This window comes from Excalfactoria chinensis, chromosome 6 (assembly GCF_039878825.1).
Source record: "Excalfactoria chinensis isolate bCotChi1 chromosome 6, bCotChi1.hap2, whole genome shotgun sequence".
NCBI lineage: Eukaryota > Metazoa > Chordata > Aves > Galliformes > Phasianidae > Excalfactoria > Excalfactoria chinensis.
Window position 1 is genome coordinate 20972555 of NC_092830.1, and position 71448 is coordinate 21044002.

Genomic DNA, 71448 nt, shown 5'->3' on the forward strand with positions numbered 1-71448 from the left:
AAATGCAGGCAGGTGAAAAACTCATGAGGTTACTTACAACTTGAACACAAGATGCTGTGAGGCTTCTGTTACCTTCTGTAACACGCTCCGGAGGAGAAGTTTCAACTCTTATTTTTACAGATTGCATTAGCTGTCAACATGAAATAACCGGTCTCTCTCTGCTGCCAATCCCTGCACTCAGATTTAAGGGCAGGATTACATAAGAGGAGCTGTACCTGATAACAGAACCCAGCCTGGCACTAGCATTAGCTCAGGAGACCGACAGCTGATCCAAAGAAAGCATGGCGGTGGTTCTGGATATTTTCTAGTCATGATGCAGATATCCTTCACAAGTGGTAAAAAGGAAAGCAAGACATACAAACACATCTCATTTAACAGACTCAATTTACTATTTAACAATATCAATGATTCTCTCTATAGATCTGTTCAATAAAACAAACTATACTTTGTATAATAGATAACTTCATTGAAGGTATTGCACGGGCTATATTCTTCTGGCCACCATGGGAAAAATAGCAGGAGGTTACTGTCCTCTTTAAATATATCATTAAGCGCAATTAGACCCAGCACAAGAGCATACTAACCATTTAAAATGGGTAATCTGTCATTTAAATATCCACAGCCGCCTCACTTCAGGTCTATTGGATTAGGGAATCCAGAGTATTAGTACTGGACAGGGCGCAGGGAAGGCCTCCTCTCTGCAACACGCTCCCGTTGGCTACTGGCCTCCAAAGGCATTCAGTGGGTCATCAAACGTGCTCAGTGCCTTGCTTTCAGATTTCACTTCCGAGGCTGCCTGGGAAGATCGGCTTTTGGGAGTGGGTATCTTGATCTGGCTGCCAGAGAATATATCATCTAGATATGGGGGAAAAAAAAAGAAAAAAAAAAAAAAAAAGATAGTTTTAAAGGGAACTGACTACTAAACAGAAGTATCATTGTACAGAAAAGTCCCCAGCACACAACAGTGCCTGCCAAGGACATTCTGTGATAAACAAATGCTTTTCTGCTGCAATTCTAGTTGGATTTGTTAAGGACATACGTGGGAGCTGCTAGCTGCAAGTCAAATCAAGAATAGCTTTGCTTCTCCATAAAGCTGAATAATACTTAGATTTTATAACATATTCAAGCTCTCAAAAGCATTTGACAAGTGTTAATAAGTTAAATGTCTGCAATAAATTTCATCTTGCAAGTTCCAAAAGACAACCTCCTGCTTATCTAGAACATTACCATTTGAAGAACTTGAGAGAGTCCATGAATTGTTGAGATTGGTGCCAAAGAAAATCACAAGAGAAAAATCATAGAACTTGCTAGTGATTTGCTGTGCCATCTGCTAGCCATACCAGAGAGTCTTTAACCTATAGCACAACAAAAACGTAGCATGCAGCACTGGAGAACAGGACACAGCTAAGATGCAGGAGGCAGATTGCTCTGACCACCTTCCTGCTGAGTATTCAACAAGTCTGTCTGCAGTCCTGAATCGAGACCTCCCACAGCCTTTCTCAGCATAAGCATTTCTGTCATGAGTAAAAGTAAACAGGACTGCAACATGGAAAAATCTTCCATTCTATTAAGACAGAGTTCTTTCCCAGGATAATGATAGGTAATTGGAAACCTCCAACACAGACATCATATAACAACAGCAGAGCCCACAAGCTTTCAGTTCTTCCTGTAGCTAGTGCTTAGGCTGCACTCATGGAAGAAGACAGCTTCTACTGTACAAGCACTGAAGCGTTGCCATGAGGTTTTCTCGAAACTGTGAAAAGGATTATTATTATTATTTTTTTTTTTAAATTTATTTTACAAGGCAAAGATACCTGGATTCCTTGTGAATCACAAGGCCCTTATATAGATGGTTTTGAACCCCTACTTAGAAAACACACCCCACACAGAGATTCTTAGTTATTTACTGGTCCAGAGTATGAATGTTAGTATTCCAGCCTTAAATATGCATCTTAACCTTCAGCAGTAGCCAAACAAGAAGTGGCCTGTCACAAGATGCTTGCCTTTCACTTCTTGCTGCTTCTTCCCTTCCAGCATGTTCGCTACTGTGCTGATGGTAAGGATTACACAGAATAATCCAGGAGAGCATTTCAGCACAACAGCAGTTTGAAAAAGCAGTAAAATAGAGTAATCCCCTACTGGCATCGCTCCAAAGCAAAAAGCTGTCACATGGATTTGCTTCACAGTCAGCTGGGAAATAGTGAGAGTGCTATCAGCAGTACAGGTATCGCACGCATTTTATAACAAGGCTTGTTACAGAAAGAGAAGAGAGTTTTGGCGATGAATTCCAGCATTTGTCAATGCACAGGAGAGTTCACTCTTGTTTTTGTTGTGGTTTTTTTTTTTGGCTCTTCTAGATGGACAGAGATGACACCAAGATGCTCATGTCATCAGCCATACTGTCACTGAAGAGGTGAGAAGGATAAAGACCTACAAGGGAATTTTTCCTAATACTGCCTGCACAAGCTTATCACGAATGTACTAAATAATGATACAAAACTGTGGTAGAACAAAGAAAGCAAGCAGCTTGTGGCCTTCACACAGTTGAACTGCAGCCAGTCAAGTGTTGTATCTGCAGCAGAAAGGATCTCCTTCTGCTACATTCAGTAACCATATTGCTGAATTCAAACCTTAATCTGCAGAACAAGGAAGTGTCAGGCCAGCAGAACATCTTCACCATCAGCTGTCTTCCCTGTGCTCCTGTTAGTGTCCATTGCTCTGGGCACTAAGAAGCTGCATACCTGCAGCTGCAACAAAAACAAAGCTCCAGAGCTGGCAAGTCCAACCAAAAGACCACGTGTGGCCCTAGACAGCTGATAAATGTAGCCCCAAAAGATCATAAACTGTTAACATTATTAAGTGATATTTTTCATGAGTCAAGCGTGGCTTACATGTTTTTGTGCCCTTATTTTTTATGTTTTAATAAAAATATAAAGTTTTATTACTTGTAACAGATAATTTATGCATATTCTATTCCAATTATTATTTATATATGTGACTCAAGACAATTCCTTTTCACTCAGTGCAGCCCAGGAAAGCCAAAATGTTGGACATGACACTAGAGGAAAATCAAATCTACCAGATACACGGGGCTGTAGATGCTCCTATGTATCAACATCAAAGGAGACACCAGACAACAAGCTCTGGCATTAGAATGCATGTCAAAAGTAGAGTGCAAAGGACAAGACCCATCCTTACTTATCTTCCAAACTATTTTCAAATTGGGACTCTCCAATTCTGTTTTTCAACACAAGGCTCTTGATTTGAATGCAAAAGTATTTAAAAGAGGTGGTGGTTTGGGAAGTTCTTTCATTTGCTACAGGCTGCATGGAAAACAGTAAACTATTAAAATACTTCTAAAGTAAACTTAGAATGAGATATTTCTCTTGATTCAGTACATCTTTCAAGAATCTTGCCTGCAAATCTGTTTATTTTTATTTTTTAATATATCAATTGGGAATGCTTTGAAATCTCAACCTTTTCATTCTCTGGCAAGTTTTAATGCCTTTACAGACTTCAGCCAGGTCACTCCATCAGGTCTGAGTGCTTAACAGAACCCCAGCTAAACACTAATAAATTAAGATATGTTTTGAATAGGTTGAACAGAATGAAGGCTCACAGGAATCAAATCCAGATGGGAAGGGACTTTTCCATGTTAGAGGAAAAGAATTATGTGAATCCCAAAGAAGAGCTATAAACATGAAGAATCCGAGAACAGATGAAGTTCAGAGATCAAATGACTTCTGATACCTCCACTGACAGAACAAGAAAGCAGCATGATTTGCATCATTTCAAGTTAGTATATACTGTTTTGTTTGTTTGTTTGTTTTCAAGAATTGTACAGAGCAAACTTTGCTTTCAGGTGTAGCATTTCCAAACTGCTCTGGGTATACGCTGATATAAACAAAATCTTAAGATCTTAAGAGCTTTAATGTAGTTAATGCAGCTGGGGGTGGGGAAAGATTTATTCACATCGTCAGTGATTCATCTGAAAACAGGATACAAGAAGCTGTGCAAATTTAAACATGGAACTTATCTTTCAGTGCTGTAACAGCATGAGATTATTCTTTTACTCAAGACAAGAAACATTCTAATCCCCACAGATGAAAAGATCCCCACAGGAATTAAACTATTCCTCCTCTCAGAAGGATTTTATACACTTAGCTAAAACAATTTAAATCTGTGCTTTTCCTACAGATCTAGGAGCTCTCACACAAGATTAAAATCTTGCATGTTCCCAGACTTTAGAGCAGTTAAGAGTTCAAGAAAGTGAAAGGTTCTAAACCATCTCAGAAAAACTCATTTGGAGACATGACATTAATAGCAAGACATTAGACACTCACCCATATCGTCATCAAATATGGATTTCTGTTCCACCTTTTTCTTGGTCTTCTTTTCTTTTGGTTTTACAGTGAGATCCGCAAAGATATCAATGTTATCATCAAAGAGGTTAGTCTCTGGCATCTTCTCTTTTGCTTTGTTCATTGGCTTAATTGCCTCAGTAGCAAATATATCATCCTTGGAGCAAAGTATAGAGAGATTATCAATACAAAGCACGCTTCAAGAGAACAATCATTACCTGTACACTGCAGCTAAGTTGTTTAGAAGACTGACAGCCTTGGGCTTCTCAAATCTGAGATGTTTGGGTCCCTTCTCCCCTGCTGGAAGTTCCCTAATGAGGGACTGTGCACAGGTCAAATACAGAGATACAGAGATTGTCACCTCTCCAGAATGCCAACCTTACTCCTTTCTTGAAAGATCTATCTGAGCTGCTGTGCACTGAACAGAAGCAGAAAAGAACCAAATACTTCATTAATCTAAAGAATAACCATAAATAAATAAAATAAATAATCATGGGTATGTTGTCACGGCACGTTCATTGCCCTGTCTGCTCTGTGTTAAGGCTTCACCTTTTAATCCACACTTGGTAATAAACAGATGAGGCTTCACCTTTTAATTCACACTTGGTAATAAACAGATGAGCACCCAAAGTAAGGGTTTCTGTTGCCCAGTATCAGAGTACAATTGACACTTCACTAACTATTCTGTACAATCCCCTTCCTACAGCAGCCTCCACTCAGTCTGTGTTTAAGTAGAAGTACTTGCATATAAAGCCCTGGGGATCAAAAAGGCCAAGGCAGCAGGCTTTCCTTCCCAACTCCTTCCAGCAGGCTTCAGCCATTACCTCAAAAATATCTGTTGCAGCAGAGTCAACAGCTTGATGAACAGCAGATTTCAACTCCTTCCCAGTTTTCTGACTGGTGAAAAGAGAATCTTCCTCTTCCTCCAAAAATGATATAGGGCTGTTTTTTGCTGAAGTTTTTTGCTGTACAGACTGGAAAAGATCACTGCTGTCTTGACTACCCAGAACAGACAGTTCAGGCTTTTTCTCCGTGCCCTTGATGGGTTCATTGGCCACACTGGCTGGCATTTCCCCCTTCAGTTTTGATTGTGTAGCTGTTCTGGATGTTGAGCGGCTTGCAAAAAGGTCTTCTGATTCAAACAGATCATCTCCTTGTTCTGTGGGTTCAGGAGGAAGTTTGTTTGTCGGAATGCTGCCATGAGCTGGTAGTGATGAGCCAGAGAGAAAGCCATTTTCTTTAGACTCTGCTTCAGTAACAACAAGCTCCTTCACATTCTCTACCACTGATCTCTGATTTGGTACTGGGAACTGTGGTTCTTTAGCACTGTCCACCTCTTCACTCTCACCAGACTCTTGGGCAGCCAGACGGCGGGCCATTCTGCTTGGAGGCCTTCGTTTTCCTGTAACCTTGATTCTGGTCTGGAGGAAAAGAACAGAAACAGAGAGGGTTACATTGAAGGGAAACAAAAATAACACTACGCTTTATGGAAGACAGATTAGAACCCATGTTTTGTTCTGTTATAACACTTCTCTGTCATAACACTGCAAATTAACATGTGTTACTCATTTCATACCAGCACACTGAAATTAACTTCAGCTTTTGCTAAGTTTCTTAAAACAGAGTTATAAACAGCTACCAGTACATTTAAGCAAACATTCAGCTGTGAAACCTAAGCAAGGAATGATGAGAAGATGCTGATTTACTTTAATTCCCTTTTTTCTCATCTTAAATACCAAGGTTACCTTATTGGCACTGTGCAAGGTATCCGCTTGCATAGGCTGATCAAAGCTTACACCTAGTTCTTCATTGTTCCCTGTAGCAGGAAGGGCTTCTGTGTTCTGTATGTCATTGGGCTCATGCAGTGGAGTGTCCAAAATGGGAAAGGGGGACTTTACACTGGAGATCTTAGGCACTGCACCAGGAAGTAAGGCTGCAGGGTTAATAGCTAAGTTAGCCTACAAAACAAAACAAAAAAAAAGAACAGAACAAAAAACACATACACACACAAAAATAGCATGTTAATACTGCTCCAGAGAAGCAGCAAGAACTAGTATGTTTAAGCATTCAAGTTCTACTCCTAGAAGTGCCTGGGCTCTCTCATTTCAACTCACTTCTGCATCTCACTAAACTTTCGGGTACTCAATGCTATTACACTGCATAAGAACTTCAAGAACACCATGGTCACAGTACCTCGCACTAAAAAAACCTGTGTAGCCCAGTATCCTATCTGAGGACAAGACTGGTTCTGACTTTGGAATGAAACAGTTATACAGACAGTTATTAGATTTTTCATATCGAGAAGAGGAAATAACCAAAACTCAAAACCCCCAAGAGTATCTAAGCATCCTTAAAATATTGCTGAGAAAAGCAGGCCAAAAAGCAGCCCACCCTCTGCCCCCAAAGAGTTAAATTGCACTGCTCATAGACAGGTCTGAAAGGTAAAGGGGGAAATAACGTTAAACATGCAATACAGAACAATTAACAACAGAGAGCATCTGAAAAAAAAAGTGGCAAAAGTAAGGTAGGGAAGTAAAAAGATTTTGCTTCAGGGAGAGCCATCAGTGAGGCAAGGAAGATTTTTATTTTTCATTTTTTCAAAAGCCAGAATGCCAGTAAAATAATTACTTGTAACTTTCCAATCCGAGATGAGGGCTCTTTGGTTTTAATGGGAACGGGACCTGTAGATTTCTGCACAAAATTACACTGAATTAAACAACAGGTGGAGAAGTTAATATCAACATCTTCAACCAGACTATAGCCTGAGTTTCAAAATATCTATAGAAAGAAATTATCTCACTGCTTATCAGCTTCTTCTTGAGTTACTTTGTTTTCAACGTGCATTCTAATACCAGAACTAGTCATTTGACTTTTAAATCCTGTTCCTCATGTTGTAACCCCATTTTGTTACAACATTTTAATTCCACCCCTTTCTACCCAATATTATATTTTACCACCATAACTCTGCCACTTCCTCCTTTCTCCAGGTCACACACAACACAAGTCAAATCCAGTCATGACAGCTACCCTCCCTTCTTGCTTATTCACACCCCTAAGATTCTCTGGTTATGCTGTCTTGTCATAATTACATATATGAATAATTGTATAAATTATACATATAAAATATACATATATACGTGTATATATATATATAATTATGCACATATTTAATGTACAAGTGTTATAATTGACTTTTGTCTTTGTCGTTTGCTGTAGTACGGCCACAGACCTTAATGAAACCCGCACAGAAGCCAAAAGAATTCCAGAATTGCAAGGCTTTCAAGAAGGGAGCATTCCATACAGAAAGCAGCCCACCAGTACCAGAAATAAGACTAGCAAGCTCAATGAACATGAAAACTGTGTGGCCTGAAGACTTTGGTCAGTTCTGGGACTCAGGGATAAGCCAAATGGATAAAAGGTTTTCATCCAGGACTTATTTTCCACAAGTCTCTCATCTGCAATGGTTTTATGAGCTGGGCTGTGCTGCCATTGGTGTGACTGGGCAGTATTTGAGGGTTTGGACACTGTTTTGGGGTCCTTGATAGCATGACAGAAGAATCTTGCTGCCTGACGTAATCCACCACTTAAAATGCACTTTGGATTTGTCTGAACCTCAAACAGGCCAAGATCATTCCAGTATTTCAGTGACTACAAAAGTATGAAGTCAAATGTGATCCTCTACATTGAGGAGTACTTTATCAGAAGATAAGCCCATCTCCTACAGCAGAAAAAAATCAAACAAGCAGCTTTGATGAGACAAGCCAGAATGCAGATACTGACTCCCCACGTGTGAGAGGAGTGCTTGGTTCTGCGAGATCAGGAGTCTTGTTTGCTCATCATAAAACTTCCATGAAATGAGTCTTAGCTGCCACAGATTCGTGCTGTGTGCCATCGTCTTTTCTGAGAAAGTCCACCTATACTTTAAAGACCGTAGTAACTCCAGCGGGTTCTGACACTTCAAAGAATGAGCAAGTGATCAAACCACACCAAACTGCACCTGATGTTCTTCACTACATTGCACTTGGCCCTCATAAGCACGCTGGTAGTGAATTAAACATTAGCAATAGCATTTAAACTTCTTGCTAGTAACAGTGCACCTGTTGATAAGCAGACATGAGTATGACCACACATTACTGCGTTTCTGCAGCTTTGCAGCCAATGAATCCAGGCATTAGTTTTGATCTTTTCAGGAGACCTATTTAAAATATCTTTTCCTGTGCATGCAGTCCATGACACAAGCTTTCAGTACTTGCCTCTGTAGTTACTGTCTTCAGAGCTTCTTGTTGTTTGGCACTTAAAGCATTTTCTAGAAGACTACAATTCTCCGGGGAAGGGACAGGACTGGTCGTAACTGTTTTCTTCTCTGCTATTTTCTGAAAGCATTAAGAGCACAAACCAACATGAATTGGATAAAACAAGACCTGCAGAGCAAAAAGCAAGCAAAGCTTTTCAAGATCTGACTTCCATTTCCAAATAAAACTGTTCACATCTTTTAGGCATGCAATGCACAGGCACTGCTTTTTGATCATCAGTGATAGGGGCCTAAGCTATTGTTGGCTGTGGCAATGGAAAATAAGGTGATTTAGGATAAGCTTCCAAAAGCATACACATTTCTCATATGCAGAATAGCAGGGAAAATAAAAGCATAAACCAGTTAAGGAACACTACTGTTTTCAGAGTTTCAAGCAAGCAGGCTTCTTGAGTAGCTGCAAACACTGACTAGAGACAGTCCCTCCCACACTCCTCAGATAAACAGTTTCCAGGAAATATCAACAGTTTTCTACCCTCACTTCCAGCTATTGACCTGAAATTAGACTAAAGTCAGAGCTGGCTTCAATTTAATTAAGCTCCATAGGTGCCTAGGTTGCTCTGAAAGTAATGCCTCCTATTTGTTTCCATGGAAACTACAATAATTACAAAGAGCATAACATTATTTGATAGAGAAAATTGTCAGCTAAAACACTACTTTTCAACATAGCCACCATTATTTTTGCCAGCTATGAACAAGAGAGCTTGAGTGCTGTGCTCATAAAAATCTGCACCAGCAGAGGGGACCAACAGTCACTGTTTGCACTGCTGAACTGCACCCTAACCACTGCCTCGCTCTGCTCATGCCTACTGTTTGGTCTCCATAAACATTCAGCAAACCTCAGTGAATGTCAATGGGTGCAATTCCAAAGGGGAAAATCACTTATACACCTTAGCATTTCAGATACTATTTCATCAGACTGCCCCTCTGCTGTCATTTGTTGCACAGCAACAAAAGGTAACGGAATATTGGGGGGAAGGTTGTAGGCCAACATGACAAAATATGAGGTATTACTTTTTGAGCAGTCATTGTACATTTAGAGAAGCTTAGAATGCATATCCGGACTTTGAACTCAAAGCCCTCATTATGTAGTTCAATTCATTACAGAAGTTGCTTAACCTCTAATAACAATCCAGTGATTTTATTAACACATTCATCACCTTAAATTAAACGAATCTACAGACTGAAATGACATGAGTCAGAGTTCATCTGAACTACTACATAAAGAGCTTTAGGGCTACCATTCTCACAAACCCTGCTGAGCCTAAAGAACCTCACTGCAGAGAGGTAGGCCAAAGTTTTAACATCTCAAAGCTATCACTACCCATTAAACCAGCCAGACCCCGGATAATGCAAAAGCAACTCTACTATTTTGATTTCTGCTTACGTGTGTTCTCTAACATTTAAGTCCATCCCAATGTTACCAATGAAGGAAAAGAATACAATCCTCAAATCTCAGCTTCTGGAAGTCTGCTGCACCTGTTTGTTCCATATATCTTTAGAGTCACAACAGCCAATTCTATTCTCTCAAAAAGATTTTAAAGTAATTTCATGTCCAGAACACATAGAAAAGCTCCCTTCTATACATTTATTTCTGTGGTCTTCTGCAGAAGCCATTTATACTAGAGGATTACATACTGGAGGGTTTATTTTAGCAGTACTGAAGAGATCATCCTCATCATCATCCCCAAAAAGACTTCCTCCAGATGATGGTTTCAGGATACGATTTGCAGACTGAAGAGAAAAAGGATAGAAAAGAGAGTCACGGATGAAAAGCATCACATCTTCCACTCATGATGCCTTAACTGATTTTAGCACTTGGCCATCCCTTGAGATCAGGGACTTTCAAGTCGTGTTCAACTGTGACACACTAGAAGGCTACACACTTCAAAGATTGTTTTTAAACAGCAGATTCAGAGGAGGGATTTAGACTCACCATTGAAGTCTTGGGACTGGCAAAGAGGTCAACATCCGGGTCATTGTCCTTCTGAAGTTTGTGACTGAAAAGAAGCTCTTCATCTTGAAAGACACCAGTGCTTTTGGGACGAACGCTCTTCTCAGAAGGCTGAAAGAAAAGGAGAAAGGTTCAGACAACTAAAAAAATCTTTCTTAGAGAGGACACCTGCATCAGGGATGTACTTACCAAGTAGATAAGACAGGTTACAAATCACCTGAGGCTACACTACAGCCCTGGCAACAAAAGTACAGCCTGAACTACCAGTAGCGTTTTTGCAGTTTGAAAAACCTACAACGTAAATACTTGTATTATCAGTTCATTGTGATTAGAAGACATTAAACAAAATGTACTTTCAGATCTGCCAATTTGAAAGGCAGCTTTTACTATGTACTTGTTACGCTTTCCTAGGAGGAAGAAAAAAAGATCTTCAGTAAGGTATTATGAGTATATAGCAAGGTTTATATTTTAGGAAGAAACTTTTATGCTTTGAATTATTCAGATGAGGGTGCAGGACAGAAGTGAGAAGAGAATCTAGTTAGTTATCCTCCTGAGCTACCTAAAGAAAAAAAAAAAAGCCAACTAAAAAAGACAAAGTTGAAGTTCCTTATGCTGTTATTGTTGATGCTCATTGACGTTTCCTTAAAGCAAAGGCATCCCCATAGAGAAGAACAGAACTTTTGCCTTTGGCAAACACATGTACTTTCAACTCAGCTGCTGAGTGGCAAGGAAGGTCAACAGTCAAACACATTATCTCATCAGCCCTCCACAATCTGGCACACCAGACTGCATCTGCATTCTAACACTAGCTTCCAGCACACCATTTTTTGGTCCATTCTTCTTATCCTTTATTATATATTTTTTTTTAATACTGCTTTTACAGCTCCTTATTCACCCACTTTAGCTTTGTGCCAAAAGCTAGGTCAAATTTTTGGAGCACTATAACAGCTGTGTATGCACAAATACACAGAGATCTGATGCACACCAAGTTTTATGCATGGACGCTACATACACTAAGCACTCAAGACAGCAGCACCTTTCAGACTTCCCTGTCAGAAAGAGCAGGTTCTTAAACCATTTATTGTGATTTTTGCATGATTATGCATTTCAGCATGGTAACCACTCCACTATTGCTATATTCTGATCGCTTCCTAGGAAAACTTTAAAAGGGCTTAGATTTTGACAGCCACTACTCTCTCCACCACCCCAAAAAAAAACAAATTCACCCACATGCCCATAACAGGTAAGTAAGTTTTCAACTAACTCAGAGGCAGCAATAAGCAGGGAATTTTGTCTAAGAGTCATTTGCTTCTTTCAGCTCCAGGGACTTACAGATAGAACATGTATTGCCCTCATTGTTGAAAATTTGTTTTACAAGGTTACAATAAGAGGACAAAAACTTGTGGCACACTCTAGTGTACACTATGTACTTTTAGATATGATTTCAAGTTTACTGCACACATTTTGGTATAGTTACATCAATCAAGTAGAAACATGAATGTTACCATAAATTCAAGGATATTACTGTCACAGATTCAAAGCCCACATCTTGATGCAATAGGCTATATCAGGAAAGACAGACAGCAAGAATATGGCAACTAGAGGCTTTTTTAAAGAAATGAACACATGCTTGGAAAACAGAATCAAACATAGCTCATCTAAAGTCATCTTAGAACTAAGTCTGCTGACTTATACAGAGCAAGCAGATTGCACCACTATTAAAAGAAGGATAAACTATGAGGCTTCATACTCCATATTCCTTTACTTTCTAATACCTCCAACCTCAAAGGGTAACTGAGGAATCAGCTCTTTAGAGCAGACATCAAATAACTGCACCAGGAAAAAATCTTTACGGATTTTTTTTATTTTTTTTTAAAGTAGCATATGGCAAAATGTTTTTGAGTCAGAGGGATGGAAAAAATTGCAGAGGGATTCAGGATAATGGGTAAGGGTAGGAATTATTTCTCATCCAAGAATTGGGAAATTTTGAAATTGAGAAAGATTACCCAGAAAGAATCAGAGAAAGGAGGTGTGACAACAAACAGACAAAACCCTTCTACAAACTAGCTGAGAATGGGACTGGCTTAGAGACAGAAGTATTACTTCTCACTGTTCAAGAATGTCCCCAGACTCACCGCATCATTGCCTTTGTGTGCATTTTTAATGCCATCATCTTCCAGTCTCTCCTCTTCCTCCTCATCAAACAAGCTTAATGCTTTCCTAGCTTGGACACTGGCATCTTTCTCCAAAGCTGGTGGTGATGCTGCAAACAGATCTGACTCCAAAGACGCTGTGGCTAAAGGCTCCACCAAAATAAACAAATAAATAAATAAACAAACGCATCAAGCTGTTACGTAGTTCAAGTCTGCCCCAGACCCACTAAGCTTTGGTTAAATGCCAGCTATGGTCAGAGTTGTGCAATCTGGTATTCACAGCAGACAATTAAGTTCAATTCAATTATACTAAGCAGATAGAATAGCAACACACAGATTATCAAGATACATTTCAATAGATTAAGAAGACATTTTATAACTCTGAAATGAATGTAGTTGTCTTTTTGTACTCTACACCATAGTGATGTTGATAATCAGATTTCTGAGTATGGTTTCATTCCCATCTACGCATCAGGTTACATCATGCTCCACAACTCTGCATTCAGTTGCTTTGACATGATCTGCAAGGTATCTAAGTTCATGCTGTTTGGGATTCTTCATAGTGGACAGCACCACCTGAACACTGAGTGCTCAGGAGGGCTTAAGGTACCACAACAATACACTGGAAGCCCATCAGCTGCCAATTCCTCGACAATCTTTCAGAAGAAGAATGCCCAGGAGTTAAATTCTGTTAAAGTTTCTTCAATAACACACTCAAATCTCTTTCTGTAAACTACTTCCCATGAGAAATTCACTATCCTATGAGCCTCAATTCTATAGCTACCAACACCATTCATCAGACAACATGCACAAACACTGAAGTTACCAAGCTTTACAAAACATATCCATTAGAATAAGCTTATTAATTGATTAATTTAAATGCCATTTAATTAATCTGCTGTATGTTTGACCAATAAGTGATTTTGCTAAAGGTTGAGTTATTCCCTACTAAGTAACAGCAGAGGCAATTAAAAAAAATAATTCTGTTACATTTTTAAACTGAATTTTTGCCAAGTTCCAGATTAACCTAAGAAAATCTCTTACTTTTTCCTTTGTCATCTGCCCTTCGACATCTGTTCCTCTAGGCACAGGAACTGCTTTAGGCTCTCCTGAAGACCACAGTGTATCTTCTGCCTGGTTAGACTTTGCCATATGTGGTCGATCATCCTTTTCTTCTTTTTTCTCTTCATTAAACAAGGGTGATGTTTGTGCTGGCGTTATTTTCTCCTGCAAAATTATGAGAACGTCAGTGACAAAGAATTGCTCGGTATAGAAGAACAACGTACTGTCGAGGGACAGCAGACCCTCAATTTGCTATCCAGGAATCTACATTGACACTGGCAATATGTTTGAGCTTGCTTTCTTTTCTGGCATGGGACATTCTGGTTTGTGACTTCTGATTTCTAGTATTATAGGCTCTTAAAACTGAATATAGAGTGCCAAGAAGCAGTTGCAAACTTAAAGCAGATGCTGTAGGAATCCTGTTAAGCTACTGCAGTGGCTCCCAAGACTGCCAACAGCCAGACTAGCTTGCTGGCTTCTTTTTCCACTCCCAAAGTCTGTGAGGTTAACCTAATCATAAAAAGGTAAGGCCATGAAATAGATTTATGGCAACTCTTTTCTTGGTAACCAGAAAGGTAAGACCACACGTGCAGCAAGTCCTACTGATAGTACTGCATTAAACTTCTGCAGTTCTTACTTCCAGCTCCAAAGCACAACCAGATGGGCTAGCACAGTGTGGGTTGAGCTCAGAAGCCAGAGGACAGCCTGAGAGTACTCTACTGAAGGCCAGCCAGCTAGCGTTGAGATGCCACAACTGATGAATTTCCTGTTTCACAGTCAGCAGTAAACTGGCTGTTCTTGTTAGTAGTACTTCATGGTTTGAGAGATCTTAAAACATCCCCAGAAAGGACTTTCAGCATAAACCAAACAAGTTTAGTGATGATGTTGATGATGATAACTTTAAAATCTCTCTTAGCCTGATAGTAATAAGAAGTTTTACATGTAAGAATTCTGTCTGATCCCATCTGAAGTTTGCTAGAACTACTATTGTCTAAAACAAGTTGGGTTTACACTACCTAACAAGGAGGATAACTTATGTAAGCACTGTACAAGTACTCTGCATTATTTTTAAAAGAAAGGGAAGATACCACTGAAGCAGCTGAAGGAAGCGTTGATTGGGAACTGAAGAGCGATTCTCCAGTAACAGCATCATCTTCAAACAGCAGTGATATCCTCTGTGGCTTTCTTTGGCTACAGTGAGGAAAAGAATAAAAGTAGAAGATCAATGAAAAAGTTTCCAGGCCCATATAAGACTTGGGTTCTTCACTATCTAAGCAATTCTACCATCACTCTCTCTCATCTGCATACCTTTCTACAGAAATGAAGATGAAAGAGGTCAGAAAAGGCATTAGAAGCAGAGAAACGAAGACCCCACTTTGGTGGAGGAATACAATCCATCACAGACAAAAAGAAAGATTTAAAAAACCCAGCCAAGCCCAACACACCCTGCTCACACACATCTATACTTTGTCCTCAGCAGCATTAAGAAGAGACAACACTCACAGTGAGTCTGTCTCTTCATGTTTTTAGGACAGAGCTGGAATGTTCTGAAGAAGATTCCCCCCAAAGTATTTTCACCTCTCTTTAGTGATTGCAAATAAATCCTCCTCATCATCTTCCTCAAAAAGGCTTGTCTTCTTCACAGCTTTAGCCTGACTGATGGTGCTAGATGATTTTGCAGGGTCCTCTTTCCGGTTATCTTCTGAAGGAAGTTTAAGCGGCTTCGAGACATTCCAATGTTCCTTAAAAATAAGGAACTCTTAAGTTTCTCTGTTTTTTTTTTTTTTCTTTCCTCCATTCCTACATTACTGTGTTAGCCAATGTAATCTGACACTGATCAGGCTTCATGGAGGGCCTGGTCACCTTTCAGCATACATTTGCCAGCAGAATAATGTACACATGCTTTCCCATTACAGCTGCTCTAAAGAACTAAGGTCAGTGTAAACCTTCCAGACACGCTTCTAGTTACTTAGTGCCTCTGAGTTTCAATTAACATGTAATTAACATGTAGGATGACACCTCACCTATCTCTAATAGAATGCCAGTCCCTAAGCAGTTTCATCCTTGCATTTCATTCTATCCATCTCTGGACTACCAAGAAAACCAAGCAAACAACCAAACTCCAAACAACATACCTATCCGGAACTTTAAACTTTTCTCACAAAAAAATAAAGTAGAAGGAAACAAATGAATTTTTTTCACTCAGCATTTTTAAATCAGGTTTGTTGGCAGCAGAGTCCTCAGTATGTTATCAACCTAAATACTACCCTGAAAATATTGATTTTTTTCCATATAATTTCTGTTGCCCAGATCCTGAGTTAATCTCAGCCAAGAGTAAGCTTGGCTTACAGCTGCGAACAAGTGCTGCTGTATGAATGAAGCAGGCATGGCAAGAGACTCAGCAGTTTGTTCCTGTATGAACAATTTTATGTTTTGGCCAGTAGGAAAACCCTGTAACCCATTTCAATCAAGTCTTGCTCTTCAGTACCTCCTCATCACTGCTGAACAATAAGCTGGAGGCTTTCTTGTGTGACTCTGACTGTTTTGCTTTCTCTTCTGGGGGCTTTTCCTGTTGCTTCTTGGCAGGTACCACACCAAAGAGATCCTAAAAACAAACAAACCCCAAAACAATACAATGAAATTCCAAATTCACAATGGAAAGCTTTCTGAGAAGTTACAAGCATGCAAGACACCATTACTGCTGTTTCTCAGATAAGAAAGAAGTAATTTTGTGAACCCTTTTTGAAGATATTCTCGAGTGTGATACAACATTGTGGTACAGGGAATTTCAAGCACACAGTATTTGATAGACCAAACACTTGTAAGCATACAGCCTGATTTAGGCATCCAGATTCTCCAGAATCCCCCATACAGCAATTCTGCAGCACAACAGCTAAAATAATGGGGCAGAATTTCTACATTTATGCACTTCAATTTCATAACAAAACCTTCCCGGACTATGCTAAAACCCAGAGATTTTACCACATTACAGAATGTTTCACAGTCCTACCAGTTACCCCTGTGCACAGCCTCAGTTCAGAAATGGAGGGAGCTCAAGCAGTCCCTTCCTGAACAAGAGACCATTATCTTCAGTTTGCAAAAGTTCTTGGTCTTCCAACTCTGAACAGGCCTTCTGTCAGTCTCACACTGGAACTACAAGGTAACTTAACTCACCATGAAGAACCAAATTTGAAAGCTCAGTGGAGCATGTGCAGGAGGAAGAAGAGGATACAACAGATAAGAAAAGCAGACACTAATCTTGTAAAGTTTCTTGCACAAACTGTGCTCTGATCTCAACTTCTGCACTAGCAGTTGTCATTTTCACACACAGAAAAGCAAGGGGAAAAAAAAAAAAAGAAAGATATTTGCCAGCCGTGACACAGCGGAAATAAGAACTCACGGCTAAACAGCAGAGGCCAGGATAAAGCAGCCTTTCCAAGCTCATATCAGTTCTGTATCTCAGTGTTCTTTAGCTGTATGAGAGGGACAATGTCCTTAGCATTTAGGTTCAGAAATGATACGCACTGGCTAAAAATACTAAAAAGAGCTCACAAGAGTACCTCATCAAATCTCTTCCATGATGCCATCTGCACACTCAGAACTATTATAGAGTGTAAGTGGTGCTCTAAATTTAGTGCTCCATTTATGAGTCCAGATTTTTAAACATCTGAATATTTCCTTTAGCAGGCTGTCCCCATGAACAGGTAGGATCAGGAAGTGGTACTTACCTCTTCATCATCATCAAACAAAGAGAGTGGAGCTTTTGTCATGGACTTGCTGGTGGGGAGGGATGTAGCTTTTGATGTCACTGTTTTACTTGATGAAAACAAATCCTGCACAAACCAGAGAAATATCACTATGCAAAGCGACATTATACACTTAAGAACCCTAAATGGGAGACCCACATTTAGGATGTTAGGAGCTACGAGATACGGTTCAGTGGCTTGTGGTAGCAATGGTAATGGTTGGACTAGATGACCTTGTAGGTCCATTCCAACCTTTTCATTCTATGATACTATGATTCCTTTAAAAACTAAAATAAAATGTTCAGTGTGTCTCTGAAGTCAGGATAGATTGTCTTTCACATACACCAAGTACCTAAAAACTCATGGTGGTTTCCCTCAGCTTTGCAGATTAATTACTACAGGAAACCAGGGACACAAATCTAAACATATTCAGTCCTTTGTAATTCTTGTTCTTACTTTGCTGCTCTTTCCTTCCCTTTAGACTTTTAATTAATGCCTGTGTGTACCACACAAGTTCAGGCTTCTAGCACTGGGGAAGAAGTAATCAAAGACCTCGCTCTGAGAAAGTTTATAGAAAGGCCGGGAGCAGATACATGGTGTCAAAGTTCACAACTGTACAGATAAGAGGAATAAAGTCAGAGTAACTCAGACTCCCAAGGATTTTTGCAGTAATTTACTTCAGAGATACTCACTTCAGAATCCTCCTCATCTGAGAAGAGGCCCCTCTGTTTCCTTTGAGGTGTTTCAGATGAAGGCTTGAAATCATCACCTGAAGATGGCTGACTCTTAAGAACAAAGAAAATCACTGCATCAGCACCTACTTATAGTCAGCAAGGGCAGGTACACTATGTCCTTTTTAAGGGGCATGCTGCTGATAGCAGTCAAAAGAACAGGATACATGCTTGTCATTCATGAGCTCAAGTTCCATTTGCTGTGCGAGCAACTCTTACGCAGCCAGAGCTGTGCAAAGTTCTCCTGTACTGACACCTTCCTTCTCAGCAGAAAATGTTTGCAGCAATACATACCAGGCCTCATTTTGAGTCAATGGAGAATGATTTTTAAGCCAAAAATAAAAAAAAAAAAGAAAAAAGAAAAAAAAGAAAGGACATTTTGTGTCAGCCATCATTTCCTTAATTAGCACAGCATGGCTCAGGACTGCCACCAGCTATATTGCCATTAGAGTCAGAATGATTCCAGACCCAAACACTACCACCAGGAAGCCTAGAGTATAAGGTTGCCTTCATTTCCTGACAGAGCAAGAGTGCTGCTGCTGAATCAGTTCCCATCCTCTCCTCCAGGAAAGGATAGTACTATGAGATCTGAACAACGGCACTGGAGGTTCTCCCATTACCTCTTTTGCTTTTGCATCACATCAGAAACAGGAGCTGGCTTTCGGCTTTATGCTCAAGTGCTTTTTAAAAGGCAGTATAGATAGAGTCCTACAACAATTTACATTACACATCCCCAGCACTGCTTCTCAGTGTGGAGGGGAAAAGAGTTGCCATAGCTCATTACGTTCATATACTGCTTAGACAGTCAAAATGTATACAATGGACACATACAGTCTGTGTTACAGAAACAAGCAGCATTGTCACCTGCCCCAAAACACTTCTGAAAAATAAAATGGGGTGCACATTAGGAAAGCCTCACGGCTTTATGCACGTGTCCTCAGGACAACATTTAAAGCTTTCGGTAACTTAAGAGTTTTCGGCTGAAAAGCTGCTTTTTGAATGCTCAAAATTTTGTATATGCTTAGGTAGAAATGCGATACCCACAATCCTATCCCAAAATATACCCAAGTAATGGGTTACCACTAAAGTTCCTGTCAGAGGTCCATGTAACTGCAGTCTGTGCAGTGAAGAACCATAACACTACAGGTACTTAATTCAGGCTGGCTTCTTTCCAGCAGCTACACTTATCTACACTTTTCCTACACTTTTGCTGTTGTTGTTGTTTGCTTGTTAAAGTTTTGTTTGTTTAAAATACCAAAGACTTCTCATTTTGCTCCCAATTCAGTTCTACTTGAAAAAGATTCTCTAATCATTTCCCTCAAACAAAAAACCCACAGTTAGAGAAGCAAAAGACATTAAAAGGCTGCTGAAGCATTTAAGGACTTCTGGTAACAAAAGACCCTATGTATCCAGTTCTGCCATAAAAATATGGCACTTCCATACCATTTTACGTGGAAATATGACTTCACACCTAATATCTTTTTCCTGATACCTTAGCCATTCAACCTATTCATATTCCATCACCTTTTTTGCTATGGCTGTCTCCTTTTCACTCTCCGCTTCTTTAGCTGTGCTAGCAGCCACAGGAGGAATGGCAGGTTTCTCTTTGAATAAGTCACCTTCATCGTCATCATCAAATAGGTCGGCTGCAGATTTGACTGCATTAAGAGGAAAAAAAAAATGGAATGAGTAGAACAGAACAGCACAGACACTACTGAACAAGAGGCAGCAGTCAAAGATATTGTGCTCCTCTTCTAAAAGAGACCAGCACCAGAGACTTTTAAGAAAAAAAATGAGGCAAGTTCTTGAAGTAAAACAGAGCATTGGTGACAGACACTGTAGCCATTAAGCATCTAGTTGGAATCTCATTGAACAGCTACTTATAAATCCCTCAACAAAGCATTTTACATTAAATTGGCACACCTAAAGGCCTAGTGCCTGTCAATAGGTGGTGGTGAGCAGAGGTTTCAAAACTGCATGAGTTAAGTCTGCACTATTTTCCTGCTTTAAGTCTGGATACTGCCTTTGAAGAGGAAGTAACATCCTAAGACAGAAGGGTCAGTGGAGAGCACATACAAATAAATCAGCCCTATCATGCCAAGGAAGAGTTGCTAGAAGAATAAATATTAAAACAAACATAGACCAAAATAAACAAAAACCCAGACAAAAATAACAGCGTAGGATAGGACTCAGTGGTTCCTACAGTTTGAATTTCAATGATCTTTTACATTTAACTTGTCACTGCACACATAAGAAAGTACCTGGACCTGGAGGCTTTTTAGTTGTTCCCATGAAGAAGTCATCATCATCATCATCAAAAAGAACAACTTTTCCAGGCTGCTTAGGAGCTTTTTCTGTGCTCAGTGCTGCAGGTTTCTTATCTTTTTCTACAGTAACAGAAGAACTGAAGACATCACTCCCTCCTGCAAGTCAGATGAGGGAAAGGGATCCACACAGTTACCATATCCAGAGTTACAGAAACATTACTGAAAAAAGTTACTCCTGTGAAAGTGGAACCAGACACACAGTTTCCATCACAGCAATACTTAAAGCATTCCTGCAACAATGTCTCATCAAAAGCACAAGCTTCTGCTAACCTAAGAAAATATGATCAAAACTAAAAGAAGAAAATGCATTTCCCTCTCAGTGTACGAGTCAAAGGTGCAACTGAGCACACTGCAGACACAAACAGTACATTAGTATTTAAAGTACTACATATCCTTAGGAATAAACTAGCGTAACTCTCAAAGCTGACAGCTGCTAGCATTTATCTCCCATCATCGGCACCTACCTTCAGAACTCCTGCAGAACTCTGATTAAACACAAAGCATGCTGCAAGTTAGAATTAGCATGGTAGAAGAGCTTGTGTTTGTCATTAAGCATGTGATCAAGCAGTGCAGTGCTGCTGAGCTTTCATAGCTTTCTTCTTTAAAAGCCCCCCAGTGCAGTTTAAAGAAAAGGACATTTTGTGCATGAAGCAATTTGCTATTGAATGAATCATACCTGGGAACAGAGATACTGCACCTGCAGGAACTTTCTTTAAGGATTTTGTAGAGATTGCTGAAATCACAGGAAGTACAATACAATTGGATGCACTCACTTTACACTATCAAAGCCTTTAGAACTCTACCATAGAAATAGGAACCTGAGAGGTCTTCTGAGCTCCACATTTTGCTCAACAGCCCAGAAGTCTTTAAGATGTTCCCTTTGAACTTCTGCCTTTTTGCAGATGTGTGTAAGAACAGTCTAGCTTATTGGAATCCATTAAAACTTGCCAATGAATCCAAAGCTTACAAATATAATATACATCCACACATAAAGTTATTTACAAGGGTTCACATTCGCATATTTGGAACTACTTTGACACAATACAACCAAAACAAAAGGGCTCAGTCTCTAAACCCACATCTGAAAATTCCTTAAGTACAGCGTTTCAATAAAAACGGCTGCAGTACAGAACTAGTGCTCATCAGATTCCTTAAGAGTCTGGATATACAAAAAAGGTGAAACGTAGACATTCCAACTGTGAGGAACAATCTTGACCCCAACGAAATCCACAACTGGATCCCACAAAGTACTCCTCAGCAACAGAAACTCAGTGTGTGCAGTGAGCTCTGACAACATCAGTTAGGATATCTTGTCAGCTACAGGAAGTCAGGTACATGCAAGCAATCATAGTGAACACATAAAATTCAAGGAAAACGTAACTGTTCTCTATTAGGATTGAAGAAAATAAGAGATTTGAAAACAACTACTACTCCAGAATTCCCAGTTGGTAAAAACTACGTTCCAGCTGCTGGCTGCGATAAATTACAGATAGAAGTAGAGAGACAAAAGCAGGTTCTTACCTGCACTGATAGGAACTTGTTCCTCTTGCTCTTTTGAATCTTCTCTCGGTGCTTCAGCAAAAAGATCACCCTGTTAGAAGACAAAAATGCAAAGGAGCATGGGGTAAAGCAGTGAATTTGTCTTTCATAGGAAAAGACAGTTGCCAAATCTTCCACATAGAATAACCAATTCTAAGCCAAGACAGAGGAGGTAACCACCACTCCCTTTTCAAATGTATGTCTGCATATACAGACTTAAAGCTAGCTACTCAAAAGTTCGTGTGAGGGCAGATGTCCAAGAGACTCGTTTTCTGTCTTCTAGAATTTAATTTACACTATAATGTGATTAGCAGTCTCTTTACTGCAAAGAAGGAATGAGCTTTCATTTGCACACATTCTTACGCTAGTTAAACTACAGCTGTTTAGGCCCTTGGTATTTCCCTCCAAGCTTTCCTATTGAAACTTACACAGAAAGGACCCAAAGACAGAATTCACGTCTGGATAGATATAAAAACCCTCCTGAATTTCACGTGCCTATGATGAATAATTTACTTTGTTGCTAAGGAGACTCCAAAACACTACTGTGGTGCAGAGAGATACATTATAGCTCAAAAGCATTACCAGACACTCTCATGAGAATCCTTGAGGAATAGCACAGATGAACAGCTCCCTCCCTTTTTCTCCCCATCCCAAAGCGGCAAACTCTTACAGCACAGAGCAGCAGCTAAACTGAATCAAAACTGTTTTTAGTACATCCACACACAGAAGAAAACACTCCCCACATTCAGACTGCAGCTGCCCTGTGCTGATCACACAGCTGAACTCCACACTGAGAATTACAGCCTAGATTCCCAGGAACCCACTACATCTTGTTAGTAATGATCACTTCGGAAAGACAGAGGCTTTGAAAGTTACAAATTGCCTCCCTGTATATTCAAAAGTTTATATAAAGCTTAGTGGAAAGAGGGCAAAAATTGTCAGAAAAGGATGGAGGGGGGGGGTGCAGATGTGTCACAGAGTTATGGCACATCTATCAATTACTATCTGCCAGTTGACCTACTGTGGCTGCCATCCGGTACAGCGAGGCCAATTCTGTTGCATAAGGTAAATGAAAATCTCTAGATGATTATTTTTCAGGTAACAGAAAAGTAAGAATAAGCATATGCAGGCAGGGAACACTCACAGACACATCTGCTTGGCTGGTATCTAGCAGGATGAGTGAAGTAAACTTGGCAATAAGCAAGAGTGCTTAAGTGATAGTGTTATCTGAATTTGCACTGACACAAAGCTGGCCTGCAGTATCAGACTTTAACTTTTTTTTTTTTTTTTTTAAAGCTGTTAGTTGCCACTGGAATAAAACACCTGTTGGCATTTTTTTTATTTTATTTTTTTTTCCCAATAGGAGCCACATCAGAGTGGAAAGCACCACACATAACTATCTTCTTCCTTTCACACAATGTCCTTGTTTGCTGCTTGTTGGACGCATTCTAGCAGCTTGACATGGTAAGTGCAAGGCCAGCTCCTCAAGAGATCTCCTTCCAATTTCCAGTTCAACAGCCAGCTTGCCTTCCATGAAGGCGTGCTTCAACGTGACTATTGTTTCCTTAGTTATAACTAGGAACACTACACCCTGCAAAGGCAATGGCTTGGCTACTGTTCTAGACTTCCCCCAGTATCAGCTACATGATAAAAAAAATCAGAGTAATCCTCTTTTTTACACAACTTTTCTGTCAGACCCTTAAACCTCATTAATTTTTAATAGATTTTTTTTTTTTAAATGAACAAACAGCAAAATATTTAGTTTATCTTCACAGATAAAAGTGAGGCACTGAGTACACAGATGGAATCAAAACCTCCCTAATGTAGTGCCAGAACCACACTTGATTCCTACCAGCACTACTGCAGAAAAGAAGGCATTGTGCCAAAGGCAACACAAGTACCTCACTCACATAGCTTTATTTGTCCAACAGAAAGATACACTGTTCCTTTATATTTGAATGTTAACAAGAAACAAAACGTTGTTTCTTCTCTCTGCCTTTCAGAGTTGTTGAGAATTTGTGGGAATTTTTTGGTGTTTTGTTTGTTTGTTTAGTTCTACAGGGACACACACATCTCCATCTGTACTCTCTCCAGCATTCTCACCTCATCATCATCAAAGAGACCTGTACCACCACTGAAGAGACCACCCTTAGGACCAAATGGTGTGAAATCTTCATCAGTCAGCTTAGGAGGCTTGAAGATGTCATCTTCATCATCTAGAACGCACAAGAGACAAGAGTATTGACTGAGTATCAGGAAAGGGAACAAAGAAACAGTCAAAACAAAAATTAGTTTGATTCCACCCCCTCTCTCTCATAAACATGTTAAGTACAGAGAAGCTGCTGTACATCTCTCAGGTTGTTTGTGGTTGCTCCACAATGTTACATTTAAAGCAAAACTCTCACTGGACCTGTTTCTGGCCATCTTTTGCACACACCCGGAACTACTTAGACTAGTATACTTATTCACCCTGAAGGATGCTCACTGATATCCCACCCAGTTTCTACAGCAAATACCAGGTTTTCTTACAATTCAACCAATGACTGAAAAACAAGATAGGAGGAAATCCTACCATCTGATGGAACTTTAACTTCCTTCTTTTCTTTTGGAGTTTTCCTTGGTTTGATCTCTGGTGACAGTGCTTTAAGAAGAGAAGTTCAAAGTGTTAATGAAATAATCTATCTTTACTAATAACCTGTGTTTGACTTATGATAAAAAGAATCTAAAAAAGTATTTTAAACAGCTTGAACTATGTGTTTTAAATATATCAGCCCAGTAAGCCCTAAAATTGGCACTTAACATTATAATGGCAACATAGTAGTTCACATGGTGACTATTGGTGACTAGTATCATCTGAGAAATCACAGAGAAACACAGCATTACAGGTAGTACAGATCCCACACAGGGCACACAGAACCCTGGATGTCTCCAGCCATATATTATGCTTTGATGGTATTACTTAAGACTGAGTTTTACTCCCTCTGTTTCTCATCACTCAGCAAGTTTATTTCAATTAACAGAAGATTATCCTGTAACTGAACAAGTTAAGCTGTTAGGTTTTAAACTCCAATATCCAAAATCCTAGCATGATAGTTTGAATCAAGCAAGAACAAATAAACATAATAACTCTGAAAGCAAAAAAAGACAAATACAAGGCAAAAGCAAGCTCTTGAGCACTCTAGAACTTAATTTCAGTTCTTTTGTAGGAATAACTACACAAGACTGGCCTTGCCATTTGAGATTGAAGTAAAAGTAAATGCAGTAATTATTTATTCTAATATACCAGTGAAAACAGCAGGACTGACAAGTTCCTCAAAATACAGGATATTTAAACCAAATACGGCAGCAGAAAAAATAAACAAAACTATGTCCCCTGAAAACAAACTACTTCTTGAGGGATTTTTGCACTGTAGTGCTCTAAGAAAGACCACAGCAACCAGTGCTTCCACATACTTGCATTAAATAGGGGAAGGGTATGTGGTCAAACATGCAGCTGTTTTACATACTGATGGAGAACTGGATTTAAGAGAAAATCTTTACAATAACACGTGCACCTGAGAAGTGATCCATCTCATCTGAAAGCAATGAGTTTTCTCAACGGATTGCAAGGTATGACCAAAATGTTTCTCAGAGCAGAAAACAGAGAAGTGTTTTTAATTCCTCCTTTTAGGCTTTCAACTAATACATGCTCAAACAATAGATTTATTTAATTTCAAATATCGTTAAACAAATTTTCCTCTCCAATACCCTCAGGAGTTCTCCACCATCTCACAGTCATTCATGAAAACTTAAGAGTTAACTCACACGAATGCTCTTCCTCCTGTTTAACTGGTATTTCTCCTTTGATTCGGGCTGCAAGCTCATCTGCAAATGATGTTGGCCTCTTCTTTTTCTGAGGGGTAGGGACAAATAGCCATGTATTTATTCTACTCAATTCTAAAGCCAATTTGATTCAGTTGCAATTGTGCAATTATGAGTACAGTATACCACAGCCTCATTTATGCAATTTCATGTTTAGTCTTCGATAGAAGCACTCATAAGGATTTTAGGAAAGTAATTAAGAGATTATGTGTGCATCAAAGAAAAGCCATTTGTAGTACTTTATGGTTATAAAGCTTTTAATGTTACCCGAATTAAGGAATATAATAAGCAGGAAGTATTTATTATACCCAAATACAACAATTTCTTAATGACATTTAAAGACGGTTCTGATTTGAGGTTAGGGTGCAGGAGTCCTCTAGTTTCAAGGGACAAAGCATGAACAAACATCTTGAAAGAAGATTCTCACAGGTCCTCTCTACCTGATCCCCATTGCCAGCACCCAAGTGTTACCACTATAATCAAAACCAAAGACATTTATCATGAAACAAACCAAAAGCCTATACCTGTAGAGAAGCAGTAATCACTTACAGATCTTGTGGTTTCCTCAAAGTCTCCATCCTCATCTTCTTCTTTTTCAGAGTCAAAAAGATCACAACCATCATAATCATCTTCATCACTCATCTGTGCTGTCCTCTAAGAAAAGATACAATACCCTGCTGTTCTCTCCCCAAACTGGCATACAAAAGGCACAAGTACAAATTTCCACCTGCTTACATAAAACATTCGGAGCAAACTTACTAAAAGGATGGAAACATTCAGCCAGACTGGGGGTACTGTAGCTGTAAGCATCTAGTTGTGTTCTCTAGTACACCCCTATGCTGCATCACCAAACGCTAAGCCTGTGCTCACAAGGAGCATGCTTTAAAACACTGTTCTTACAGTCCTGAATCTTCTCAGATTGAGAGGACTGAGGAAGAGGTCCCCAGCACAAGCCATAGACACCTTTAAACACGGGTAACATTTCTTCCCCTCAGCAAGGTAGCTACCTATTCCCAACAGTTGAAATTAGGTTTGAATTTTTCAACCTAAGCCTTTTTTTTCCCCTTTTCATATTGTTATCCAAACAGTCATACTTCTCAAATGTTTCACACTGTCCTTATCTTTGATTTCAGGTCACACTCAGATTGCACTGTTCCTTACTTCCTGTATCACAAATTCAGAATTGTAATTAGACACAGTAATTCCTCAGAAGCCAAGTTCTCCTGGGGATGATTCTTTCAACTTCCAGTATTCCAAAGTTATTCCTGAGAAAAACATGTATCATGAAGTGCCACTGAACATATACTATGTATCTAATGATGGCTGGCAAGCATGCTTTAAAGCCCAGCACAGGTTCAGTAGCATAGTACATGCATCTGGTCATGACAACCTACCCATACAAAGTTATACAAATGAGGCTTCACCAAGGCTTTTAATTGCTAATTATCTAAGGCTCTGATCTCTTTTTTGCATTCTCACTGTGTCTTTCAGGTTGTACCAGGGCATATAATCATACCATCTTTTGGTCATCCTCGCTTGGGTTTCCAAATTCATCCTCGGATTCCTGGAATAACAAAAGACACAAAGACAAGTATCATGCACTGCTTTGTCCAGTGGTTAAAGGACTGGGCTTAGAAGTTCTGGACTTGCCCAAATGTGGATACTTCTCATCTCCTCACCATAACCAGACCACATTAATTGTTTGACCACTACCAAACATCTTTCTTAAAAGGAGCTTACTCAAGTTTCATTAACTTAGCCAAGTAAATGAGCTCCATCTGACAGTGCATTTGAGTAACTCAAAAGGGATTTAACTCTAATCAAGTAAAGATACCAAGAGTAAACACCTGAGGATAAAAGGAGTTCATCCACAGTACAGCTACAAACCACAGATACTCCAGGTAGAAAAAACACATCAGAAATTGATGGCCCAATGCACTGGAATCATGGTGCAAAGCCTGGAGGAGAATCACTGAAACCTGTTTAAACTTATTCCTGTTAGTCCACAACCCTTTCTTTGCCACAGTAATTTACAACAAATTTGTCAATTCTTGAATTCTCACACAAGAATTGAGTCGCTTTGCTTCACAAAATGAAATTAGACTGGATAAAACACCTCACCTTGAAATATTCTACTATAGCATTAATTAGAGTCAGTAACACATTGCTGCTCTCCTGAAAGGCTGCAGAGTAAATTACTGCATAAGAACAGTAACAGAAAAGTATATTTACCACAACAGACATAGGGAGGAGACATTACAATATTGTCTTGAGACTGCAAATGAAAAAGTAAGGCAGCTAATGGCCTCACATGTAAATAAGGACTCATGAACACTTATGAAAAGCAGCTACTATTTCATTGCTTACCTCTTCATCCTTCTCTTCACTGTCAAGTACACTTCCACGATCACTGTCAACTGATCCTTCTATTTTAGATGAAAACAAAAGTTAAGAACAGATATGACATCTCCATGCAGAGCTTGTAGGTCACCAGAAACAATTACTGCAACATTAAAAGCTCTGTGATGAGAACTAAAAATCAGGTGGATATAAAAGTAGTCTGAAAGAGCTTTGCAGGCTGCTGAAGTTCTAGCATTCTGTGTTTCAAACACACAGGGTAAGAGTTACCAGCAACTCACTCACATATTTGAAAGGTGGTTGCTATAGCATGACTCAAGGTTTTCTGTAACTATTTTCAGTATCTGTCCAAATAGGCAAAAACAACCATGCAGTATGACACAAGCTATCTAGTTAAAACCAAAGACCAAAGTTTCAGATTAGGAACTACTTACTCCAAGGGAAATCAAAATTTATGCCGGCACATACCCTCACTAGTCAGATCTCCAAGGCCAACATCATCTTGTTCCATGAACTGCTGGGAGCCAATCAGGTAAGGTAAAGGTCTGTCAATATAGAGATCCTAGAAAGAGACAACATCAAGTCTTTCTGACAGCGAGGAACAGCTTTACATTGCTGATGAACACAAAAGTCCAACATCCCTTGTTATAACATGAGAAAGATACAAGCTTGTTTCAAGAGAGTTTCATTAGAAATATTCCTCAAGTATTATGGGCCAGCTGAGATGTATTCCTTTTTAACACTATCAGAAACATATACTATCTCTATTTATATGATCATAGTATGCCTTCTAGATTATATCTAACATAAATATATATATATATCCTTGCAAATTCTACCTCTAGGACTCCTAATTGCTAGGACAGTAAAAACTGACTAGGAAAATATTGTTTACACCTAAAAAGCGTGACATTTAAAGGTCTCACTCCACGCAGAATTCAGGTAGTGAACTTCCCAAGTTCACTCCCATTCAACTAAATCTCTTCAGGGCTACCACTCACTCATCAATGCTAACCCAACTGCAAGACAGGCTATTAAAGAAATAGTTCAGCTTTAGATACAGTTACCAAATCCTCTTTTCAGGTAAATAACATCAATTTGATAACAACACAATATTACTGCTGACAGAAATGAAGAGCAAGTCCAGTAAAGAGAAACACAAATCCAATGCTTCCAGCAAGAACAGGTCTCTGTACCTTTGGCTCAAGTATCAGTTCTACCCTCTCATTACTTTCTTCCTCTTCTGAGTCAGAGTTGCCTGCTTTGATGTCTAGCTGTTCAAACGCACTGTCCAGAACTTGCAACCCATAATTCACTGCTTCTTGTATTTTGGGGATTAGATCAGCTTCTTTCTGTTCCCGTGTCTTTTCCTTCAACAGGAAAAATACTGTCATTGCATTTTACTCAAGACTCAACCTCACTGCAACATGCATGCAACAAGCTAATTAGCACGGTGAAAGCTTTTCAATGTATGCAAGAAAAAGACCTTCATGAGCTTTGAGGGTTGTTTTTTTTTTTTTGTTAGGTTTGGTTTTTTTTTGCTTGACTTAATTCACTTTTTTTCAACCCTGTAAACAGAGACATTTTAAACACCCACACTAACACAAATTTTCTTTTTGTGCTCCCAGCCCTTCACAGGAACCTTTATGTAATAATACACCTAGACTATAAGATATGTACAGAAAGCTCAGAGTTCTCATCCCTGGTAATTGCAGTCAGATTCTACTTCCATAATTCACAAGGTTTGAATCCAGAATCTTCAATTCTCTTCCTAAGAAAATACTCATAGCTGTTGGAAAACAAACATGGATTGCCTATCACATTATAATATTGAAACTTGGGAGGGGGAAGCGCTAAAAGATTATGCATATGTTGCAGGAGCTTTCAAAGTTACTGTTAATGTTATGTTTGAAAGACATACACCACAAAGATTAAAGACATCACAAAAAAAGTTAACAGTTTGATTTGTAGGCACCCATGGAAGTTAGCTACCTGCTCTGCTTTCTCCCCAGCATCTGTTTTGGGTATAGACTCTTCCACTTCTTCATCATACACTCGCTAAAAAAAGTGAAGGAAGATTAATTGAAATCAGAGCAACGAACTGCTAAAAGGGCTAAATCATGGGTATCGTCAATAAAATAAAATTACAAATTAATCCACAAGATAGTAAATAAAGAAACCACTGATGATGCCAGGTGTCTTCATAGCATCCTTTCACGTACTGCAGTTATTATGAGCGTCCTACCACACAACCTCTCAATCCAACTAAGGTGATTCAGAACCACACATGACAATGCAACAGTGGAAGACAAAATGAGCACTTAACCCCTTTTACAGATCAAGTTAATGTTAAAACAAACAAACAAAATAATCTCAATGCACAGCACTGTTTTAACTCTCTATTATTAAGCTATTTTAGAAGCCTTCAAAAGTAAGCCTAATTTACTTATGGGCAGTTGGGTTCTGTTTTCTAGCAGCTTTTCTCCTTCTTTCCTGTTTGACTTTCTCCCATAGCTACAGGGAAAGCTCACATCCTTCCCCAGCCCTCAGCATGTTCTGGTGATTGCTCTATCCAGCACTTTGAGCACTCTCATGCAGGATCAGCTACTAGGAGACACAGAGGAATAAAGAACAACCTTTGAACCTGCAAACCTGAAACCAAATTTCTCAAACATAGGTGGTTGTTATCCCCTCAGAAGAGACAGATCACTCTTGCTAAATTAAGACACAGAAGTGAGGACCCTTTTCTGTGCATTTACACTGGGGCAAAAACAATCTAAAGCACCCAAGAATTTAAATGTCTGGTACAAAATCTTAGTCGTTTGAGTTGGACATTTAAAGGCCATCTGGTCCAACTCTGCTGCAACGAACTGGGACACCTACAGCTCCATCAGGTGCTCAGAGCCTCATCCAGCCTGACCTTGGATGCCTCCAGAAAGCAAGCACCCACCACCCCTCCGGGCAGCCTGTGCCAGTGCCCCACCACCTTTATGGCAAAGAACTATTTTTCTTGTATTCAATCTGCATCTCTCCTCTTTTAGCTTGAAACCATCCCCCCTCGTCCTTTCACCGCAGACCCTGCTAAAGCATCTGTCCCGAAGGTAGGCCAGGAAAGAGACCGTAGCGCTACAAATAAATACCAGTAACCCAGATTTTCATCACCTCATCCTCTGCCAGCGTTTGTCCCATAACAGCATTATGGCTTCAGAGGAGACTCACGTTCTCAATGAACTGCGTGTTGGACAGCATGAGGAAGTCGTTGAAGACATTGTGAAGGCGGCAGTCGGCGGCTTTCGTCTCGTTGATCAGCCCGTCCACCTGCTTCTTGATTTCGTGCGTCCTGGAGATGGTTTGCTGGGAGAACTCTTGCAGGAAGCGCAGGAGCTGCGTGGGACGGGAAGCGGCGCTCAGGGCGGCGCTCGGGGCGGCTCCGCGCACCGCGGGCGCTCACGCAGCTGAGACCGCGCACCGCAGCGTCCGCTCACCCCCGCGTCCGAGGCCAAGGACCAGCTCTGGCTGCCCTTACGGATCTCCTCCAGCGACCAGGGTCGCTCCCACACGGGCGCCGGCTCCGCCGCATCCTGCGCGCCGTTCATCTGCGGGAGAAAAGAGGTGAAGCGAGAGAACGACCGGGCCCGGCCCGACCCCGCCCGCCCGTGCGCTCACCCTGACCGCGGGCCGCCCCGCGCCGCGCTCCCGGCAGTCAGCTGAACGCCGTCACGTGACCCGCCGCACGGCGCTGCGCGGCACGGCCGCCCCGAGGCCGCCGCCCCGCCCGTCCCAGCTCCGCGTGGCGCTGCGGGCCAGCCGGCAGGGGGCGCGCCGGCGCCGTGAGCGGGAGGAGGGCTGCGGTCTGAGCCGCCTTGCAACGTCTGTACAGCATCTTATAGCGCTGCGTTTCGTACGTCCTTTATCACAAGTGAACTAAGAAGAAGGAATATGACAATAACATCGTGTTCTCCCTGCTGGGAATGAAGTTCTTCATGCAAACAGTCAGTCTAGAACAACCCTCGCAAGCACCACGTGGAGTTGCTGTGTTTGTTGCACTGAACTGCATCTGGTGAGGAAGCAGAGCACGGGGTGACCGCCTGAAATAAGACAAAGCAGCGAGATCTCCAGGTTCACATCTATTGATTTCGATGACTGCATCCAAATACCTGAAGGAGATGGAAGACATCTAAAGGGAAAGCATCACCACATTCCTTTCAGTGACTCTATAAACATTACAGGGCTGGGTCAATCCTTCAGCCTTAGGAGAGTTCAAAGAACTTCTAAGTGCTGCTGATAAAGCAGAAAATCCAAATTATTCCACATGGAAAGATGTTTGTCCAGACTGGTTTCACCGTTGTGATGCTGTCTTTCCATCAAGCAGCTTCAGTCTTGGGACCCTGTGAGAATTAGTGTCCATTGGGAAAAAAAAAAAACAACAACACAGAATACTCCTTAGGGGCAGTTGCTTATTTGAGACACGCAAACCATTTTCTGAGCACACATTGCTACGAAGAGCACAACACAAACATGCTTTCTAGAAGATGCAACATAAATATTGTTGTCAGGCACCCAAAAAATGTTTCAGCTCTAAAATCCCTTCCAGAGAAGAAATTATCTGGATTGATTGTACAGGCTAGAGAGAAGACAGAAAGAAGAAAGATCAGTTGTGTTTCTCCTCAGAACTTCAAAAATAAATATGCAATGCAGAGGTAACAACAAACACATTTATCATCAGGGGCTGACCTACGTGCTGAAACAGAACATGTAAGATTACACGTAGCTGAGATGCCTGATACTCACACTTACAGGTATGCCTGAGCTCTGCGGCATAGCTTGCTACTTACATTTGGCACTAATATCTGTGCTTGTGCTGCTCAGGTTCCCTAAGGGCATGCAGGGAAGGGCAGAGGGCTTCTGAAATCAGTCAAGGGGACAAGCTCTTTCTTGCATGGCCACAAGGTGTAGTTACAGCAGACTGATGCTCTTTCACTCTGGAAGTCCCACTGCCCTGCCTTGTGCATTTACTGCAGTGAGAGGAACAAGAAATCTTCAAGTGGACTATGAAAGGCTGCAGTGAAAGTGTTTAAGGCAGAGTTAGACCATTGGAACATTGCTGGAAGACTTTGTGGATTGCATAGATGTGCCAGAATACAAGACATGAAGGGTTTCAAGAAAACAGTCCAGCAGCAATAGCGATGAAGGGTTACTGCTTGGAGGTGAAGGACTTGGCATCAGTAATGTGTCTTAAATGGCAGTTGGCTGGGGATATAAATATGTGTTTGAGGTCTGCCTCCTCAATATACAGATGAAATTGACTGAGGTTATATTGAACAGTGGGGGCGCATTCTAGGTGGCTTTCTCCTGACTGAAGTCCCTAAACTTCCGTCATGTGGAAACCAAAACCTTGGGTGGAGTAAAAAAGGGTGAGATAAGTACAACAAACAGATGAAGTTATCAAGACCAAAGAGCACAGTAGGACTCATTAATCCACCAGTTTAAGTGTAGACTATCTTGACCAAAAGCACATTCCTTATGTTCACAAAGAAACAGCTGCACACATCAATATAAAAGCAATTGCAAAGCAAAGGAGGAAACTGTGCATTTACATTCTCGCTCAAGCTGACAGATGGTCTTCAGTGGCATCCACAATAATTTCCACAGGTCCATGGGACTTGCGCGGGAGTTCTAGTAGCTGTGAAAAGCTAAAGACAAAATGATGCAAAGCTGAAAATCATTTAGAAGCTGATGTTGTGTATGTGGTATCCGTTATCGCAGCTTATTACTTCTATACAACTTCTGCAGAGCTGAGGACAAACATTTTTGTTTGGAACAGATTATGACTACACTTAAAGCAAGAAGTAGGTTACTTTGTCCAAAAAATACCTCCAAAGCAACATGGCCAGCTTTAAGGGAGATAATGCACATGCTATATTCATTCACTTCTAAACCGTATGTAACTCTCTTAAATACAGAACAATTTCTAAACCACATCAATGGATTATGAAGTAAGAAATATTCTGAACTGGCACATGATTATTGGAATCTGATTTTTCAAGCATTTGAAGGAAGCATCTATTAAATTCACATTAGAGTTTGTTCGTGAGTAGTTTACAACTTACTCTGGATACAGGCTTAGTCATGGTGTGAAATTCAATATACATTTAAATTTAATTCTCTCTTTCTGATAATTCATGGTATTGATATACCATAGCACTAACCTGCGTAAAAATTATTTGATTTTTATTTTTATTTTTATTTTTTTTTTTTTTTTTTTCTGTGGGTAAAATGTTTTCAGAGGTACTGCTTTCTGTTACCTTAAATGTGAAATGTTAACAAAAGCTTGAAAGATGCAGCACACGATTAATCTCACAAATGTTTACAAAGTGAAAAATAAAGGAGAATGCCACAGCCAACTTTCCCAATAGCTAACACAATGTAAATATGTTTTCAATAATTTTAGAACAGGATGCAAACAAAAGAAACAGATGAATTACAATAAAAAAATAAACACCTTTATCATGCTAGGAAAGAAAAAAACAAAACCCCAACAATCAAAACCACAGTTCACTCATTGTTCTTCATTTTCCCTGCCACTCCTCATTTTTATGCACATGTTGCATTGTATGGTTTAAGTACGGGCATACAGTGAGACGTGATGATCCAGACCCTGCAATTACCAAGACCTGGGAGTGGCTATTGAAGTCAGGGCTGGAAGATACCTCAGTGTCCTGTGTACAGTGTAGAAAGGATTATCTGTATTTGGAAATAAAGACATGTGCGGTCAATGGACCAAAACAGGGGTTCGATGCTCCCAGGGTGCTTCCTCCTCTGCTTTGGATTCATTGCTGGTTAATGTATGACGGAACATACCATTTATGTATCTGAGAATCCATCTCAGGGAATCCAAAATTATCTGACCTTTCCTTTAAAATAATTAATTGTAATCGTTGTATCAAAAATAAGCAGACTGTGATTACCCACCTGTAAGACCTCAGCTCCAGGCACTGAGTCAAAACGGAATAGATTTTTCTTACTGCAGTACATTATCATACAAGCGGGAAAACAAAACAAACAGAGCTGATAACCTCATTCCAGGTAATTAGAAGCCCTAAAAAAGGAGAAAGAAATCCAGAGCAGAAAGGCTAACACTCTAAAAGAATGTTGGTTTGGATACACATAATTTTGTTGGCTCACTATGGGAGAACCATGTGGTTTTTGATCCCCAGAGTTCACCTCAGATGGTAAAATCGTGGTCTTAGAGGATGACCATTACTCTGGAGTTCTTTGTTGTGGAGTAAGAGTGGATAGTGTATTAGAAGGGGGAGCAATGTGAGTATTAGGGTCTGCAGTCTTTTATAGTCAGGACGTACGTTCTCAAACTTGTCACCAGTGGCATGCTTATGAGAGCTATCTGAAGTCATGCATCAGGCTGATAACAGAATCAGCAAATAAAAAAGCTTCTGAATCACAGCCCCATAGTTTCCTCCTTTGCTTTTTAGTGAAACCTTGAAATACAAAACTAAAAGGAGCAGTGAAATTATGAAATCACACATCCAACATCGGTTGATATATCAACTTGATAAAGCAACAAGGAGTCAAGAAAGCTGTTGTTTAATGTCCCAGCAAAGCCTTTTAACAAGCATATGCCTGACAACAAGGAGCGGCTCCACTGGAAACAATGAAACGACCTGTGTGTCTAAAGTCATCTGTAAGCACTTTGATTCAAATGCTAAGACGTAATCTGAAGAATGCAAAAGTTATCAGGCGTTTTTCAGCTTTCTCCAGCTTTTTCTTATTTAAGCTAAAAATCTCTGTTCCCACCGCATATACAATTTATTTCTCTGTATCACTTCTGTACAAATATTTATCTGCATGGTCTATGTATCTTAGATGTAATCAGCAATGGACATTGCAAAATCCTTGCTCTCCCATTGGTTACAAGCCCACCACAAGGACATCTGTCCTCTGGCTGTGCAGGAGCTGAAAGAGAAATTGTTGATGATGGACAGTAAGAAAACAGCTTACATCTAAAAAGTAAGGGAAAGCATATTTAGCTTTATGTGAATTTGGAAACCACAAATTTATATGCTCTTCATTAGATGAGTAGCTGAAAGCAGCCAAAAGGGGAATAAGGCTGCAGGGTACTTCTAGGGGCATATCAAAGAATTCCAGATCTTGTGCATGCACATTTGTACTAGAAATGCTGTCACTAAAGACATTAAAGGATCATTAATGGACTTTTTAATTGCTGGTGATGGTCTGCTGTTGCAGTGCACACATCAGTCCTGACAAACAGAAATGGTACAATAAAACTAGTCTAGCAGATAGTAATATGATGTTTCCTTCCAAGAGCATAACTGTACTCTTGCTTATGCTTAGGATCATTTTGGTTTAACAATAATGAATTTGAACTAGTTCATTTAAGCCAGTGCAAAAGCACTGCTATATAAAAAATGAATCTCTCCAGCAGTTTAGCTGAGTTACTTAAATGACTATTGCCAAAGGTTGAACCTGGTGCTAGGTTTAAATCACCATTAAGTTTACTAAAATTAAAATGGAAGAAAAACATCCACTGGGTCCTACATCAGTTTAACAAGAAGGATTTTAAATGGACTGGAAGCGAAACCAGAGGAACAAGGCTTTTCTTTCTCTCTCCAGCTCTATGAATGCACTTGGCAACAGGCCCAATAACAGTGGGTCACCTTGAGCTGCAAAGCACCGGTGGGCCATGAAGCAGGACTGAGGGGACAGGACGAAGCTAAATGGCATCACCTTGCTTTCTGTCACCCTAAATCAGCCCAGTAGGATTTCATGCACACCTCAGTTCAGCTCCTGTTAACCAAATCCCTTCCAATTGCTTCCCACAGCTGCTAACTGCCTCATGTCCCCTGCTGCTTCAGGAGATTTGCTCACCCAGCCAGATCCCAGTTTGCCCAGGCAATGGCATCTGGCATTATGAATGACTACCACGGGTTCACTATAGCCTGGACAAATAGTTGCTTCTCAAAATTACTGTCTCATACTGGGCTGCCTCCTGGAAGGTCCCAGAAAAGTATTTCTAACTACAAGAAAACCAGTAACACTATAGCTGGTAAGTATGAGCTTGTCAGGTATTCCTTTGGATGTCATTGCTTCTGAGAAAGTGCTTTCTGAGAAATAGAAAGAGACCAGAGACATTTAGCAGCATTCAACTGGGAACTAGTGAATCTCCAAGTATGAAATCCTTAGTGGTTGTCACACCAGCAAAGCCTTAAATATTTCCTGATTTTTAGTGGTCTTGGGCAGATCTTCAAGGCAGTTTTGTTTCTCTTCTTCCTATGTGACAACTAACATGGTATTACAGAAGGAATCATTCTTCCCCATGCCAAAAAAGTGAATTAAAATCAGCTCAGTGGAGATGTACTCAGACCTTGCTTTTAGGAAGAGTCAGGGTGAAACAATTTTCTTAAAGCAGGATTTGCATATCCTGAGACAAGAGGTACAAAGACACCCAGAGAAACACCACCAGCCTACCTACACCAAGTAACACATCTGGCAGGGCTCCAGGGTGTTCATCAGAAACCCACTGGCAGACGAATAAGGTGTTCTTCATAGCAAGTGTCTTGAAAGCAAGACTAGTCTTGCCTTGAGCTGTCTATGAAAAGCCACAAAAGGACTGGCATAGAAATCCTTGTCGAGCCCATGGTGTCCTGGGGTCAACAAATCCTGAGTGTGGTAGGCGAAGGGAAGAGAATACTGCAAAACTAATGCAAGCCATAGGTTGGTGCACATGGTCAAAGGTTTCTCTATGCTTGTGTGAGTTACAGTTGTCTTGATGGTGAAATAAACCATGCTTGGTTAATACTCCACACTTTAGAGATTCTATACATTTCATGGGAACAGGAATTTTACAGGAGCTTCAGTGGGTCTGAAAAGAATCCAGGGATGGAAAGACAACATTATGTACCTAAGACATACTAGAAAAAATGTGGTGCTTAAGACACCATTTGTGATCCTGGGGTGCGTATACAGGAAATACATTATTATCTCTTTTCATAATATCCGTGGTTATTTTGACAGCACTGGCAAACTTGCATACCTCTTTCTCTATTCAGTTACGAAATGAGGTCAAATTGGAAAATGATTAGAAATAGGTCACAGGAATGAAAGATTCAGTGCTACCCACCTGTAGACTGAAACCGCTGTACTCATCTAAAAGAAGTTATACATTGATTTCACAGTCTGCAAGTGCAGACAAGGGGATGATTTCAATGATAACAGACTATTACATGGAATGCAGGAAGCAAAGGATGAAAAAGAAAAGTTATTGAATTTTCTCAGTGACATAAATAGGATTTTCATGAAAGTTTTTAAACACACTAGACTGATAAGAACAAAAAGAAACAGGTGCATAGTCTGTAAAATGGAATGCTTATGAGCTTTTCATAAATTATGTATTTCTACTAAGAGATTATCAAAACTGCAGAGACTTTAGTTTCAGCATTTTCTCTAATGAGGTCATAGAATTCTGATGTGATGCACTGCTTTGTTGTTGGTGTTATTCCTGCTGAATTCTTGGAATCAGTATATCCGAAAGGTAAATTAGTTGATTTTGATTACTGGTGCTCAGAAATACACAGTATGAGAAAGCGAGTGAATGATAATTTCTCTTTCTACCACTCCGAAGTATCTACAACCCCATGAATTATTTAACAAACTCTTAGAATAAATAAGTTCTAATTTATTTAGCTTCCAAGGGAAACTTTGTTTGAGGTTCTGTACCCAGGTCAGTGCTCCTACAGAACCAAACATTTTCTCATTGCCAGCTGGCAAAATTTCAGCAGTTTCTTCAGAAATTTCAACATACGTGCATTTGAGCTGAACAAGCTATTTTTCTAGACTTAAATTGCCCAATATAGAGGCATCATAAAATATCTGCTTTCAGATTCCACAGAAAGCACTTGCAGGGATCTTCTGGAGACTTGGAGCTCTCCGGAAGCTGCACATTACATAATGGTGAGTCAAAGGCTTAGAATATTTTTAAAGCAGGGTACAGATCATTAATTGCTTTGAAACTGAAACAGAAAGATATTTTTAAGAGAACTGGCATTTTAACATAATTAAGCATTTTTAAGTGTGGATGCGTTCCCCTAAAAACTGCCTGAAGATGCAAAGAAATATATAGTTAAGATTACTGTGAACTTTGTTTTTTGTTTGCTTTGTAATTATTTGAGGGTCTTTCTTCTGTTGTTACTCTTTTCTCCAAACTGTCTGTAAAAATCTTCACAATTATATGAACAATTAGAACCATGCTTCCAAAATCCATGGATGTGAAACACAAGATTCCCTTTACAAAGAAACATGTAATACTGTGTATTCTGTCTGCTTTTCTCTTCTAATTTATCAGTACCTGTCCTGTTTCAACTTTTCAAGGCTCCAAATGTGTTTGCAGAATTGGAATCATCAGTTAGATATTGCTAAATAGATAGGCAAAGTCCAATGGCCCAGTTTTCCTCTAATTTATGCTCACCTAGTTTCATAAACTACTGACATTAATTACCATATCTGATGACAATCTATGGTATGGAGTAAGTTTTACAGAAGAGGCAGCAATTTCTGTGATATATGTAGATTTGGAAATGAAGGGAGAATTTATCATCTACTTATTTCTCTGTTTAATTTTCCTTAGAGCTTGACAATACTCATTGGAAAAACTTAGTTGGTCAAACTGATTTGCTATCTCATTCCACATCAATTCATCCATCCACTTGCAGAGTCTGCTTAATCCTGTTCAGAAGACTGTTCTGCAAGATGGTTGGTAGCATTCCCTTTGTAAGAGAGCAAACAAGTGAATAAGATTCCTTGAAGTGCCATGCTTTTGAAAGCCCAGAAAAACACAAGCCTGATGTAGAACTAAAAGTCCTTGCCATTAATGTAACTAAAATAAAATCTCTCAGTTTAATAAATAATGTCATTTCTGCCATTGCTCTCTTACCCTTTTGATCCTCACTGCTCAGCCTGCTTCCTGCTAGCTGTCTGTTACTTAGCTCACGTATCCTTTGGTTATTCCAGCAAAAGACCATGTACTTCCCTTTCTTTCTGTTTAGATTCACAGAAGAGTCCAGAACTTTGCTCTTTAGAAAGAAGAACATGCCCAGTTTCATTTGGCTTGCATTTCTTTGAATAGCAAAATAAGGACAAATGCCAGGGCAAACAAAGGATAAAACATTCACAGAATGCAGCATATGAAGCAAAATAAAGGTTTCAGTTGTTGCTACAAAAACATGTGGGACAGCACTGAGACCTATGGTAAAAATGGCTTGTGCTGCTGCAGGGCCCTGCACCAGTTTGGAGTAAGGCTGCCACCAAACTGAACATGCTCTGGACAATTAAAACACAGCAAGCAGTATCCTAAGCACACTGAGATCCTCTGTAGAAAACCACAACTCTCTGAATTCCCATAGCCCCAGTAGCTGCATGGAACGATTAGCCTCAAAGCTCCATCATGACTTGGAAAGACCTTTTCATATTACAAATCTTCTGTGTAAGTCTGCAAGTGCTATCAAGAAAACTGAACTACATTCCCCACTGCTTCTCAGTCTCCAGCCATTTCTAAACTCTTGCCTAAAGTTATGCATCTTGAGTAATTCATCAAATCAGTCCTGTGCTCCCATCTCTCTACTTCCATATAAGTGCCTCTACAGAGTTATGCATGTCTTCTCAAAGAAGTCCTGGATGTTCAGCAGGTTCTCATCTCCAAAAAGCTCTTGCAGCTGTTTAGCTGTTGCCACCAATAGGCATGAGGAATGCACAGTTCCATAGCCAGATCTGTGTACATGGTTTGACAAGACTGTTCAAATTCTGCTAAGTAGAATATACAACACTGGTATTAGGCACTAATTTGTGTCTCTCTTCTCTATTCCAACCAGCTATTAGTGGGATTTAGTTAGCTTTAAGGTCTTCCTTTACTGCCGGATTCAGTGAAATTGCTGTGCTCAAAAGCAAAATAATAGGTCTGCTACACTCCTGATTTACAGGAGAAATAGCTACATCTGACCCAAAGGCAATTAAAAAAAGAGATGAGAAGAATCTGACAGGGTTTTGACGTGTAAAGCTCTATGGAAGCTTTTTGTGATTTCTGGAGATTGGACTTTGACAGAGAGTGATGCTGCAGGTAGAATTGTCATGTGATTTTGTCTCTTCCCACATAAGGAAAATCAACACTGTGAAATATGTACAGTTCCCTTTTAAAACGTAAGGTTATTTCTAATTTCTGTTTCAGGTTCAGAGACTTAGATTTTCAGAATAATTATAATCAAAGTAGAATTTAAATTTATGATCTGCATCTCTTTTACAGAAAATCCTTTTGGCCTTCCTTCTTGCGATGGGCATCATAGTGACACAGGGTGATGCTTCCTGCTTTAGAAAACTCTTCAAGCGAGGGGAGGCTGAAAAAGGTAGGAGAGGGGTAGTCATCTCACTCAGTAGTATTTTCTTGGCTTAGTTCTATGCAGAACTGTTGGGAAGGGCTCAAAATATCAAGCAGGGGCTCAAAAAATCATGGAGGTGGGAGATGTCAAAAAGGCCTGGACAGGAGGTTCCAGCACCAAGTTTCCAAAGTTAGGGAAAAAAAACAAATTTTCCCCTAGACTGGATGAAGCTGCAGCAGTATTTTTGCTATTGGTGGTAGGCTGCTAATGCTGTTCCTGCACATGGAGCTGGGGGTGAGAGGATTTCTGAATTCAGTTTGGTCATAGATGGTAGCCCAAGCTGCTTGGTTGCTCATTTTCACCTCTGGTCTGCTGTTACAATGAAATTTTCTCTAAGTTAAGAGAAAACAGGTTCATGCTCTCAAAATAATCCAGGTAATAGCTGCGGGAGCAAAGTGACTTGTTTTACCATTATCAGGAACAAAGATTTTCAGAAAATATATGGTCATTTTTAAACTTTTCAGTCTCTGATGTGGAAGCTTAAAGAACATCTTTTATTGCTGTGTTACACAGGCTGTATGGTGGATGGAGTATTGTACCCCTTTGGAGAGATCTCAAGGACAGAAAATTGTCTCACATGCAGCTGCAGCAAATATGAATTGCACTGCTGCACCCTGTAAGTCTGCTTTGTTACCCATAAAAAGTCCACAGCTTTCCATCTGCTAGAAATAAATTAGTTTCTAAAGACATGAGAGTATTTCCTCACCCCTCACAGAGCTGGGGAAAGCCACATATATCTTCTGACTCCTTGTCTGTGTTAATCTTGGTTCAATTTCTGCTGACTGGGAGTGGAGACAAGCCCTTCAAGACACATCCAGTTGGTGCTTGCTTTTAAAACTGAGTAACTATGAGCTTCTTTTACACTGAGATTAAGTCTTTCCTTGTCAGGGGATATAAGAGGAAGAAAAGATTTCATACCTCGTAGTACTTAAGATGTCCTGAAGGGCTCATGATGATCTGAATCCCCTTCCAGAGATGCTTTTCTGCACTGAACATACAGACTCTAGAGTGACATGGCTCTGGTCTGATGTCTTTCTCTCTCCAACATCCTCATATCCCTCATATCCCACCTTCTCCAAGAGCTAAAATGGAGCGATTCTGTTCTTCATCTTTTCTCAGGGGACTTCCACATTCCAAGCATATAGAAGGCTGTGAAAAACTACTGGAAAAGAGATAAAACATGATGAAACTGTGCTTTTGCCACACTTCAGAGTGCTGTGCTAGAAAATTTCTGGGCTAGCACTGAGTGCACTGATACCTCTACACAGCGCAATGAAGCAAGATATTTATTGGTTGAGGTCTTGGAAGCTGTAGCTGTGGCTCTAGCTAGACTGGTCTAAGTCATAGTTCAAGAGATTTCTCACTCAGCACTAGTTTAAGATATAATTGCCAAACCACTGAATTATTGAATTGCTTACTGCTCCATGTCTAACATTTGCTCTCCCTTTGTTGATGACAGCTATACTACTCCTGTGTCTTATGACAAAGAATCATGTAAAGTCATTTTCAATGAGAAGAACTGTGACTATGAGATGGTGCCGAAGAACCCCTCGAAGGAGTGCACTCAGTATGCTCGTGTAGGCTAACAACATGCCTGCTTCAAGCCACTCTGTGCTGTGGGATTCATCCATTCCTTGAGAAGCTTTGCCATCACAGAGGTACTCAAAGACATGAGAGATAACAAAGAGTTCTTCAGTGGATTCCTCTTAATCTCCCAATTATTCTAATTCAATGTACAAGATGCATAATCAAAGTCATATTTCTGTCATTACTTGCATTGATATCACCGAGCTTTGTTGAATGAAATAAATACAAACGAAACATCCAGAATTGCTTCATAATGATGGCTCTTTGTACACAATAACACTGAAGAAGAGCACCTTCCTTGAGAGAAGAATGTATTTCCCTCACTACTCCAGCATGCCAAATACCTGTGCCCTAACAGAAGCCACTTGTGCACTTTGCAGGTTTTGTTCCTGCCAAGACTCAGAGCAGCCGTTTTAGCTCCCTATATGTCAAAATACAAGAATGATGCACTATTTGAGATGTAATCTGCCATAACTCATACTTCAGGCACACAGCAGTCTTAGGAGGGGAGGAGGACACTGGACCAGATTCTCTTCAGCAAGTTCACTCCTCCTCTGTGTCAGATTCTCTCTGAGACATCCTTCCAGTACCTTCCTGAGAGTGACTGGCACAGCTGGATTCTACCATGAGACATTCAGAATCTCTGGAGTTTGAAAAGAACCCAATCTCAGCACAATCTTAGCTGATGAAATGCCCTCTCGTCCCAAGATCATAGTCTTCTCCATGTCTGTAACATATGTGCTTCCTCCTAGCAAACACAAACACCAGCAGAATGCCACATCAACTAGCCTGAGATTTAAGGAGGTGAGCTTCTCACAGAGTGGATGGACAAAGTAACACATAACCAGTGATTGGCTGGGATTTCACAAAAGAAATGGAAAGAAAAACACGTTGCAGGGTGAGCTGTATCCTCTACATACCTCAGTTTCCATGAGGACAACATTCTCATTTCAGGTTCTACCCAACTTCCACGTGTCATCTGCTGAAATATTAACTCAGACCTTTTCCTCTCAGTATAAGATCTTGCAACCACTTAACCTTCCCTTCCAGAGTCAGCAAATGTTCTCCTGCCCCTGTTTGACTTGGACAGCCATGCTGTGCCCTGACATCATCTTCTGCTGTCCTGCTCTGCCAAGACTGCCCCAGGCCCAGCTTCTGCTGCATGCAGAGCTACCTGAGACTTCCCAAATCCCTTTGTTTCCATAGTCCTAAATTCTGGACTTTGCCTGTCACCAGGTGGAGGAGTGCAGCCATTTATGGCCTTCTAAACAGAACCTCCCACTCAGTCCTATCCTAAATCTGCCTTCAAATAATCAGAATGATTTAACATGGTACGTTTTCTCTAGCTTTGTTATGGGTAAATTGCCTGCAAATACTTTTAAAATTTCTCATGGTTTTGAGATACACATTTTGCCTTACCATAGTGTTTCTTCTGAAATACATGAAAATTATTTTATTGTCTCATATAGATACATTTACGTTCTTAATATGAGGAAATCCTTGGCACAAATCTCAGGTTATAAGTGATTTTCAGATGAAACTGACAGAGGCAAGAGCCACAACATCTCACTTTAGGTTGCTCCAGTCTAGCTGCTACCTATCAATAGCAAAAAGAAAATATCTAGAAGAAGAAATGGAAGGAAGCAGGATTTTATACATTACAGTGGAAAACAGTGTAAAAAAGAAAAGACAGCAGATCCCACCAGCCAAGATATCCTGTGGATGTGGCTGCCCACCCCACCTCAAACTGCTGTGTCCATGCAGCAATTCTATCTGAGCAATGAGTTTTATCTTCATGGAATCAGTGACTAACAGGTTTAGAAACAAGCTGAGATTCTCAGAATAGAACCAAAATACAGTGTAGATGAAAGATAGTACTAGCTACTAGCTTAGTCTTAAAAACAAAATACAAAAAACACCCAGGGGTCACTGAATTAAGAAACTGAAAGTATAAAACTGAAGATAAGCAGGAAGATTTTGCTTCATTTTGTGCATACATTGCAGATTGTGTTAAAGGTGCAAGGCTGCCCAAATTTAGATATCACCTAGAGGACCAAAGGTCAAAGTCATGGCAGCAAGATCAGATCTGCTGTTGACACACACCCACACCCCACTAAGCCAGAGGCACCCATGCATGACAAGGAAAGCAGCAGCACTCCCACCCATCACCCTTCCTACACCAACTTAAACTGATTGCTTTGGTCACACTCCCAGAAAAAAATCTTCACTTCTTAACAAACTTGCAATCTTCATTTGCTTAAATCAGCTGCAGAGTTTGGATTTGTCCTTGGAATCACTGCATTTTCTCATTTCTGGAATAAGTTCTCTGACTCTCTGGTTCTGAGATCTTTTTGCTGCCGCTTGACTTCAGTTGAAAATAAGGAGACTAGGAAATACTGCATTTCCCATAAAACGGAGCTCTCTTTTTGGCTGGCTTTGTTACTCCTCACCATTCTGTTTTTCCACCCCTTCTCAGGGCTGTAGTAACTGTGGCTATCTTCCCAGAGCTGCTGCATTGCAAACAGAGACATCCTCCTTCAAATTCTGCTTGGCCTTCAAAGTTGGCCCTTTAGATTATCTTGCTTTTATATCCCTTGCCTAACACTGACCTTTTCTTTTGGTATCATGACACAATAGGATTTTCTGGGCCAGTGGAGGAATTCCCATGCATCTTAAGAATCATGTCTTAGCAAGAGGGATCATTGCTCTCCCAAAGAACTAAACAGGATAAAAAGAAACATGTGTTTCACTCTGCCTGCAATCTGAAATTTTGCTTAGGGATGGGACTCCATTACACACAGAAGGGGAGAGAGATGTCTGGATTAGGAAAGAAATGATGATGTTGACTCCAGCTGGGGCCTCCCAGTCTGAACTGAAACTCAGCCCAAACTTCTGCGCTTCCAGATATCACCTGGACAAACTAACCACACCATCAGAGCTTTGTCTTCAAAAATTACGGCTCCTGGATAATTCCTAGAGCAGAACAGATCTGGTGACACAGGTTTTGAGGTTTGTGGGTGTTTGAGCCTCAGAGTTAACACAGATGTTCCCACAAAGATAAAACTTCTTTGCACCACATTCACAATATGTTTGTGTGTCAAAAGCATACCATATCCTTTATTGCTGTTTACTTATGCTTCTCCTTAAACAATTGCCGCGTCTCATGTTCAAATGTGGCAGATATCATTCAACAATCGTAAAACCAATTTATATTACACCTACCATTGTCAGCATAAGGTCACTGGGAATATATTTGCAAGATGATGTTTACCTATGATCTGTGTGCTGATATGCCTCACATTTCCTCTTGCTTTCTCTCCTATATTAGTGTTGCTCATAGAGTAATCCTTTTCACAGGTATTAGCTAGTTTTTGTTTCTTTCCTTTAAGAACATTACTCCAGAATCACACTGTATTTCTCTGTTGACTGTCTAGCCCTGAAAAATACAGTTTAAAAAAATGTTTTTGCATTCTCACTGTCATCTGTGTTCAGTGGTATGTAACCAAAAACCTCCAGGTAAAGAATGACTAAGTAAAATGTTGAGGCAAATCTTCAAGTCTCCAAGGTTTTTACTTCCTTAGAAGGAAACAGGATACACTGAAGGCATTCACTGATTGTGAAAAGAGCTTCTTCACTGTCCCTAGACATTGCAGCTGGTCTTAACTACGTTCCCAAGAAATCTGCTAACAAGAAGCTCTCCCCGTACCACACATAGCACACAACTAGAAAACACAGGGAAGGCCTTGCAATGTGGGCAGCTGAGAGGCCAGTGCTTGTCTGACAGGTTGAGAGAGAATGTATGTATGTATGTAGGCTGGATTTTTGTTTTCTGGAGGGGGGAGGGAAGGAAAGAAGAAGAAGAAGGAAAAAAAACAAAAGAGACATAGCTTGCCTTTTTTGTAACTTCTTTATCTGTTCATTATGTGGTAGCTATTTACCCAGCCTACCAACCTGAAAGCCAGCTAAGGCTCTCCTTACAAATTCTGGACACACATTGCAGTAATGCTGGCTTTCTGAAATGGACAACCTGAACTAGCTCTCAACTCTGGAGTGTAGGAGTAGTCACCCCAGCTTGGAGTTCAGCCTCAACTCTCAAATCCATGCAACGAGGCGAAATAATTAAGCAGCCAGACTGGTGAAATTGTTCTCAATATTTGAACCAACTAGATCACAGCTAAGCAAAAGTAATTTGTACTTGACTCCTTTACTATCAAATTACTACCCTAAGCATTTGGAAAGAGAGCTTGTCCTGACACTTGGCACTTGGGTCTTGTGGATGGATGGAAAACCAATTAGTGAAGAAAATAGCTATCTACTACCCTTTTCTAAGGGCCTTAAACTCTCCAAAGTCCAGCAGCTCCCCACAGACACCTGGCTTTACACATTACCCTTCTTCTTCCATGAGAGCCTTACTTTTTCTTCAGCTAATGAACAAGAAAGTGGAAAGATTGCTCAAAGTTTGTCTCTTAAAATCTAGGTGATTCAAACTAAGCATGCAGATTTAGTATGAGCAACCAACACAACCATACAGTCATTAATGGGGTTCTCATCATGCCCAGTATTCCTTCTGGGCTTGAAATTCATTCTGAACTACCTCCTATAACTTCCTTCTAGCTAATGAGTTGAACAAAGCCACACCTATTTCTCCAGAACCAAAAACTGTCCTCATTCTAATAACATCTACAGCATGAGGTCACATTGTGGAAACCTCATTGGACTTATTCTTGTATGTTCAGTTTACTCAAGGACTGATATCAGAAGCTTCCTCTCTATATAAGATCTTGGATAAGATGAACTTTCTACAGGCTGTCTTACTACTGGAAGCCTCATAATTCCACAAGAATGGTGAGTCCTTACATCTTTACTGCAAAAGATAATTATATGTTGCTACAGGTTTTCAGAGAGATTCTATTTGATTTACCTGAGCCTTCAAAGACCTAAGTAACTCAAAACTGAGCTTTGAAAACAAAAGTCAGACATATGAGGACCGGCAGGTAAGAACCTTGGGTAAAAGATTTCAGCATTTATAGTGCAGAAGATGTCCAATGGGACACCAGATGAAGGCATAAGGTGTTTGAATGTAATTATTTCTCTGGCAGAAAGCAGCTCTGTTTTTCCTTAACTGAGAACTAGCCATCACTTTTCATGAAGAGTTAGGATAGTATCTGAATGCTTAGTTAAGCTCCAAAAAGTTATCTTGATTTTTAGTCATTTTTTCAGCTCAAATATAGCCAGAGTCCCCCCAGCAGAAAAGAATGCATCTCAGTAAATACAAGAATTCTGTTTTCTCCTTTCAAGAAATCAAAATATTTCAGTGAGACATGCTTGAATTCTTGATCTAGCACTTACTGCTTAGATATGTTAGACTGTTCCCTGCCCTGTAGTATCCCTAAAGGCCTTGCAGACAGATTTATCCAACTAATCCCATTCAAGCATGGTTTTGTAAATCTAAACCAAAATCCCGCTTTCTGGGTCCAGAACAAGTAGTTGCTTTAAGTGAAATCTACAACATCATCTTTCAACTGAATTTACTTTACAATTGATTGCTTCTTGTATTAAGGGTATCTGCTTCATTCCATGGCAGAGTTTGGTCTATGGAGAAAGCTAAGAAATGAGAACAGGTTTTGAACATGAGTGATGTCTTAGTATTTTGTACCAGACTTGCCTAGGATGATCAGATGCTCATGATGCTTATGTTTGTGTGATTGTCAATGTTATAGAATGAATTATCACAAAATTAGTACAATTAAAAACACACATCATTTCATAGATTTCCTGCCTTCCAGTAAAATCCCTTGTTTGCAGTGCTCAGATGTTTTTTACTAATCTTGTCCCTCCAGAAATGCCTGTCAAACAAACTTGTGTTTTTTAACTTTTTCTCTGCAAAATTAAATGCATGTTTATCCTTCCTTTCATATCTGAGGTACAACTTATTTTTAAGAAGTCCAAAATACATAAGTACACAAATATACACATGGTACACAGGGAGAAAGAGACTGTTAAGAACATGTACTTGGTGTCAGAGAAAAACAAGAAAAATGAATAAGGAGAGGAAATGAGTTGAACACCTTCCCTGTACAGTTTACTTTCACAGACAGTACCTGGGTCTACCAATCCTGGATAAGGCAACACTTGATTTTAACAGTTTGGAAAGACAGACTTTTTCCCCACCCCCATCTCAAGTTACGCTCTCCCTCTACATCTACTAAATGGCTTAATATTCCTGATGATGTGTTAAAGTGTCTGAAATACAAATGACAATTGGATTTTGGTTCAAAACCACAGTGTATCTTCCTGCTTCTTATAGCAATATTTACAATCAGGAAGTTCCAGTATATACTTGTAATATATTTGCAATAATTCTGCTTTCCTCTTCAGAAAACCTTCTTGGCCTGCCTTCTCATTCTTTCTGTTAGTGTGACAGCGGCCAATGCATCCTGCTACTTTATGCCACTGAAGCCAGTGAAGCGTGGTGATGAGATTATAGGTAAGAAGTCAGCTGTCCTCATCTTGTCATCCAGCCCCACAAATACTGCCTGTTTGGATTTACCTATTTGGTGCAATCTATAATAATTTAAAAATTAGTGGGAAGAGCGAAGAGAAACTGCTGGGAGGAAAGTAGGGTAAAGAAAGAAATGAATTTATAACATGTTATAAAAGCTAATAATAATTACTATTTTTTAAGAAACATGGCACAAGCCAAATTACAAAAGCATTTTGTCCAGAGAAGTAGCAGAGGCTTATTTTATACACCTGCATGTTATCATTTTTCTTGTTTTATTTTGAGTGTTTCTACAGGAAAGTAAGTGATAAAAAGTGGCGTGCAACAAGAACTGATTTGTGCCAGTATGCAAAATAAACCTAGATAAACCTTATCCCCCACCCCAGAACTAGGAGGGAAAAAAAAAAAAAAAAAAAAGAGTTAATTGTGACAAAGAAAGAGAATATATTTGTAGAAAAACACATAAGCTAGAGCTCCCAAATCCTCCCCTCACTCAAGCTCAGTCATCATAAAGTTTTGCTTCCCAAATCATGTGGAAGTTTATTTCATGACTGTTAGACAGGAACTTCTTATCCACTGCATGCTTTCTTCCTGCAGCTGAATTTTCCAGGAAGATTTAGACATGCTCTAAATGATGAGTTAAAAATAGTTGGTGTTAATGGTGAGGTGTAGCCAAAGCCTTTGCTAACTTCTGACCAGGACCATGCCTAGTTTTCTTCCTGCTTGGGACACCTACTTCCAAGATGAGCTATTCTAGGAAACCTGATGCTGCTGAGAACAATGGAGAACAGAGTAGAGGATACTCTTTTCCGTGTTCTAATATAATCATTGTCCAGCTCCATTATTGTAAAAATCCAACAAAACTCTTATAGGAAGTGTGCAGGCAATAGCGTTGTCAACCCAGTAAGTCTGACAGCTGCCTGCATGGTCCATTTTCAGGCAGCTATGACATGAAGGGAGAGCCACATGAATTCGGTTCACATTGGAAGACTGAAGACTGCTTCGAGTGCTCCTGTTTAGAGTCTGGGATCAGCTGCTGCACCAGGTAAGTTCAGAACAGTGAGGTTCCCTCTGCTGGCACAATGTGGCACAACGCACTTCCCTAACACCGGGGTCCCTGGGAAACCTCTCGCTCACTCCCTTTGTATCACAAAAATGAGCATTAACCCAACAGCAACACTGAACTCACAAGAAGTTCCTCTGAAATACAGAGCTAACATTAAAAAAGATAATGTTTGAAACGACAAAAGAAAATAAGGGAGTAGACATGAACAGGCTAAAATTTCAGGTAAGATACTTATTCAAGAGAGAACATTTAGTTACTTAAGAGTCTTCTACCAGAACCAATTAAGATCTTTCCAAGCACACACTGCCTCCTCTCTGTCTGAGGGGTAGCCAGCCATACACTGGCCTGTCTATAACATTTGTGTGATTCCTACTGCATGTTGTGGCAAAGCAGAAAAGCAATTATATTGGAGCAGCAAGTAAACATGACAAGCATCCTTTGGGTATAAATCAAATCAGTAAACTATAACTCTACCCTCCTCCTGTTTAGGTATCAGGGTGAGCAGCCTTCTGCTCTCAGCTTCATATGAGCTCCCTTTTCTGTTATTAAATACCACCTCAGCATCACCTCTCCAAATTACAATTGTAGATACAATCTCAGATGGAAGCCACTTCCTTCTTGTTCTAATCATCTGTTCTTCTTTTCCCAATGACAGCTATGGAATACCAGTTAACTTTGATGAAGAGAAATGCGTAAGCATATTCGACAATACTGCCTGTGCTTATGAAGTGGTGGAGAAAGCCGATCACTCAAAAAAATGCGAAGTACATGAGTGGGTGGGCTAACAAAAGAGAGGCATGGATCTGGGGGAAAAATATCTTCTTTTCATTTCAAGGGTTCTCTCTCACAAATTTAAAAAAGCTGAAGAACACAACCATAGAGTAAACTCAGCTCAGAATCTTCCCAAGTGAAGAAAAAGAAAAACAACAACAGAACCTAAGCTCAGAAGATTTCCTCTGTTTCTCTGCCTTCTGCTTCTCTGTGCAGCAAGAACTGACTTATTACTTCCTAGATATCCAGAACTAAAGCTGACCTAAAGCATTAGCAATAGCTGATGATTTCAATTTTTCTTCCATTACACTTCAGTGCCAAGGAGCACATTCTGTTACCCACACACAGCTATATTTTAAGGCTAAAAATAAAGCCAGATGAAGCATAAAAAATTTGTGTCATATTTCTGGGGGGGGAAGGAAGGCGACCTAAAGAAAGTCCAAAAAACAAAGGAAAGCAACGAAAAGCAGCTCAAAAAAGCCCACTGTCTGAACATTCCCATTCCTAAGGCAATTTCTTATATGATAACCATTTATCCTGCTTGGCTCCCTGGAGCCTGCCCAACCTATGGACTGCAAGAGACACCGCTTATCCACAGCAGTCCCAGTTCTCTGCCATGGGCCTGGATCTGACTAACCCTTAAAGAATTCAAGTTTCTAAATTGGTCAGTGCTGTGAATTACATTCAGGAAGATACAAGCCAGAAAATAATACACATATAAAAGTAGCCAAAGAGCAATGTACTCCAATGACATTTTTGAAGGCTATAGTGTATTTTCTCAGTAATTGCAGAGACTTTCTGGGTCAGTATACCTGCTTCTGAAGCCTTGAATAATCCAATTCTTTAACAGCCATCACCCTTTTGAGCAACACTGCAGCCTGTATTCAATCAGCTTAGAATTGTGGCCTATTTTTAATAGAAGCTTAACTTCGTGCTTGTGGCCTATGTAGAGAAAAGATCAAGTTCTGTGCAATCTTCCCAAAAAGGGGACCACTTTCCCTCTTCCTGCTGGTTTTCTCCCACCCTTAGTTAGTTACTTTTCTCTATTACCACAGACTATTTTCTTTTTTTTCCAGTTTTTCCAAAGGCACTTTTATTCTGCTGCAGATCATGATCCGATTCCAGAAGCAGAATGAAATCCATTGAAATCCATTCAGCCCTGAGCTCTCCAGCACTCTCTGAATCTTGCTGGTTGAGACTCTGTCAGACAGAGCTGGAGCAGATGAGACATCCCCTTATGTAACCTCCTACATTTGCCCAGAGTCTGAGTGCATTGCAGCTCCTGAGTCATTTCAGATGGATGCTACCCAAGCACAAAGGGCATGAGAGGGAGTTAAAAAAAAACAAACAAACCATTACCCACTCCTATGTCTTGCTGGCACCATCATCTTACAGAGAGGACATACTCATAAAGCACAGCAAGCCTCAAGGAAGCAATGCACCCAAACTCCAGAAAAAACTAGCCTTACTGGCACACTCATGCAATCCCAACCAATTTAACCACATCCCAAAAGCACTCAGATGCCTTCCTCCAGCATCTACTGACTGTTGATATGGTATGTGGATCCACATTGCCTGTCATGATAAAAGAAAGATTTATTTCAAGCCTAAACCAAAAAGTCTCTAGGGAGCTGCTCCCTTCTTGTCTGCTCCAAGTTCCAGCATGGAAACAGATTACGTGATGATGTTACCTATCACATCTCATTTCAGAATGCCAGAAACACAACAGGAACTTGGCTGCCTTCTCTAGGAGGAGCCTAGCTGCAGGAGGATGACAAAACCCTCCAAACTGAGGAAGCGGAGACACACAGAAGAGCTCTGCTCTTCCTTGTTTAGCCAAGTGTTTTGACATGAAATTTCTCCTCTTAAATGCACACAGTTACAGCCCCTACAAAGAACACATTCCCAGTGCAGGCCCTTGTTCTTCAGGTGCTAGCACCACTAGCTCCACATGGTGGAGAGGAAACATTCATGTGAAAGTTCCCCATTATCCTGACATTAAAAAGAGACTGCAGAACGTTGGGAGCCCAGTACAGCCCCAGGAAGGGACTGTATGCTCTCTTCCTCCCCTCTCCCCCCAGATGCCTAATGAAGCACTCCCACTAGCTCTGTTAGAAATGAGGTGGAATTTTGGGTGGCCCTGATCCCTCCAACAGCAATAATTCTTTTCAAGACAAGACTTTTAAATACCAGTAGGATGCTCTTGCCCTAAACTGAAACAAAATGTGTATCTTACCAAATAAGGTGTTTTAAACCAACAACAGAACACACAAGCCATAATCTGATGGAAGTTTTCCTATTAGAGAGCATTTATTATCTAAAACTTAGCTGGTTTTGTATTCAGTCATGTTTTGTTCCCATTAGGATTTTTGCCAGTCTTAAAATTTACTTTGAACAATCTTAAACAAAGAATGTACATATTTTATTTACATTATACTTACTGGAGAAGCTGGAGACTTGCAGAACACTTTTTGCTTTGCACCATTTAAATATAGATGCACTCAGTTTATGATAGTTCAGCCTTTTCACTTTGCTCCTCATTAATTCATCTATTGGCATGCAGGAATATTTGCCTTGGCACCTTTTGAATGCTTCTAAGTTTCTGTTAAAATCTATTGTGTACATATTTCCCAAGCCAGGCTGTGGTTTATTAAGGGCAAAATGATTGACTTTATAGTAGTAATTTATATGAAATCCAAGAACACACTAGTCATATGTTCAATCTAAAACACTCAGTGAGACTTATTCCCACCCCAAAATTCTACTCTGACATTGATTTTCTTCCAGCATATAACTCTCTGTAAGATTACAAGTCCTAGAAGAAACATTTCCAAGAGTAACACAGAATTTCAGTATCTGGTTTGACTGAGTGTTTGTTATCAGAATTCTTCCACAATCTTGAGCAGGAAAGGGTCTGAAAATTAGAATAACCAAAATTACACCAGAAACAGTGAGTGGAAAACCAGTCCTACTCCACCTGCTGCACACCAGCATCCAGGAATTGCAGGGAAGTTCTAACTAACTTCCCAGCAAGCATTATAGGAAGTGTCAAGAACTTAACACAGCACATTTCTCTAACCCTCTTTCTCTTCAATGAAATCACTAGATGGCATCCTAGTTCTACAACAGTGCTCCTGCGTCTGAAGGAAAGGCTGGTCAAGCAAAATCCACAGAGTGCATGAAAACTTAAAGCCTAATTCTTCTGACTGGCAGATCTGAGCTTAATTTTCATTTGTTCCAGTGTGTTTTAAGATTCCAGAAAGTAAATTTTTGCCCTGTTGACAGATTTTTGGACAGTTCATGCCGGTAACTACAGTCTATGTTAGATTTAGAAGTTTCTTGTTCATTGTGTTAGTGCAACGTTCCTTAACTTGGAAGTTAACAAGCTCTGTTTGCTAAGCTCAGCTCTTCAGAATACATTCATGGCATCAACTGCTGCCACCCTCATCCCCAGCACTAGTTTTTGAGAGGTACCAGACAGGAAACAATTCTGTGGGACTATCTGGGAACTCCAGCATACTGACATATTGCTATTTTACTGCATTATTTTATTAGTCAGACACATTTGCAAAGCTATGAATAGAACTAGGATCCACCAACATGACCAGTGTCCCATCTGCAAGAGGAATGAGATTTAAAGTAAGGCTTGATCATTAAAGCTGCTACCAGAGCCCTGAGACTTTGTGACATCAGGTAGCTCTGGGAAGCTTGAGAAGGGTTCAATGCACAATGACTCAAAGGAGTCACTAGCAAAGCAGAGATGCCCCAAGCACAGTACAGGCAACAGTATAAGACAAAAACCACTCTGGACTCAGATCCAACATTTGTGGAAGGGTTAATTCCTGAGAGAGCAACTGGAACCTTGGAAGAGGGAAGAGTCTAAGTCTCCATACACAAAGGTCTGTAGGTCTCAAGCCTAGTGCTGAAGGTAGGAACAAAGTAAATTTTTCCTCTTTTCAGGGAAATGGTTACACAGCATTTGTGTTATGTCACCTTGCTGAAGACTCAGGCTTTCTGCAGAAGCAGCAGTTAGAAAACTCAGCTTTTGTTTTAAAGAACAGTTTTGCTTAAAAAATGAACAGTCATCCAGCAGACAGTCTCTAACCTCAGGCTCCTGAAGACAGGTTAGGTTTTCAATGCAGGCAAGTTTTGCTTGAGTTACTGGAGTGGGGAACTGGCCTGCAGTCAGAGCCTCAGTGACCCAGGGGTGATATCAAGGCACCCTTCTGCTCTGACGTGGGGAGAGCAGTCCAGCCTGGCCCCAGGCATCTCTAAGTTACTCAGAGTTCTCCTAATTGGCAAAAACATCTCCATGCAGAACTGCCTCCCTGGTTTGGCAGTTACTGCATTTGTCAAACCACCGCATTATTTAACCAGTTTAGTTTGGCAGCTTCACTGGCAAACAGCAAGATAAACAAGGAGAGGCAGGGCTGGATGTTCCTCTCATTGCTTCACAGACCTCAAGCTAAGGACACCCATATATTAACTTCTGCCATATCCCACAGCTAGTGAAAGACTTACAGGCTGTCTGGAGCCAGGCTGCGAGCTCCACTGGCACCACATAACTCAAGGGATAAGGGATTCAGGCAAGCAGCAAGGTGTGACAGAAAGGCAGCACTCCATGTCTCAGGACACACTCAGCCATCCACTGGGCAAAGTTGACCTATCCTTCTTTTAACAGAGGGACCCCAAAGACATACTCTACAGCCCTACAGGGAAGTGTTCATTCATAGCCACACAACAGAGAATTTCCTTCTCCTTCACTACCTACTTGACCTGGAAAGCCTTATTGACTCCAGAGGAGACCCCTGAGTAGGTCAGCAAGCATGGATGGAGAGACTGGCTCAGCCTCTACTCTCTCACAGATCTCAAAATTACAAACTTTCAAAAGCACTTAGTTTCTTCATTCTCAAGTTTGCAATTAAGTAACCTAACAAGGCCTTTTTTCACATTAAAGGCAAAAAAGAAATTACACAGGGCATGCTTTAGCACACACCTAAGGTTAAGGAACCAGTACCACCAGGCAGCAACAGATTCAACCACTGTGGGCTTGGCTACCTGAAAAACAGCAGTGGTTTGGAAAAACTCATTAATATAGTTTATTTTATTTAATTTGCATGAAAGAATAAGGATACAATGAACTTATTATTTTAGGAGAATTTGGAACGCACCTCACCCTTCAAGAATGTTAATGTTTCTTTGAAACTACCATTATTACAGATACTAGACACTCCAACAGTCATTCATCAAGGAACATGACAAGATTAGGAGTGACAACAGGGTCAAGAGATCACACATTTAAAGATTTAACAGCATAAGAGAAATAAAATTTTCCTCTTAAAGCTAACACAGTCAACTTGAAGAAATCATTCCCTTCAGACAGGAGTTCATTCGTTTAAGGATTACCACAGATCATTTTCCTTAAAGTACTTCATCAGACACAACAACTGTTTCCTAAAGCAGAACTACACACAGAGCACGATCCACCAAAAATCAAAAGATTAAGACAGAACTACAAGATTAAAAGCAAACTTCAGTAAAAGCTCTCAAGCTTCTCTCTAAGAGCTACAACAACAACAGCAACAACAAAACAACCACAAAAATAAAAAAACAAACCAAAGACACTTACACAGATCAACTCCTCTATCACAGCAAGCAGCAACCACTTCCTCTGCAGTCTCCTCCTTTGCTCTGAACCCCTCCAGAGACAGCACTTGCTCTGTCACTGCACCTCTTATCCAAGAACCCCCTCCAGGGCAGCTTGGCTTCCTGCAACTATTTGTCAATCAGAGGAAGCTAATGAGTAATCAAGGTGTTTAATCAAGCACAGGCTTGCTGAAAAAAACTCACCAGCAGAGTTAATACAATTCATTATGCTGGGAATACTCAGGCAACTTTCAAAGCTGGTCAGGCCTGTGCCCCAGTTCAGCAAAGCAGTGGATTCCTCCAGATTCTAGCATGGCCATAGATAGTCTGGGGTCTGTGAGAGTTTTCCTGGATGGTTGTGAGAGTGATGCAGCCTCACATAATGTGTACTGCAACAGCGCAATTGCAAAACCCCCCAATACCTGCTGTAAGATATTCTGATGATCTCCAAAACCAACACTGCAGGATCCCAACTGCCTTGGAGGCAGGGCACATATGAGACAAAAGATAGCTGGAATTTTGCATTCTTTGCCTTTCCTAATCCCTAACATCACTACTGTCACTGTCAGGAAGATGTGAGCTACAAAAGCACCCTAGCTGTTGGCTTCACTTCTGAACTGAGACAACACATATGCAGCTCATCTCACTTTTGCTGATGAAAAGGTGCAGTCCGTTCATGGTGATCTGTGCGTGTCTTTTGGGCCAGGGTTTGCATCAGCAACTGAGAAACCAAAACTCTTTGGCTAGTCCCCACAGGCCATTAAATTCGGACAAAATGACACATCGCATATAAATTGAAATTATAATAAATCAGTCTGAGAACAGTGGAGTCTCCACACCACTGCACTATAGGAATGACCTGTTCCAGACTTGGAGTGATGTCCCTGCAGCAGGTCAGGTGAACAATAGCACACTACTGCCTTGCTGCTCACATGCCCTTTCCCTGCTGCTCCTTGATGGCCTGCCAGGGCTGGAGGTGCAGTTTTTGGGGGGTGACAGTCTTTCTCCAACACTGGTGCTGGTGCAGAGTAACTAATGTATCTATCTGCTGGAGTTTCTTCAGATTTACACTGGTATAGCGAAGGTCAAGATGTACATCAGTGTACAAAACAAGCTTCTGCAAGACTTTTTGAGGTGACACCTTCTGATCGATGGTAGGAACAGGTTAGAGTGTCCACTGGCTCCCAGGCTGCTCATGGTGACATCACCTCCCTTTGCAGTGACCATTGTTTCCGCACTGTATATAAATACACAGCTGCCCCTCACTATGAGATGTAAGCAGCCCATGCAAGTATGGTAAGTCAGCAGTTTATATGCGGTGTATGTGCGTGTACGTGCATGGCAATTATTTTTCAGTCTGAGCTTATTTATAAGAATAGGACTTGTCCTTAATTCTGTGCAAGTGCATTGGTTCACTGGACCACTTAAAAAACACTTAGTTTAAAGAAAACTTCCTGTTTCTTTTCTAGAAATTTTTGCTGGTCTTCTGCTTGATCCTCTTCTCAAGGACTCTGTGCGATGCCCGCTGCTACTTTAGAACATCCAGCAAGTATGGTAAGAATGGCAAATACTGGACATCCCTGAAGCAGAGATTCAAAGTATAATTTTGTTAGAAATGCTGGAATAGTAAAATGCATTCTGTGTTGAAGATTGATCCAATCTGCAGGATGCTGGGCTATCAGCCCACCTGAAGACATCCCCAAGCAGACACTTCCATGGCATAGGCACAGCCTCAGGGTTAGTGTATAACTGAAACCACTGCCCACATGGCAGAACACGTGAACCGTCAGTAAGCATCGTCTGACCTAAATAGGGTACCTAACACTAAAATCAAAGCTAAAGCTGCAAGACTGGTGTTGTTGAAGCGTAATAAAAGTTGAGCAAGAAGGGGGAGGGAGAAATAACAGTCTAGAACTGTATGCTGAGTATAAGATAGGGCAGAAATACCCTACCGTAGCCATCAACTGAAATATTTCTTTAGATCTATCACAAGAGTAGTGGAGTATTTTCCCTAGCATGTGATTGCTAACACTTTATCATGGTATTTTGTACACTCCCGTGCACTTCAGGATAGAAGACTTGGTATCTTCTCTGTAAAGCCCTGGGTCAGATTCTCTCCTGCCGTGACTCAATGTAAATCAGAGTTTTGGTTGCCAGCACATGAACTTAAGTCTGTGATTTATGTCCATTAATACACGTCCATATTGATTTACTGACTGTTGCTTTCTGTTGTGTGAATATAGGGTGCATTTCAAACAGAAACCTCTACGTTTTTGGTGCAGTGTGGAAGACTGAAGATTGTTACCAATGCAAGTGTAAGATGAATGCGATGATTTGCTGCAGCTTGTAAGTTCCCACAGGTTATTGCTTGCTTATTAAGAAACTGGTTGAAATGTTCAGACTTAAAGAGGCTTGGTGAAAGCCTGAGCTAGAATATCATAGTTACTTGAGCAAAATTCCTCTTCCTATATCCCAATTAGCTCTAATCATAACCACATGGAATTATCTGATAACCACATAGACTTATTTGGGAAGAAACAAAGTGAAACACAGCTAAGGTCTTACAGAGGACACATCTCTTCCTCATCACAGTATGGCTTAGGTTGGAAGGGATCTTAAAGATCACCAAGTTCCAACCCCTTCTGGTGACAGCTCAGCACAATGGAGTCCGTGAGCCAAACCAGTCCATAATGTAATTTGTTGCACGATGGCTGTAGCTCAGTAACCATCCTTATCTCTGTCCAGGTCTTGGCTCCTGATTTGTCTCCTTGCCTTTCTCAATGACAGGGTTTCAATCCCCAAGAACTACGACAGAGTAAACTGCGTTGGTCTCTACCACAAGAAAAGCTGCTCCATCCGAGTTGTGAAGAAGACTAATCCTGACATAAGCTGCAAAGTCTACAATGGGGTTGGTTAATGCTATCTTGATGTATTTGTCCTCTTTTTTCTGCACATCCCCTGGAAGTTAGATATATTCTTAGAGAAAATTAGCAAAGCAGCATGGTTTCATGAGGAATAGGTTCACCTCATGTCTTTCACAGCTCTAGTTATACCATCTGTCTTATTTATAACACAAGATCATTTGTCTTGTTATATGCACACTTGTAACAAACTTTTACCACAGATAACTTTGTGACTTTTTTCTGCTGGGATCCAGAGTTAAATAAATTTTCACATATATCAAATGATTTGTTTTTCTTCCAAGCATTCACTGAATAATCCTGTTGAGAGCAGAAGAATTTGTGGTGTCTGTAAAAACATGGTAGTAAAGCCAAATATTGATTTTAAAATAATCTAGCTATTAGAGTAATAGTTATTACACAAAGCTGCCAGACAAATGGATTCATTATGCTGTTACACTCATTGACATTTCCCTCAAGGATACGTGGACTAGGAGAACAGGTTGGAACAAAACAGAAAAAAGTCCTTTGAAAGCCTCTCCCACCTTAGTGCCTTCTGTAGGTCAATCCATTAGTGTAGATACACAAGGGAAAATATTTTCAGGAGATAACTGGTATCTTACAAAAACAGACAGCTCATGCCTTAGAATCCAACCTATTGCAAAAAAATGCCATATAAATAGCTCTGTAGCTTTCCATGCTGGGTTAGAATTTCCTGCAATAATCTTGTTTGGATCAAAGTCCAGTGACAAACAACCCTGTCAAAGCCATTTGTATAGAAAATCTAGACTATAAAGCATGTTTAGAGAGTAGGTTTCAGGCATGACTCTGTGCCTGGAGCAAAGTCCATGAGAGTGGTTTATATGAAAAATACTCTATAAAACATGTTTAGACAATATAAATAGCAATTATAATAATTACAGTGCTGTATAGCACGAAAAGCCCATATAAATATTTCAGTGAGTTCAGTTTATTTAACAGTAAAACATAGATGTTTTCTTCATGTTCTTTTTTCTACCTTACTGAAATATATTACAAAGGCATATTTCAGCTGATGGAAATCCAGTATCTTCTTCATATCTGTTGAGGAAAAACACAGTGACACAACCTATTTACAAGGGCAGTGCTGAGAGCGTGTGAGCAGAAAAGCTGCACATACTAAGAAATACTGCTTACTAAATTTTAGAAGAAAATTCATTCATGGTTCCAGATACTTCCAGAAAGTCGTTAGGGTGATTTGAGAATGTGAGTGAAATGAGAAATGCAATTGTAACTCTGTAAATCTGTGGCCTTCAGGATTGGCTAGACCTGCTTGGTAGTAACTCCTTCAGACATTACCTGCCAGACCCTTCTTGGGAGGCTTAGTGTATGCATGGACTATGTGCTGCTCTCTGGAATGTTTCCTCCACAGTACGTTTGTCATTAAGTACCTCAGACTGTTTAAGAGTGCCATAAAGATCAGGACTCCAAATTCTGACTGACAATTTGATTTGCTGAATGTTATAGGTGAACTGGTTTCTGAAACACCAAGCTTAGAGCAGAGAAAGAGAGACAGTGCTCCAGGGCTCCATCATTGAGAACCAATTTGGCTGGAAGGGACCCTCAGTGCATCCAAGGTGTAGTCATAGTCCTAGTGCTGTGACATCCCTCTCACTCCCAAGAAAGTACTAACTGTACCCAGTGAATATTTCTTGGTAGCAGCCTTGCTATTACCTCTTTCAGAAAGGAGGTCTCTAAGCATCACAAAGAGTGCTGTTTCCCACGCAAACTCCCAGGAACATGTTGTCTCCATACAGTCTAACTTTTACGTAAAAGTACAACAGAGGAAAGAGGCCAGATCTCAAGTGCCTTCCTGTATCATGGTCACACACTGTCGGCAGCAATGGGAGCACGTGTGCTTATCACTGAGGTAGGAAGACAGGCTCACACTATGCTAGCCACAGTTTTACTCCTTTGCCTATCAACAGCAAACAAGGGCTGGTCCTCTGGTTACTAGTCTATGTAAACCTACTGACATGAACAGGAACAGCCAGCCTGACTAACAGAAGACATACAATAGCTGAGACTACTGAACTCCAGGCTGCTTCCCAGCAGCAAGTGTTTTGCATTTGAAGCAATTTCCACCCTTGGAAACCTCATATAGGCCATTCTTGTGCATTTTCCAAAAGTCTGAGCAGATCAGGATCCCCACAGACTTTCTGCAAGTAATAATTCAGTAGTCCCTATTTAACAGTGCAATTAAACATGTCCACATTCAAACCAGCCAGCTCAGCTACCAGCATCTCTTTCAGCAAGGCATCAAACCAAGGCAACAAGACTCACTTGGAAAGACCCATCTACATCTTTGTCTTGCTGCAGCTGCTCTTGCCGTGTGCTACTATAGCATTCTTCTGTTGTGCTGTAGTTGGGACAGCTGAGCTTGGCAGCCCCAGCATCACCATGTCCTGCTTCAGCAGCTGCTGCATTTTTCCAGGTTCAGACAGTAGCACTGCTCCTACATCATCTTGTTAACAGTGTGCATCTGGGCAGCATGTGGAAAAACTGCAGGAAACAGGATTCTAACATAACTCCATCCATCTCACCAAATATGGCCAGAACCTTAATACAGCAATTCATCCCAAAAATCTGTCAAGAAAGACCCTGACACAGTAGCCAAGTAGTCATGGTCAGGTTGTTTCCTGCTCCCTGGGCTGCAGAAGCCCGAGCAGTCTTTCAGGAACAGTGCTGAAGCTTTTCTCTATTGACCATAAGAGAAAAGCAGATGCTAATTTGCTGGTAGCAGGATATTCCCAAAGGTATGAGTTGAAAGAATAAATGTGACACAGCATAACTTCAACTGTTTGGGAGGTGTGGAGATACAGCTGTGTGAGCACTGCTGCAAGCTGAGGGAGACAGGAGGAACAGCTCCATGAATCAAAACATTCCCCCGGAAAAGCACTGTCTGCTTCCTAGCAGCTTTCCTCTCCTTGCTTGATGCTTGGAACAGCAGAACTAATAAACATATGATAAACAAATTAAGGAAGAAACAGAATTGAGCAGGCCAGATAAATCACTCCAGCTTCTCTGGCTCCAGAAGGATGTGGAGCCCCTACTGCCCAAGGAGCTGGAAAGATCTGTGTCTGACTGGGTGCTGCCTGCCCATCTGGCTGCACACTGCCTTCCCCACAAAGGAGATGCTGGTAGCAAAAAGGGAAATGCTGCTACAAATCAGCTGGTAAACAACGCTCCTGAAAAGGAGGCTGGGAAGAATACTTACTAAGAAACAAAGCAGACATACACTGAAGGGGCAGCAAATAAGGACAGTTCTCCAGCTTAAAGTGTTCAGTACACATTTCAGTTTTAAAGCCTCTTGGCATCACGAAGCACAAGAAATACCAATACAAACTAGAAATACTTTACATACTTCTGCTTTATGTCAGGCAAGCACTTACAGTAGACTGACACATCTACACATCTCCTCTAATAGCTGGTAACAGGGGGAAAAAAAAAAAAAAAGAAAAAAGAAAAAAAGAAAGAACACAGTACAAATAAATGACAATTTTCATGGTTAGTTTAGTTGATAAGAGCTTGTCATTATTTTTGATATTGAAACATTTGATTTCTGTTGGCATAATACGTGCCTACAAATGTAACTACATATTTGCTACAGCTACTTAACACACCTTGAGAAAGGCACCTGAAGAGTAGCAGCCACAGGACCTGATAAGTAGCTGGTTTCAGCTTAAAGCACATTTTAAGTAAAGTTGAAAATTAGATTACTCTGCTATAGACCTTGGAAATAGAGCATTGTCTCTACATTCTCTCAATACAAGGGAAAAATTTTCAGCTCTGATTTCTGCCTTGGGTTTTCATAACAAAGAAACAAGCTAATAAACAAACAATCCAAGGAAAGCTGGCAGTGGTGCAATCTCTCCTCTATTTCCAAATCTTGCAGTTCTCTTACACTTCTGAGTTGTTTGCTTGAGTTACAGTGCACCCCTCCCTTTCCACAAGCTGGGTGCTTAGAGGTTGAAGCCTGCATCCTCCTAAAATAAAACTCCAATTCTAGTCTATGGTGAACTGCACATAAAAATGAGAAAGTCAACTTAAAAAAAAAAAAAAAAAAGGAAAAAAAAAAAAAAAGAAGAAGAAAAAAAAAAGAAAAAAAAAGAAAAAAAAAAGAAAAAAAAAAAAAGGAAAAAAAAAGTGAAATCCTCTTTGGAGCCTGCAGAAATCTTTCCTTAGAAAGGAGAAGAGAACGGGGCTCTGTTCCTGTACTTCATCTCTCTGCTTTAGCAGTTCCACTTATATACACGTTAAGAGTGTAGCATTACTGGATGTTGTGCTTCAGTCACTTCATAGCTCCTTCCTGAAGCTGCTCTCCATCTCATGCATCTGTAGCATTTATGTGCTTACAGAACAGCAGAGGGAGCCAGAAGTTCAAAGTCAGAGCACAGTGATGAAACAAGATTCATTGGCTAAACTGAAGGGGAGAAAGGAGGGAGTGGGGTAAAAGCAAGAGAACTGCTGCCCAAATTACCTACAGAAGCAGCGAGCAGAGCGTCTCTTCTGGACTGCTGAAGCACAGATGGTCTTACTTTGCTGCTGTAACAGCTATTCCTTCTTCCAAGACAGAAACGCACAGCAACAGCAGTTGTTTCCTCCACCAGGGAGAGGTAAGATCTTTCTGAAGTATTTGTTTCAGATTTATTAGATTTCAGATCTCTTTAATAAAGGTATTACTTTTGATTATCAGTGTTTGTTCTGCTTCAGTTGCTGACAGATGATAATATCATTAGTAATTCCTTTATGCTCCGATCTCCCTCTGCTTTAGATAATGTTTCCTGGTTAGGATTCACCTGAAACTTTAACTCAGGACATCAGGCAAGAACTGTATATCTGAAATGTATAGGGCTAAGTTGCTGAGTACTTACTACGTTCATATAATTCAAACAAACAAGTTTTAGAAGAGCATGAAAATATAAATTAAAAACAGTTCTGACATGACTTTCATTCATTAAACTATTATGGTAATAGGAAATAATGAAACATGTACTATGAGCATTTACATTTTAAAATTAGGACACAGGAACTGTTGGGGATGTAGAGATCAAATTCAAGATAAGCCATAGGCTGGAAGGCTTTGCTCAGGTTGGATTCCTGAAAGCAAAGAATTCTTATGCAGTTCTTCGGTTCCACAAAACTGTTGTGGATTTCTTGGTGGTTTTAAAACCATACAGAAACAAGGACGGAAAGTGAAGTGAACCTGATCCAAAGTCCACAAGAATCAATGAGCTCTGAATCCAGTCACAGGGCTAGGAAAAACAGTAATAAATACTTTGCTCTGTTTGTATACTTTTAAAGCTCTTTCCCTAACTCTGTTGCTAAAGAGAGCCTTGTCTTCTCCCCTAGATCTGAACAGCACCAAGCACTAACTCTCAATTACATTTTAGTACTACCACAATAAACATTGATAGTAATAACTTTGCAAGAAGGTTTATAAAAGCAAGGGAGGCTATAGTAAATACTTCAGTTTATCATTCAGTGTAGATTAAGGCTGTGCAAACAATTGATTTGTCAGTGCTGGACTGATACGGATTTGAGCTCGCAGAGTAAGGGCACACCAAACCATCACTTCCCACTAAGCAGTGACAGTTTTTGACAGATGCACTCAGATTTGCAAATTCTGTGGGTATTTAAACCATCTCTCAATGTTACAGATTTGTAACATATTAATTCACATGTCTCATACCCCTGATTTTAGAAATATTTAATATTAACTCCTTCAGTGACCTAAGGTAGCTTCTCCCAATACTTTTGAAATAGAATTTAACAAAGAGGAAGATTATGAAAAATGCTCACCATTAAGTCTTGCTGTATCAAATCCCTTATGGATTTTGCACGGCTGTGGGATTTCTGTGCATATTCAGTGATACATTTCAGAGTGCTCTGTTAAATGTTTCCACTACTTATCTATTTCTAGTTTATAAGAGACAGCCCATAGCTGCTTTACTCCAGATAATTGTCATAGCTCTAAATCAGTAATACAACCATTTGGCTCTAAGAGTTGCTTCTCTTATGAAGACTTATGGACTGGAAGCAGCAAATAGGACTTGAGCTACCAATTAAGTTTTGAGCCAGACAAGTAATTGTGTTTGAGTACCAAATGATGAAACCAAGAACTGCAAATGTTTTTTTTTTCCCTTCTACTTATGCCTAATGCAGAAACTAACCCATGCTGCCCATCATAGCTATACAGAGACTGACTTGAATGCAGAGAAGAGCTGGAGCTGGTCAGCTTTGTAAGAATAATCTGCTCTTTCCTAGGTAGCTGAAAGAGGACAATGTCACCAGAATTCCCTTGACCTCAAATAATTTTTCTGGCACATATAGGATATGGCAGTCAATCTGATTAATTATAGTTTCTTTTCTCTTTTTTTCTTTGGGATATCCTGAGTGACTTTTCTTAGTTTAGAAAACTGCGTTGTCCAAAGCAAATCCTTCAGACCTCAGCTGCTCTATTTCCTTGCTTCCAAAAGAACAATGAATATCTATAAGGAAACAAGTGAAGAACTTAGCAAAGATTAAGTCTGAAAGTTCCTTATTGTATTTTTCTGTGTCCAGTAAAGTTGCTGCAGACTTTTGTGTTGCCCACTTTTTAGAGATTCCATCTCACATCACATCAACTAAAGAAGACCTTGCTTTTGGAGCACATTGACTTTCATAGCTGACCTCCTTCCTGAACTTCATTGATGATTCTGAGCTGGCATATCCTTTCCTCTTTATAAACAACAGAACAGCAATTTATCTCTTTCTCCCAACTTCCTCCCCATGCTGACTTAGGAAGTATTGCTTCACTTTTTGAAGACAAAAGCTGTTGCCTTTACCCACAGATTTCCTTTCCCCCCCCCCCCCCCCCCCGTATTTTGCTGGGTAATCAACAGGCTTTTAATACAGTGAGCAGAACCAGCACTCTTTTCCACCTGCACTGGTAATTCTGTTTGTTAGTCAACATTCAGTTTAATTATCTAAACAGAGTGAGCCCATATTTATTATTGCTGGTTTGTAACTTAGACCAAACTAAATAGCATTAAACACCTTAAGATAACAGGTCTTGGCAGTTACTGACACCACGAATCTGTCATCTAGGGGTACTTAAACAGAATACATAGATATTAGGTCACATACTCACTGTTCTACTTTTCTAGAAATGTTTTTTATGTGCTAGTCACTGGATTAAGAGACACAGAGAGCTACACACACAGGTGATCTAGCCTCTGACTTTCCAAAGGCATCAGGTCCAACAAGCAGTTTCACATCTACTTAGTGCACCAAAGATTCCCTTGAGACATTCACATCTCACTCCCCTGCCTCATCCCCTAGCCTGTGATATGAAGGTGATAATTTATCACGAACCTGTGGGCATCACCAAAGGAACATGACTGGGAATTTCTTGCCAGTCATCTTGTAAATGCAATGCACTGGAAGAGGGAATGGCTAACCCAACAAAATGCAGAGCCGTTAGAGGCACAGCAGTGCTGTCTGCAACAAACACACAGCCACAGTCTCCCTTTAGTATTCCTCTTGGGAGCATGCCCTTTAAATCTGTGGGATCTGGCTTCCATTTCTACCTTGATGTGTGAATTTGCTCAGCAGTTACTGCTACTCCAAAAGTGACAATCTTACCATACCACTTTATTTATGCATCATTATACTGACCACTAAATCACAGTTCAGGGGCTGCAGTCATGGCTGAGCAGCAGATCCACATGCCTGTGCAGAAACAGCACCCAGTGGACACTGCATACTGTCAGAACATTTTAAACCTCTTTGTTAATACGAATGAAGTTCTGCTGAGGGAGGAAGCTGGTCACATGGAATTCAGAAGGGTTGTCAAAAACAGCTATTCAGAAAGCCAAAACTGAGAGTCTGGAATATATTCCTGATAAGCCATGTGATGACCACACTGGTCACCCAGAGGGAGGCATTAGTGCCTCATGGGCAGTGGGGTTCAACCAGAAAGGGGAAGCAGGGAACTTGGACTACAGTTCCCATGACCTGATGCAGCTGTGTAGAAATGGAAAAATGTTGAAGTGATTTTGAATTATTTCAGATGCTTTCAAAATTGTCTCATGTTATCCCTCCTGAGGATATGAGCCTGAATTTTTGCATGGTGATACTGTCTCAAGAAAATGCTTGTTCTGTCTGCAACTACAGTTTCAGTTCACAGATTAACTCATGTTAAAATATTTTGGTGTTAGCTTCATGTATTAATATACTTTCAAGTTTGCATGGACGTTTTACTTGAGTGAAGGAAAATACCCCCAATAAAGTGCCTTTCATACAGCTATGGATCAGAGTCTTGCAAATGCCCTGGGCACAGCAGGGACTGGGAACTTGTTGATCTTTAAGGTCCCTTCCAACCTAAGCCATGATATGTTTCTAAGAAATACAAGATATTGCATAGTTTTTACCAAGGGTGTGTTTCAGTCCAACTTTCTACAGCATTAGTGGCATTCAAGGTACTGTGCTAAGTTAAGATGTTGAATCCTGGGGATAACTTCACAAATAGCAACGTCATATTTCAAGAGATTTGCACAGATTTCCATACTACAGCCTAGCAAATCATCCCATTTCATGATCTGATTAGCCGTATGAAAAGGAGCTGAAGATCTACAGAATTATTGGTGCTTGCTTCTCTGCCTTACTTTCCCCCACGGCACCTTTGACTAATCTCTTGTAACATAACTAAGCAATCTTTTTCCTTTCCTTTGCAGATCTACCTGGACCTTCTGCAGTGAAATAGAGCAGATAACTTTTTAGGCCAGCTCCAGAAGACCCAGACTGCATTTGGTTATCAACTTTTTGGATTAACAGTTTGGGGTCCAGGATGAATAAGACAAGGGCAGTCAATGATGATTTTCCTTTCCTGAATAGTAAGAACTTGAGCTCAAACCGAAGCTTCCCCTCACACCTTTCTAATCAGTGCAGGAATGTCACTGACCTTACTGTTTTTCTGGCCACTTCTTACAGTTTGGAGACTGTTCTAGGCATTGTGGGAAACATCTGCCTGATTGCTGTTATAGCCAGGCAGAAGGAAAAGACCAATGTCACCAACATCCTCATTTCCAACCTAATAATTTCAGACTTGTTTATGTGTCTTGTCTGCCTGCCTTTCACTGTTGTTTACACCATGATGGACTACTGGATATTTGGGGAGGTCATGTGCAAAATGACCTCTTTCACACAGTGCACATCTGTGACAGTGTCAATTCTTTCTCTTGTCCTTATTGCTCTGGAAAGACACCAGCTGATCATAAACCCAACTGGTTGGAGGCCAAGCATCTCCCAAGCCTATCTAGGAATTGGAGTCATCTGGACTTTAGCATGTCTCATGTCTCTGCCCTTTTTGACCACATCCATCTTGTCTAATGATCTGTATGAACAGCTCTCACACATCATGAATTTTTCCTATGACAAAGCCATATGCATTGACTCATGGCCTTCTGAACAACACAGGCTTATCTACACCACTACACTACTGCTTCTGCAATACTGCATCCCACTGTTCTTCATTATACTTTGCTACCTGCGTATCTACTTACGCTTACAGAAGAGAAAGGACATGTTTGAGAAGAGTGAATACAGCAACCGAGCAGTTCAGTTAAGAAGGATAAATATTTTGTTAGCATCCATGGTTGCTGCTTTTGCTGTTTGCTGGTTACCACTGCATGTTTTCAACACCATCGTGGACTGGAATTACAAGATCATTTCACCTTGCCACCACAATCTGATCTTCTCATTGTGCCACTTGGTAGCCATGGCTTCTACCTGTGTCAACCCTGTCATCTATGGTTTCCTCAATAGCAACTTCAAAAAAGAAGTGAAGTCACTGATTCTGAGCTGCCAGCATAATTCAGTAACTGCATCAATGGAAGAATATGATCATTTACCTTTATCAACTATGCAGACTGAAGTCTCCAAGGGCTCGCTGTCATTGAGTTGCAGACATAATTCTATCTAGCCAGCAGAAAACACTTCAGAGGTCGTACTAACACCACACATCAGTCACACCTGCGGGTATAAAAGCAACTGGTGATGCCAAAGCTGGAACGCAAACAGGAGCTCACTGCTGCCTGATTTTTGGAAGAACAAGCAAAGGAAGTTAGTAAATGCGTTCAGTAGCTCTTGGGGTACACAAGGTATTCGTGACTTGGAGGAGGTGCAGACTGGTGTACAAACAGCTGCTCTGCCAGCTCAATAGCTAAGCTGTGGTGCACATAGGCTGACACTGGGTCTATCAGCTAAGTTCATACCTCCACCATGGCTGAGGTAGAACCTCTTGCATTCCATTTCACCACTGCAGGCTGCCAAAGCTGCATTCACTAAGGCTTCATTTTTCAGTATTAGGACCTTTTATGCACTGGTGTCACACCAGTGGAACAGAGACTTGTAAATATAAGTTTTTGTGCTTTCCTAACTGACAGTTAGTATTCAGCAAATCCAGTTTGCATCAAACAGCTGGAAGTCAGTCTGGAACTTCTCCTTCTTGTCATATGGGCTTGGAAATTGCCATTGCTCACACAAGTTGGGGCAAAGAACAAGGAAGATGAAAGTTACTTACAGGGAAGCAGTGGTAAATTAAAATGTTACTTTCTGGATTAAGCTCTTGGAATACATTGACATGATGCAGAACACTGTTTCCAAGCAAATAAAAAACAGTTGCAGATTTGCATGGAAATGAATCTGGTTGGTTTTACAATTCCTGCTGCTGGCAGCTACAAAGCTCTGCAATGTTGGGAGTGCACACCATGATGAGAAAAAGTGACTGTGTTACTAGAGCTTTTCCATGCCTTGGTAGCAAGATTTCACTTGTGCTTCAGCAGCAAAATACTCATCAGTTCCTTGGTACTCTAATTGCATCTAATTCAGAAATCCTGAACAAGTGTGAAAAGCTGTTCAAAGAAGCCTTGTCTTTTCAGAGTGTGTCCCAAAGAAATAAGTATACACATGCATACCATTTCCTATTAGCATAAAAGCTGATATCAGACACCAGTTCCACTCACTGGCAGCAACAACAAAGATGGAACTGAATAAGAATATATAACTGAAATCCAGGTCAGGTGGAAACAGAAA

The 71448-nt window shown here is 40.4% G+C and overlaps 4 protein-coding genes across 6 annotated transcripts; 3 read left to right on the forward strand and 1 right to left on the reverse strand.

The window, feature by feature from the left end:
* Positions 1 to 365: 365 nt before the first annotated feature.
* On the reverse strand, positions 366 to 32134 carry WASHC2C (WASH complex subunit 2C). Of its 3 annotated transcripts, XM_072339928.1 has the most exons (31): positions 32068 to 32134; positions 31887 to 31997; positions 31621 to 31785; positions 30394 to 30459; positions 29598 to 29771; positions 28870 to 28963; positions 28411 to 28469; positions 27560 to 27607; positions 26593 to 26697; positions 25987 to 26074; positions 24755 to 24823; positions 24286 to 24398; positions 22165 to 22234; positions 21320 to 21376; positions 20578 to 20739; positions 19841 to 19974; positions 18278 to 18370; positions 17568 to 17672; positions 16328 to 16444; positions 15418 to 15581; positions 14928 to 15030; positions 13822 to 14004; positions 12760 to 12927; positions 10607 to 10735; positions 10309 to 10404; positions 8615 to 8734; positions 6990 to 7052; positions 6107 to 6319; positions 5186 to 5782; positions 4344 to 4518; positions 366 to 855 (listed from the first exon to the last, which is right to left on the reverse strand). In XM_072339928.1, exons 2-31 carry the CDS (start codon positions 31995 to 31997, stop codon positions 719 to 721), a joined length of 3978 nt encoding a protein of 1325 aa, XP_072196029.1. In that variant the 5' UTR covers positions 32068 to 32134; the 3' UTR covers positions 366 to 718. The 3 variants fall into 3 exon arrangements, with proteins under 3 accessions (XP_072196029.1, XP_072196031.1, XP_072196032.1); XM_072339930.1 differs by lacking the exon at positions 6990 to 7052; XM_072339931.1 differs by lacking the exons at positions 6990 to 7052; positions 21320 to 21376.
* A 9599-nt stretch (positions 32135 to 41733) lies between these two features.
* On the forward strand, positions 41734 to 43654 carry LOC140254382 (beta-microseminoprotein-like). The gene is made up of 3 exons (XM_072340839.1): positions 41734 to 41828; positions 42375 to 42477; positions 43321 to 43654. The coding sequence occupies exons 1-3, from the start codon at positions 41756 to 41758 to the stop codon at positions 43445 to 43447; spliced, it is 303 nt and encodes a 100-aa protein (XP_072196940.1). The 5' UTR covers positions 41734 to 41755; the 3' UTR covers positions 43448 to 43654.
* Positions 43655 to 48135: 4481 nt separating this feature from the next.
* LOC140254059 (beta-microseminoprotein A1-like) lies at positions 48136 to 51801 on the forward strand. Its single transcript, XM_072340253.1, has 4 exons — positions 48136 to 48174; positions 49827 to 49935; positions 50890 to 50995; positions 51672 to 51801. Exons 1-4 carry the CDS (start codon positions 48136 to 48138, stop codon positions 51799 to 51801), a joined length of 384 nt encoding a protein of 127 aa, XP_072196354.1.
* A 17401-nt stretch (positions 51802 to 69202) lies between these two features.
* Positions 69203 to 70649, forward strand: NPY4R2 (neuropeptide Y receptor Y4-2). Its single transcript, XM_072340600.1, has one exon. It carries the CDS (start codon positions 69203 to 69205, stop codon positions 70334 to 70336), a length of 1134 nt encoding a protein of 377 aa, XP_072196701.1. The 3' UTR covers positions 70337 to 70649.
* Positions 70650 to 71448: the final 799 nt, after the last annotated feature.

Coding starts and splice junctions, on each gene's coding strand:
- LOC140254382 (XM_072340839.1), top strand. CDS start 41,756: ATGGGCATCATAGTGACACAGGGTGATGCTTCCTGCTTTAGAAAACTC. Junction 41,829..42,374: donor GCGAGGGGAGGCTGAAAAAG/GTAGGAGAGGGG, acceptor TGTGTTACACAG/GCTGTATGGTGGATGGAGTA. Junction 42,478..43,320: donor GAATTGCACTGCTGCACCCT/GTAAGTCTGCTT, acceptor TGTTGATGACAG/CTATACTACTCCTGTGTCTT.
- WASHC2C (XM_072339928.1), bottom strand. CDS start 31,997: ATGAACGGCGCGCAGGATGCGGCGGAGCCGGCGCCCGTGTGGGAGCGA. Junction 21,377..22,164: donor ACAAGTTCCTATCAGTGCAG/GTAAGAACCTGC, acceptor CTGTGATTTCAG/CAATCTCTACAAAATCCTTA. Junction 856..4,343: donor CATATTTGATGACGATATGG/GTGAGTGTCTAA, acceptor CCCCATATCTAG/ATGATATATTCTCTGGCAGC.
- NPY4R2 (XM_072340600.1), top strand. CDS start 69,203: ATGAATAAGACAAGGGCAGTCAATGATGATTTTCCTTTCCTGAATAGT.
- LOC140254059 (XM_072340253.1), top strand. CDS start 48,136: ATGAGGTCACATTGTGGAAACCTCATTGGACTTATTCTT. Junction 49,936..50,889: donor GCGTGGTGATGAGATTATAG/GTAAGAAGTCAG, acceptor GTCCATTTTCAG/GCAGCTATGACATGAAGGGA. Junction 50,996..51,671: donor GGGATCAGCTGCTGCACCAG/GTAAGTTCAGAA, acceptor TCCCAATGACAG/CTATGGAATACCAGTTAACT.